The following is a 70,778-nucleotide window of genomic DNA, read 5'->3' on the forward strand; positions in this document are numbered from 1 at the left end:
ATTCCAAGACACTTCCCAGGTCTCCTTAGACAACATCTTGTTTTGAATCAGGAAACTTGCATTTTTTCAGAACTTTACGTTCAGGTTCAATGTTAATGTTAGAACCCACAAAATGTGAGTGGGTTCTAAGTTTGGAAAGCAAGCTCTCCCATCTCTCCCCAAAGCATTCCTTCAGCTGTTGACCTTGGAAGCAACTCCTCTACACCATGTGACTATTCCCTCATAATGACACATGGAGCCTTCCAACACATGGGTGCCGACTCAGCAGATCAATACTTCCCAGGCCACCTTCACAGAGCACCGCAGGACTGATATAATCAATAACCTGCCCTCCTTTCTTGGCAAAGCTGCTGGGTTCCATGTGGTTTCCATGCAACACGTCTGCCCTGACTTAACCTTTGACTCCCAAACCAGTGTCTTTCTGAGCTGTTTGCACTGTGAACACAGCGCCTAAAAAGATTTATTAAAAAAAAAAAAAGAGCCGAATGTCATTTTTAGAAAGGCGAGACACCCAACACATCCTACTCTGAGTAGATTTCTTTGACAGCTTATGATGTTGCCTGAATGGTAAATACACCCTCAGACTCTGAGTAAATAGTCCATGGCATGCGACTTGGGTATAAAAGAGGAAATTTTACACAACGTGGCCACAGGCGCCTTGTCATTTCCCAGAAAATTAGAGGATCTCCTGATGACCCTGTGAATGTGGCGCATGAGGAAGATTCGACCCTGACTTCAGGAACAAATGGGGCCTGTTGAGATAGGGTTCTCCAGTCCCCAGAGACAACACACTACATGGTGAGGGGACAGGGGCACAGGCCAGCTTGCAATGGCTCAGAAATGGGACGAGCATTCTTGGCCTTCAGGGGTGTGTCAGGGAGTAGCGTCACTACTGAAGGGAGGCAGTGAGGTGTCTGGGAGCCCCTTGACTAAGGCAGAAAGACAGGAGAGGATTGGCTGAAAGACAGGTTCCCACACAGAGAACCAGCTCGAGATAGGACACAGGAGTCCTGAAAGAAATCCTTTCACCTTCAGAAGGGACCAGAGAGGCTTTGAAACCAGAAGATATTGTCACAGCTGCCGGGCTGACTCAATAGGAATCCATACCTTCCCTGCAGGAACTCTTGGTTGACTCTAAAGCAAGTATTTGCATTGCTAATATCAACAGCTCCTGAAGACCAAAGGACACCCAGATGCCTGGCACTTTGCTGAGCACCTGAGGTATTCTATGATTTGCATCAACTAATCTTCACCACCCTGAGAGCCAGAGGAGGAAGGACAAGCCTCAGAGAGCTATCAGTTCGCCCAAGCCAGCCCCTGGTAAGGAAGGGGCTGGGAGCAGGGCGCAGTCTGTGTAAGGCTCTTGGACACTATTAGTCTTGCCTTCTTCTTCCATAAGGAGGATCGAAATGCAGTTGATTGATACTAAGGGGTTATTTGTGTTTGGTGGCTGGGTTGGTTGGCAGATTGGTTCTTTTCTTGTTTTTTGAGTTCTTTGACCATGTCCCTGTGTTTTACCGCAGTATTTCAGTGATGGTTCTCATTCCCAACACTCATCATCCATGTTCAAATGCTGACCTTGATAGTACACTTAGATTTATGCCACCACCATCCTAGACTTGTAGTCAGGTCTTCATTAGTCACCCCATTGTCCTGTCATACCAGTATCATGCCTGCAACAATATCTCATTATGCTGTTCTCCGTTTAACAAAAACTGAGACATCTATTGTGTTTTCTGCTATTCACAAGATCTTTTTATATAGACTTACCTGTACATGATCCTCATGAAATTCCCACCAAGAAAAGAAAAACAAAGAGGAAGGTTTGACACAGCAGTTAATATGTTGCTTGGGATGTGCATGTTCCACATTGGAGTGCCTGGGTTTGAGTGCCAGCTCCACTTCCTATTCCAGCTTCCTGCTAACGTACACCTAGGAGGCTGCAGATGATGGCTCAAGCAGTTGAATCCCTACCATCTATGTGTGTTTCTCTGTATGCCTTTCAAATACACAAAAGAAAACAATGTTTAAAGAAAGAATACACCAATATGGTTCTAGCTCAATGGCTCAATGGGATAATCCTCCCCCTACAAACGTTGCGATTCATACAGGCACCAATTTATGTCCTGGCAGTAAATGATGGCCCAAAACTCTGGGACCCTGTACCCATGAGGGAGACCTGGAAGAGGCTCCTGGCTCCTGCTTTTGGGTCAGCTCAGTTCCAGCCACTGTGACCACTTGGGGAATGAACCAACTGATGGAAGAGCTTTCTCTCTGTCTCTCCTCCTCTCTGTGGATCTCCCCTCCCAATAAAAAATTAATTAATTAATTGAAGACTTTAAAAAAAATACACCAATATGATATTACATATTATTATATCTTCCCATTTCACACAGGAGTTGAATTGAGACCTGGGCATCTTAATGACATTTAATGCATTAATACAATGTACGTGCTTAATGTATACTTATGTCCTGGGCTCACCCAAGAAAGAATGCAAACTCACATCTTTTGAGGCTTAAGCCCAAGCTCTTCCCACCACAGTGCACAGCATAACTGCAGACACTATCTTCAGACAACTGCCACCTGGCAGGAAGCGTTAGTGCATGACCCTGAGGCCAGACCACAGGTTCCCTGGTGCCCAGGAGCCCAGGTCTAAATATTGCCTCTGCCACTCACTAGCTGGTTGACCTTGGGCAAGTGCCTCAGTCACCCTGTGGGTAAAAAGGGACACTAATAGAACCCACTGTCGGATTGTTGGCATCATTCTTATCTGCAAAGCTCTGAGGACAGTGTCTCAACTTAGTAAATGCCATCTAATGGTTAGTGGCTTCCACACTGTAATGAAGACGAATGAAAATGGACACTGGAAAGGGAGGACAGGGTAGAGCACATGATGTCCTGCTGGGGATACAGGAGAAAATTAGCTAAAGGCAACAGATGCATGGCTCTTACACTTCTGCTCTCTGAGACTTCCTCCCTGTGCAGCCTGACACAGACCAGGTGCTTAACTCCTCTCTTGGGTAAGAGCATCCAAGCAGACTGTGCAGGGGAGATTCGGCCAAGACTCCTCCTAGGACATGCTACCCCTGGAGACTCTGAAGAGCACCCCCAGGCACTTCTCCTTGCTTATGACTGACTAGCAAAGAGCACCAGTCAGTCAGTGTCACTTGCAACCAGCCTGACTTGCTCATCCCAGTCTGCCAGCAGATCTTTGTAGTTTGCAAAATCCCATATCTTAGATGTTAGGAGGAGCACAGCTGCAGAAAATGGAATGACTGATCACCCTAATGAGGTCAGGTCTCTTTAAAATATCGGCCCCCTGGGAACTTGGCATGGTGGGTAAGATGCCTCCCAGGTCGGAGTGCCTGACTGGAATCCCAGCTCCTCTGCTTCTGACCCAGTTTGGAAGACAGCAGTGACAGCTCCAGTCCCTGGGTCCCTGCCACCCAGGTGGGAGATCCGGATGAAGTTCTGGGCTCCTGGCTTCCGCCTCACCCAACCCTGGCTATTGCAAGGCATCTGTGAGCCCGTCACTCTGCCTTGCATGCAGTGAAAAGATAAAACAGACCCTCAGAGAGACAGCTCTCCCTGCAGCGCAGTCCTACTATCATCTGGCCAACAAAACTTCCCCTCCCTCACATCCCTTTCGTCAAGTAGTCACCTACCTCACCAGAGGCTGTCTATGGCAACAATGGGCAAAGAGATTAGGGACCCGCTCAACAGAGACTGATGGGGGGAGGGGGTGGGAAGAACTTCAACAAAGGAAAGAAAGCCAGCAGCAAAGGACACAGGACTTTTCCACCTCCACGGGACTCAGCCAGCTCCCCAGGCAGGCTAAGAGTGACGTGAGGAAGCAGCATGTAGCAGAAATTTCAAGGGCCTATGTCACTACTATTTCTTCCGAAAACATGAAAGTGCAAAAAATGGTTTGCCACCCAAGACTGGCTACCCAGACAAATGCCAAATTGTCCTCAAAGGGAACCCCACCCCACCCTGTCATCCATGGGCTCCTCTCAGCCAACCCTCCCAGTCCGTGAACACCACTCCCTCTCTCTGTGCCAGGACGGACTGCTCCGTGGGTGGCACCACCTCATCCACGCCAGGACGTGTCCGTCTGCTTCACTTGATTCTCCCCACGCCCCTCCCCCGGGGTCCTCTGTCCAGTACCTCGAACTCAGCATACCCAAGCCTGAGCATACAGTCCTCTCTGCAAAGACTCAGTCCCCTGCTACCACCCAGTCCTTCATTCACACTCAAAACCTGGTGGTCCCTCTGCCCTCCTTTTCTTCCCTGTCCCCTTATCCAGTCCCAACAACTCTATCGCCTGAATATTTGCAGATTCCACCCGCCCTCTGCACCCTCCTATAGGCCTCCTTCATTGCCCTGCCTGCTGTACACCTGTTCCAGAGGTTCCCAACTGTTCCCTTTTGAATATTTGGCCTCTCTCCAACCCACATCACAGACAGCTGCCAGTGACTTTTTAGAATGTCAATCTCATTGGCCTGTTTTCCATGCTGAGAAATCCTTTAGTTGTATCCCAAACCCTTCAGATCTTTCATGTGACCATCAAGGGTTTGGACGACCCCAACTTCCTCCAGAGTCCGGCACAAATGGGGACAAGCTGCCTCTTCTCTTTGCCAGGCTACCCCCTGCTTGCTCCTCAGCACTCAGCTGGGGCACCACTCCTCTGGGAAGTCTTCTCTGAGCCCCTGGCCCCACACAAACACCAAAGCTCCCTGAGTATCTGGCCTTCCCCCGCATGACACTCAGGAGAACGACTCTTGCCCCTGAGCTGTTGACCCTTAGCTTGCACCTGCCGTGGAGACGGGGACCCCCACACCCAACAGTACACCCAAGGAGACAGTGAGTGTTCTGCAAGTACTGGAGGCTAAATAGTAACCAGGAGATGCCATCCCAAGCACAGCCCTCCTCTCTGTCACCCTCTGAAGAACAGTCAATAGCAGGCATGCTGGCCTTGGAGAGCAGTATCTGGTGACACCACTGGGAGCAGGGACAAGAATGTTGGCGTCGTAGGTTCACACAGCCCTCAGGAAGGACTAAGTATCGGGTCACGCCACATCACACACAGGAAAAACATGAGCTTGTGCTGGCGGCCCAGGGTGTCCCAAGCCTTTGGTCTTGGGTTTCTCTTCCTAGAGTATTTTTATCCATCCGGAGGAGCTGGCTGGCTTCATTCATTGTGAGTGCCTGCCCACTGCAGCAGCCGCACACAGAAGGCAGTGAGGGCCACGCCATACATGTATATCCTGGTTCATTTGTGTGTTTGTTGACCAGCAGCGGGAAGTGGAAGGCTAAGGCAGAGCACTGAATGCTTGTTGCCCCATCTTCTTAGAGGTGCTGGGCTGGTGTACTGTTGGTTTGTAACAAGATGAGCACATGGTCCATGAAGAACAGAGTGAAAGGAGGCCAACGGGATTTGATTAGCTGAACACTTCAGAAGTGGCCACAAAGGAAGCAGTTTGTGTGTCCAGTGCCTTACAATGAGAGCGACAAAGACACTACAGACTTTGACAGTAAATGCACCTACGCAGCCTTTGTGACAGCTCTATGAGGTGGCCACTACAACAGCTGCCAGCAAGCAGATGGGGAGCCTGAAGCCTAGGAAGGTAACATGACTAGCCCAGGTGTAAGTGACAGAGCTGGAATTCCAGCCCATGCAGCCTTACTGCAGAGCCCCAGGGTACCCACAGTAGGAACCTCAGCCACGCCCAGGGGACCACGCCCAGGGGACTACGCCCAGGCCCCTGCCCTGTTCTAGCTCTCTTCTCTCTGTGAAGGCTATAGAGCAGCTATCGGCACAGCCCTGGCCTCAGCTTGTGTTTGTGCAGGAGATCAAACCAGGGCCACACAATTTACCATCATGCATGTTAAGGGCTGTGTAGGGCACTGGGCCCTAAGCAGAGGCTGCCCTTGCAGGCATAGGTCCCAAGGCACCCACGCCACCCTGGATGCCTGTCCAGCACTTGCCAGCTTCTGTGACTGCGGATGACTCCATTGGCCCTCCCAAGGCTCAGCTTCACGGCCTGTAACATGGGGATGTGGGGCCAGGAATACACTGGCCATTCAATAGGTGGTCACTTATTCACTCACAAGCACTGATCAAGCATCTCCCAGCAACCTCCCAGGCACCACCCCAGGTGCTAGAAACACCAAGAATGAGAGAGCAACTGGTCTCTTGAAGAGTGTGCAGAGAGAGGCTGTGAGCTAGGTTCTGAGAGTGGAACCACGTAGGAGACTGCAGCAAGTGTTCTGTCACAGGTGGGTGGCAGGGCAGGGGTACCATGACTCGGGGTGGGGGGCAGATGGAACAGTGGCTCCAACGTGTGCAGAGCACCTGAAAGGAGGCGGCTCCAGAGCGTCCCCTTCTGCCGAGCAGGGGCATTTGCAGCTGGGCGGTGCTGCGCTGGTAGAACGGCACTGGCAGCATCAGGGCCAGGATCCAGGCAGGAAGCCCCCTTTAACCCCAGGCTCAGCTTGCAACAGACCTAGATGCGGGGCTGGAGATCTAAGCGGGTTATTGTGCACACATGCCTGTGGGGCCAGGTCTTTTACCTGCTGGTCAGACTGGTAACAAAGCCAAGTTTGTGTCTCTGCAAAGAGTCAGCAGAAAAGGAAGGCAGGGAGAGAGACAGAGATGAGGAGGAGGGGAAAGAGGGATTATGCAACGGAACCCTGGGTTCCCCCTAAAGGAACAAAAAGGGGGGATACTGTGTTTGCTGGAGTTAACATACCCTATGCCATCCATCCACAAGGGTTTCATGCAACTGCCAGAAGGTCCTGACATCCTCCCCTCACCCAGGCAGAAAACAGAAAAGGAAGAATTCAGCAGATTCCTCCCCCACCCCCACCGCACAACCCCTTGGCACCAAGATAACCAGAGCCAAAACCACAATTGGATCCTTATTCCTTCAGCCCAGGAATGCGAAGGACAAAACGGTTGAAGCGACTTCTGCATCTTCCTGCAGTAAGAGCCAGCTTGTTTTTTCGGCCTTCTTGGATCCCTTCTCTGCTACCGAGAAAGACACATTATTATTCTTATTATTTTTTAAACGGCAGGAGATGTTGCTGTCAAGCACTGTCCGCCAGCGCCAGCCCCATCAGGTAAGCAGCGCAAGGCAGCCTGCGCGGAGACACACTGCCCCCTAGCGGCCGGTCGGGTCCAGGCGTTCCTGTCTCGGAGCTGCTCCCCTGAGGGTGCACACGCTTCCCGGTGCATCTTCCCTGCCAAACCTGACAGGCGGGTTCCCTCTCTCCTTTTCCAAATCCGGAGGACGTTGAGCAGTGAGCCCTTGGGTTCCACACAAGCCCTGGTGTTTAGCAATCCAGGGGTTGGTGGGAAAGGCAGACAGGGAAGCCACGGGACATACAACAGGAGGAAGAGAGCTAGTGTTTGTGCAGGGACTCCTAAGGTCAGGCAGGGCGACATCCCCACAGCCCCACAACACCCCAAGGTACAGATTTGGAACTGAGGCTCGACTGGCAAATGATTTGCCTGGATTCCTTCTCCCAATTTTTTCTTTCTTAGTTTTTTTTAATAAGCAAATATTTGCCTAGCACTTATCTGCCAGGCATATTTGCAGTACTGCTGCTATATTAAAAATCATTCATGTAAGGGTCAGGTTTGTGACATCGCAGGTTAAATTAACTCGGCAACACCAGCATCCCATGTTGGCGCTGGTTCAAGATCCAGCTCCCTGCTTGTGGCCTGGGAAAGCAGCGGAGCAGGGCCTGATGCTTTGGGGTCCTTGCAGCCTCATGGGAGACCCAGAGGAAGCTCCTGGCTTCAGTCCAACCTGGTGCTTGTGACCATTTGGGGAGTGAACCAGCAGATGGAAGATTTCTAACTCTTCCTTTTAAATAAAACAAATCTTTGAAGTAAATAACTATGCTCCTATGGCCTCTTCCTCACAATCCTCTGAGGGAGGAGCTACTACTCTTCCACTTCACACACACAGAAAGCACAATGCGAGTGCGCAGCTGCCGGCAGCGCCTGCTTGGCCTCCGCGCCAGGCTGTGTGTGCCCTGGTGTACCGAGGGGTGGCCCAAGGTGCTCCTCATGCCCCAGCCCTGCTCCTCCATGCTCTTTATTGCCTGTGCAGCCCCAGGAGGGAGGAACCCAAGGAGACAGAGGAGCCAGAACAATAAGCCCTGGTGTGTGCCACTAAGTACCTGCGAGGGCAGCCACCCCACCTGAGAGGGACACCTCCTCCATTGCTCTGAGTCTTGCCAAGCCCCTCACCATCACCCCACGTCCCACACAAAGCGAATCATAGCCTGGCTTCCCAACCTCAGCCCGTGTCAACCAGGATGATCCCCCAGCCCCAGGCCCCAGCAGCTCTGGCCTTCACCCCCAGCTGTCCCTGGCACAGGCCAGGCCCGAGGACCTTTGCCCCAGCTGGTCCCTCAGCCTGGCCTGCCCTTCCTGTACGTGGATCAGCACACACCTGGCTCCTTCCTGTCATTCTGGTGTCAGCTGACATGTCGCCTCCTCCGAAAAGCCTTCCTTGCCCGGCTGGCCCAAAATAGCCTTCCCGTCACTCCTCGTTGCATCACTCTTTTATTTACTTCCCAGCAGTTATTAATCTCTGGTAATTTCTTGGTCCGTTACTATTGTTAGTCTCATCTCATGGGTCAGACCTATCAGTTACATAGCACAAACCCACTCCGTGCCAGGCCAAGTCCCAAGAGCTCCCTCCATTGAATCTGCACAGCCACCCCATGCCAAAGGCCCCTTCGTCATCTCCTTTATACAGAAAGGGAAACTGAGGAAGGAAAAGTTCCAAAATTCTCTTGAGCTACCACCCTCCATTCCCACACATACAAACCATCAGTCACGCAACAACAAAAGATGACTTAATTCAAAGCTAGGCAGAGAACGTACATAGGTCTTCCTCCAAAGAAGGGAATCCAATAGCCAATCAGCACAGGAAACGTTCATTTAAAATTAGGGGAATACAAAACCACCATAAGCTAGCCCTTCCTACCCACTAGGATGACTTAATTTTTAATATTTTTTTTATCTACTTGAAAGGCAGTGAGACACAGAGAAAAAGAGAACAAGACAGAGGTCTTCCACCTGCTGACTCACTCCCCAAATGCCCACCGCGGCTAGGTTTGGGCCAGGCCAAAGCCAAAGGCCCAGAACTCTAGTCAGGTTGCACGTGGCTGGCAAGGGCCTAAGTGCTTAATCCACTGCCTGCTGGGGTGCACTGGTGGGAAGCTGGATTGCAAGTGGAGGAGCCCGAACTCACTCTAGCACTCCAGTATGGGATGTGGGTGTTGCAAGATGTGGCTAACTCACTGCACCCACAGCACCTGCTCCTTAGTTTTATTTTTTCTTAGTAGGAAGTAGGAAGTTATCGGCAAGGACGTGGGGCAGCTGGAATACTCAATGCCTTACTGCTGGGAATGTCTCTTGGGGCAGCTAGTGGGTGGTCCCTTGGAAAGGTAAATGGAAAGTGGCCGTGTGGTCCAGCACTCCTCCTCCTGGGTGTTTACTCAGAGAACTATAATCAGGTGCTCAGGCAAGAATGTTTATGAACATGGATGTGCATGGCAGCAAACTCCCAAGAGCTCAAAGCGCGGAGGCAGCTCACACTTTCAACTGATGCCTGGGTAATCATAATGTGCTAGGACCATGTGATAGAATAGTTTTCAACCATGAAAACCCACCAAATCCTGAAACAACTCTACCTCAAAGACACACTGAGGTAGATAAGACCATATGGTGTGTGGTTCCACTGACATGAAATGTCCAGAACAAACAGATCCATCAGTTCAGAAAGCAGACTAGCAGTAGCCAGGGCCTGGAGGGAGAAAGCAGCAGGAACTGGGCATGACAGAATGCCCTGTGACCACAGTAGTCAGAGTCACTCAACACCATGAGGCAACTGCACATCCCTGGGCTACCTATTTCATGCCCCACCAACTTCATGGCAAGGATTCTTAAGTGGTTCAGCCATATCTGTCCATTTCTGCCCCCTGAAACAACAAGGCAAGGTACACAGTAGGTGCTTAAAACATGTTTCTTGGAGGAACAAGTAAAGTGGCCAAGAACCCAGACTCCAGAGGCCTGCCGAGATCTCAGCTTCTCCCCATGGTCACGGGAAGCCTGGGCGAGCCCCAGTCTGCTGGAGTGCAGACTGCCTGACCCGGGGAATCCTGCTGCTCTGCCATTGCCTGCTGGCTAGGCGGGGCCACACTGTGAGAACGAACCTCTCCACGCAGGACTTTCAGTTCCCATCAGGTGAGTCTGGGGGCTGGCTGCCTCCACGGGCCAGACCTGTGTTCCCATTTGAAGGGAGGGTCCTGCCTGTGGCTTCCCTGTGTCCCTGGGTTAATGTCCAAAAGACTTTTCTTTGAGGTGTGCAAGGCCTGTAGACCTTGCCCCGTCTGCCTTCCAGGTCTTCAGGGGAGGTTACAATAACTCTCCGGAAGCTTCTAGAACAAACCAGGTCCTTCCTCCACCTCAGGCCTTTGCACATGCTGACAGCCTACAACCACCCTGTCTTCCCCGTTCCGCGCCGTCCACTCCACCCCTCCCCCCAGCTCCTTTGTCCATCAAACTCCTTCGAGTCACAGAGAGTGCCCCTCGAGGAAGCCTTGCCTGCTGAGCCACTCCAAGGAGGGTACCTGTTTACGCCTCCCACGCCTGCACAGCTTCCAAACGTGCCTCACACACCGTCTCGGCTCCTGTTTGGGGCCGAAGCCCCCTGAGGTCAGGCCTGCCTGGCCCGTGTCCACGGGCCCTGACACATGAGAAATAAAGAAGCACCGGGAGCCTGCTCCTGCAACCGCGAGCAGCAGGGGCCCTGTTCAGCTGGAAACGCAGCAGGAAGAGGTATGGAGCCGAGTCGCGGCAGAGGCCGCCAGGCACTGAGCTCTTCTCTGAGCCTGAAGAAATTTTCCGGCCCTTTCCCACCTGCCTGACAGCGCCTTGCCTTCCTGCCTCAGCTTCTGCGGCGCCTCCCGTGACGTAATCTCCTGGCGCCCCTCAGAGAAAGGCGCTTCACCCCTCTCATGGGAGGGCTGTGTTTGTAGGCTTGGGTGGGTACAGGCAGGGCCTGGAGACAAGCCTCCACTCAAATAATAACTCTTCACAGAATGCCACGTATGGGCCTGGCCTGGGCGAGGCGTGAGATGCCATGCCCAGCAGTGGTCCTTGCCAGGACAGGTGTCGCTGCCCAGCAGTGCAGCAGCGCCTTGGTGCACTGCCTGCCGAATCAGGGTGCCTGGGTTCTGAACGCTGGCTCAGTTGCCTTCTGGAAAACTGGTGGCGGGGGATAACTGGGGAAGCGAAGCTGCAGGGAGCTCACTGTGAGCCCTTTCCTCTGCAGGCCTCAATTCGTGCATTATGGTTAAGTGCCTACATGCACCTGTGTATCCAGGGGCGGGAGGTTGGGAACCTCCCTCTGAGGCTCCTACAGCAGCCCCCGAGCTTATGCCCCTGACATAGCAGCCTCACCCGGACTCTCCAGGACTCCAAGGAAGGCCTCCCACCTTCTCAGATATAAGACCCTGGCCGCCAGGCCTGCACTGCCACAGTCTCCTCCCTGCTGGGACCTGAGGGGTCTCGTTCCCTTGTGTGCAGTCCCACATACACACACTTCTGTTTTAAGATGTGTTTGAAAGGCAGAGGGAGAGACATGCAGATACAGAGAGAGATTTCTATCATTTGGCTCACTTCCCGAATGGCCACAGTAGTCAGGGCTGAGCCAGGTCGAAGCCAGGACCCAGACCACTGGCAGGGAGCTGGATGGGAAGTGGTGCAGCCAGGACTCAAGCCAGTGCTGTGATGTGGGATGCTCGTGCCACATGTGGCAGCTTAAGCTTCTGCACCACCAGGCCCGGCCCTTCTACTTGTTATACTCTGAGGGGCTAGTGAGGAGATGGCCAAATGGGAGCATCTTCCCACCACTGCTCCATGCACCCCTGGCCAGTGGCAACATTCCATGTCAGAGCCCATGGACAGTATCTAGCACTCAACTGATGCCCCTACTAGGTATGGGTACAATTGTGTTCCCCTCCCAATAAAAACATAATCCCAGATCTCAAAGAATTCAGCTTTTCAAAACCACTGGAGGCAGTTGTTTGGGCCAGCAGTCAAGCCCCAGCCTCCCAACGGTCCCCAGGGATGGGCCCTCCTCTAGAGCCCAGGTGCATGGGCACCCACCCCTTCTTATCACAAATGTAAGAGGCAGGTTTTGAAGCAGATGATGCACAGGTATATGAGTCATTAACAAGTTCCCTACATTCCCAGAGTCTCCTTTTCCTGAAGCCAGTCTACTCAACTTTCGTTAGCCTCCAAACTTCTGCCTGTGTTCGTCCTCAACTGTCCCATCTCTGATTAGGGTGCTGTGAGGCAGGCGAGGGTGCTGGGATATAAGATTTCAGCAAGAACTGGTTCCTTTGGGCTCAGAGTGATGCTCAATCAGCTAATCTACCTCCAAGTGCTGGCATCCCATAAGGGCACTGATTTGTGCCCCAGCTGCTCCACTTCCCATCCAGCTCCGCTCCCTACTTGTGGCCTGGGAAAACAGGCAAGGATGACCCAAAACCTTGGGACCCTGCACCCATGTGGGAGACCCAGAAGAGTCTCCTGACTCCTGGATTTGGATCAACTCAGCTCTGGCCATTGCAGCCACTTGGGGAGCGAGTCAGCAGATGGAAGATATTTCTCTCTGTCTCTCCTCCTTGCAGTCTATCTGACTTTCCAATAAAAATAAATAAATCTTTTTAAAAAATAAAAATAAAGTTGTCTTCTTCGCCCATGGCATCACATTCTGACCCTATTTTCAGAGACAGCCTAGAACAAAGTTTCTCTTTGCAAAGAAAAATGGCCTTTGCCCAAAGCAACTGGATGCTAGGGTTTTCTTCCATTTATGTATTCAAAGAAAAGGAAGATTTAGGATGCTGGATTTTCAAAGATAAATAAGGGAAGGAAATCTTGGCATCTCTTCTTGTAGGGGAAAGAAAGAAGACACCACAGAAAGCAGATCTGACATCAATGTTTATTGGAATAGAGAAAGAAAGAGACAAATGGTCAAGCAAAAACTCAACAGCCCCAAGTGGTATGCGTCACTTCTCTGAACAAGCCGTCCCTGGTTCCTAGTCCAGAGCTCCCAGCATCATCAGCCCCAGGAAAGAGTCTGCATCTGCTCAGCCTTATCATCCAGTAGGAAGATGTTGGGAACTTGGGATCTACACCTTAAAAGCTATTCATTGCAATGACTTGTGCAGGATAGAATAATGAAGCAGCGTATATATTTGGCAGGCCCAAGGCAAGCTTGGGCACAACCACCCATCACCAAATCTGAAGAAATCCATCACCACAATTTGAAAACCAATGAAAGAAGTCCATCCTGTGTTGACATTATCCGGGTCATCACCTATCACAATGTTTGCTGGAAAAGAAGAAGAAAAACAAATGTTAAGATGATGATGGGAGGGAGGGGTTGGTGATGGTGGTGATGAAGCAGCAAGAAGGTAGAGGAGGAGGCTAATATGAAGGAAATAGCCACCCATCTGTCATTACCCGAGCGACTCCTGAGTCTATGCCAGGCAACCCTATTTTCCATGCACTGAAACCTTTAATCTTCAGAAGAATGGTGATGTTATTCGCCTTGTTTCACAGGAGTAAGACCCACGGGAGTAAGACCCCCTCAGATGCCGGCCCCACCTGGAGAGAGTCAAGCCTCAGCAAGCTTCACTTGCCCTGGGTTCCAGAACAATCTCTGCTGGACAACCAAGAGGGCGATGTCCCTCCCTTCCGAGGAGTCTCTTAGTAACTTCCCAGTCTCCTGGGTTCATCCCTCAGTGCTCCTCTCAGCCTTCCTCCCCTGCAGCACTCTTGATACCCCATCCCATGAGTAGTTAGCCAGCTGGTCCCCCTGATGCCAGGATCCAGCAGGTGCCTCAACCCATGTGCATGCTGCCTGCTACCATATCCCTCTAGTAGAAGGCTCAGGAGAAGGGGACGTACCAGGCTGCTCCCAGCCCCCTTACACGGGGTGGACCTGGTTCCTGTCACAGTGGGGCTTGCAGTGTGGGTTCAGCCAGTGCTCCAGGAACTGCTCCTCAGCGCGGTGCTCCAGGGCCAGCAGATGGAGCATGTACTCCTGTGGAAACAGGCACATGGAACAGGGGCCCACTCCAGGGCAGCTGGGCAGCCGGACAGCCCATGTGATGCCACATCCTCAGACATGGCACAGCTGGCAGTAGGCAGGGCAGGGGCAGAGATGGAGAAGAAAAACCAACACCCATGTCCATGCCTCTCCATGGGCAAGGCCAGTCAGCATCCATATGGGTGCTTATTTTTGTCTTGGTTGCTCTACTTCCCTCCCAGCTCCCTACTTATGCTCTTAAAAAGCAGTGGAGAATGGCCCAAAGCCTTGGGACCCTGCACCCACATGGGAGACCCAGAAAAGGCTCCTGACTCCTGGCTTTGGATCAGCTCAGCTCCGGCCATTTGGGGAGTGAACCAGCAGATGGAAGATCTTTTTCTCCTTCGCTCTCTGTAAATGTGCCTTTCCAATAAAAATAAAATAAATAATAAAAAGTATCCATACTGGGCCCAGTGTGGTGGCCTAGCAGTTAAAGTCCTCCCCTTGAATGCGCTGGGATCCCATATAAGTGCCTGTTCTAATCCCGGCAGTCCCGCTTCCCATCCAGTTTCCTGGGAAAGCAGTCGAGGATGGCCCAAAACTTGTGCCCCTGTACCCATGGGGAGACCCGGAAGAGCTCCTGGCTCCTGGCTTCAGATCAGCACAGCAACAGCCACTGCGGTCACTTGGGGAGTGAATCATTGGACAGAAGATCTTCCTCTCTGTCTCTCCTCCTCTCTATATATCTGCCTTTCCAATAAAAATAAATAAATCTTTAAAAAAAAGTATCTGCACTGGACACATGCCAACTATTCACAGACAGAAGAATGAATTAATCAACTATGGTAGATCATACTATGGAATATTATGCTCATTGATCACAAATAATTATAATTACATGCAAAACAGGTCTTTGCATGTTGAGTAAAAAGATCAAGTTCACACAGCATACATTTGTAGTAGCAACTAACTCATACATGACTTATGAGTGTAAGTATTTGTGATTAAACCATTTTTTTTAAAAAAAAAGAAAAGGGATAATCAGAAGAAAGCTAGGGCAACTTTGTTAATATCACAAGATGACTTTAAAACACACAAAAAATAACACAGATAAAGAACATTTTACAGAAATAGTCTGGCCATTCCTCGAAATGTCAGCCATGAGCTATGGCTTCACACCTAGCACAGCTCCTGGTTGTACACCAGAGAGCAGGAAGATTGCACAGTGCACACAAACGTGAACCCAGGGGCTCCCAGCAGCGCTGCTCAGCATCACTGAAACTTACAAGTGGCTCAGCAGACGGATGACGAAGAAAGCATGGTGCCTCCACACCATGGAGGACTCAGCGAAACATAAAACACTGGAGGACAGTGCCAGCACACACATAACCTCAAAATCCGACCCCCAAGCAAAGGCAGTCAGACTCCAAGACCCGCGTGCTGTATGATTGGTTCTATGACAGGAGCCAGCCCTCCTTGGTGACATGTCTACAACAGGAAGCAGCCCCTGGGCCCTGTCCTGCACCCACATATCCTCAGGAACCCAATCAGCAATAGGGACTCTCACTGTCTCCCTCATCTTCAAACTCAGGAATGAGCATGAGGACTTGGTCTGTTCTCCAATGCTGTCCCTGCCAGTCTGCCATTTGCCTTTTTTTTTTCCAAAGCAGAAAGAGATCTTCCATCGGCTGTTTCTCTCCTCAAATGCCTGCCACAGCCAGGGAAGGGCCAGCTGAAGCCAAGCGCCATCCTCCTCTGCCCCCTGAGAATGTGCAGTAGAAGAAAGCCAGAGTTGTGAGTGGAACTGACTTGGACCCAGGCACTGGGATGTGGGAGCAGGCCTCTCAAGCTGGCATCTCATCTCAGCCACTGAGCTTCAGTGTTATCCCAACCCCACCTCCCTGGTCTCTGCCATTTCCTCTTTTTGCCCCCCAAGAACCTGAGCAGCTTGAGTTTGTTTGGGTTATTGTTACTATTTTCATAGAGTTCATCAAAACACACTCTGCATCCTGGCGAGGAGTCTCTGGGGTGACAGGTTGAGAGGGCTCCTTGGGAGGTGACTCCTTGGAAGGAGACTCAGTGATGATTCCCCAGCTGTGATTTGGGGCTGACTTTCTTCCCTGGTCACTGGTCAGAAGAATAGCAACTGGGAGGAACAGAAGGGCAGCATGCAGTCTCTCAAATAAGAAACGGAAAGTCCCCAGCACACAGCTTTACCTGCTCAGCTGCTACACGATGCAACACAGAGGGTACACACGTGACCTGCTCCTCGTCTGCCTCTTTGCCAGGCGCTGGGGTGTTAGGGTCTCCTCCAAATCTTGATCCTGCCAATCCCACTCTACCTCTCAAGCCTCAATGTGTCCATCTGAAGGCTCTAGCACTCACTTCCCTGGGCCAGTGAGATTACATGGAGTGGGATGAAGAAAACTCTCTGCCCAAGAGGGAGCCTGTGTTTGTCCCTCTAGATCTGGACTCTCACCTTTTTACCTCGCTCTGTGTCCTGGATGCCCTCGTCCTGCGGCTGCCAATCATTTTTGTCTTGTTTTTGTTTTTGTTTTAAAGCAAATATACAGAGAGAAGAGACAGAGAGGAAGATCTTCCCTCCGATGACTCACTCCCCAAGCTGGAGCCAAGCCAATCCGAAGCCAGGAACCTGGAGCTTCTTCTGGGTCTCCCACCCAGGTGCAGGGTCCCAATGCCTTGGGCCGTCCTTGGCTGCTCTCCCGGCCACAAGCAGGGAGCTGGATGGGAAGCGGGGCCTGCCGGGATTAGAACCAGTGCTCATATGGGATCCTGGCACATACAAGGCGAGGACTTTAGCCACTAGGCTATTGCGCTGGGCCCTTGTTTTTGTTTTTAAGAAAAGATTTCTTACTTGAAAGTCTGAGTTACAGAGATAGATTATTCCATCCACTGGTTCAGTCTCCAGGTGGCTGCAACAATCAAGTGTGGACCAGGCCAAAGTCAGGATCTAGGAATTTCTTCAGGATTTTCCACGTGGGTGTAGGGGCCCACCTATTCAGGCCATCATCCATTGTTTTCCCCAGGCATATTAGCAGGAAGCCAGATTAGAAGTGTAGCAGCTAGGGTGCTGGTGTCGCAGGTGGCAGCTTCACCTGATGTGCACAGTGCCAGCCCCTCCGGCTGGCCTTGACCAGCGGGAGATACCAGTCGGGGACTGGAGGTTAGGAGGAGAGAGAGGTCAGAGTAGGTATTCCCTTCCATGTCCCTGAAGCAACCTGCTCCTGAACGCCCCAACTCCTAGGTTGTTCTGGGAACTGTGGCTTTCCCTTACTCCCCATGGTCAAAGGCACCGTCCGCATTTCTCGGTTCACCTGCATCCTGCCCAAGCCTCTGTAACAATTCTCTCGTTGAATTCTCCTTGGTTACTCAGTTTCCTGAGGAACTTCATTTGCAGGAGACACTGGGTGCCACCAGACTGATAGCTTCTCAGTACTTAACTGAGGGATGTGCCTGTGACCTACAGCGCCTTTTATAATTGGTGCTTGTTTGTGCCCTTACTCATTTCTCATTGTCCCTCCCTGCCCTGAGCCAAACGTCCAGTTGGGTTTCTGAGGGCAGTGACGCAGGGCTCCCTAGCGTAAGGCTCAGCACTTGGCACACAGTAGGACTCCAGTAAGACTCCCTGGGGGACTGTATACAATGAGCAAATGAATCACTCAAACGACTGTTCTTTCTCTGTAATCTTACTAAATCCCCCTTGGAAAGCTCCTCAACGTCTGTGTCAATCTGCTCATTATAACGGCTCAGGCCAAATGCACATTAGAAACATCAAAAAGTCATATATATTTCACACTGCTAAACAGCAGCTGAAATCATTGCTGAAGAAAAACAACCAAAACAGACACACACGGAGAACAAGAAAGAAACCAGCCCTGGTTTCCATGACATTTCACTATTTATTTAAAATGTTAGGAAAATGAATATGCCACAAAAGCCTAGTAGTCATCATTAGTCAAAGATGAAACGCCAGACTATAAATCTGCTGAAAGCCACAAATTCAACAATTGCGTTGGCTGGGTCAGAAGTGACCCAGCATTAATGATAATCTCAAATGTTCCTGGACTGAGAAGGAGGGGGCAAATGGAAACTAAGCTTTAATTTCTCCAGATTCCTTTCTTCAAGGGAGGGGAAAAATTTAAAGCAAAACAAAAACCAGTACCTCTGTTCCATGTCCAATGCTAACCATAATGATCTCAGTAAATAACTTCCTGGTAATTAGGGTGGACATTGGAAGTCATTTCTTACTATGGCCCAGAAGTGGTGTGAGAATGAAATTAAATATCTGCTGGAACCTGACCTAAGCTGGGAATCATCAAGTAGACACCTAATCTATTAAGGAAGGGACTGTTTCAAGAAAGCCAAATCCATCCTGTGATATTTGCATGGAATTAAAGACCCATCAACATATGGAGGAATTCTTGTGCCCACTCATGAAAGGAAGGTGACGGCAGAGGTAGGAGACTGGCTAAGAAGCTCACTGGCACTCCTGATGCCCGAGGACTCTGCCCTCAACAGAAGGAAGGTGGTTGCTCAGAGGATTAACATCTTGGTCACTCTGAGCCGACCCCCGTGAGATCCTGAGGGCAATTGGGTAGCCACATCCGTGTATCAAGGGGCTACACGTGAAAGCACATTCCACATAGATGACATACACTAAGGCTACTGTGATTTATACTTGCCTAACTAGAACATTCCTTCAAGGAACACGGGCCAGAATGGAAAGCTTCCTAGGAAGGCATATTCCCAGGGTGCCCAAGCACTTACGAATCCAATCACAAAAGACATCATTTAGGCTTGAATGTCATCTTTCTGAAGAATTTCCATGGTTTCACCCCAGTGCTTGGCAAACCATTTCTCTTCCCTAAAATTTGGATAGATGCAGAGAAATTTCATGAGTTGATGTGAAGCAACAGGAAAGATTTCTTTGAAATAATCTCCAAGTTCTACAGCAGGGTCATGGCCCCCACAACTTCTCCGCTGGAGAGAAGAAGGGCAGGAATGGCAAGGAGAACAATGAACATTTAGCAAATCCCAACCCTGTGCTTGGTGCTGGGGACCCAGTAGCAGGATCCAAACAGTTTGTCACCCCCAGCAATGTAGAACTACGTAGGAGGAGGCAGAGTAAAAAGTCAGAGCAATCAAGTGCTGTAGGATCTTGTGCTCCAGTCTTGCTAGAGGATGTTCTGATTCTCCATGGTAGGAGGACAAACACCAGGAAGGCCTCTCAAAAACAAAGATGTCCTGTAGGTGAGCCTCAACACACACCCAAGAGCTAACCAGGTAGACAACAGTTGAAGACATGGAGACAAAAGCAGGTGCTAAGAAAGACAAAAACTTGAAACATGTCATCAAATATAAGCTGCCCCTCCTCAGAGGTGTCTCAAGCCAATAAATGGCATCATGGTGTCTGTACAGGACCCTAGAAGTCACTTTTCACTCCAGTTCCCTCCTACTGTACTTGCTCCCCCAGCCTCAGCCCCAGCAGACAGCCAACTGGGCTTGTATTTGGGGCATCCTAAGCATGTGTCCATCCTATTTACCTTAAAATCTCCACTAACACAGTCCCTTGGGATGTACAAACATAAATTATTGACACTTTGGGAGACTATAACTTGATAACACATACTAAAAGCCTCAAAAATATTAATTATCTTTGAACATACTGATTTCTCTGAGAATATACCCACAGCATATAACTTAGCGCTTTTAATATTCTGAGTGCCGTTTATAAGAAAAACGTTGCTGGGAAGGGATAGGGAGCATTTTGCCTAGTAGATAAGATGTTGGGTTGAGTCGTTCATGTCTCATCTCAGAGTACCCTGGGTTTGAGTCCACCTCTGATTCCATATCCTATTCATCAGTGCCCTGGAAGGGAACAGGTGATGACTCAGGTATCACAGCCCCAGCCATCCAGATGGGAGACCAGCGCTGAGTTCCTGGTTCCAGCCTGGCTCAACTAAGAGTGAACTCACTGGCTAATAGCATCCTCTGTCTGTGTGTCTCCAGATGCGTTTCTCTCTTCTGTCTGTCTCACTCTCCAATTCTTAAAAATAAATATATAGGGCCCGGCGGCGCGACCTAGCAGCTAAAGTCCTCGCCTTGAACGCCCCGGGATCCCATAAGGGTGCCGGTTCTAATCCCGGCAGCTCCACTTCCCATCCAGCTCTCTGCTTGTGGCCTGGGAAAGCAGTCAAGGATTTCTACAGCAGGAAATTGCTCACTGGTGTACCTGTCTGTCTCTTTTACTCTTGCTCTCTCTCCATGTTCCCACACTACATTGGGTGTTTCACCCTTGTCCTTCCCAGTGACCCCCACACATCCTAAAGCCCTCCCTCTTCTTACCAGAGCCACCTGTCTCCATGCCCTCCATGGAGGGCCCCCCACAAGGTGCTTGTACTGCCCTTCTGTGGTGTTCTGCCCTCTCCAATACATGTCAGAAACAGCATACGTGGCAGCCAATCTGCAGCGTCTACAGCCGTCAGCCACACCCTGCAGGTGCATGGGCACAGCTGGTCTGAACCTGGTTCCCATTCACCTGTATTTTCACAGCAGACAATGTAGGCCCACATTGGAGCCATGTGTCAAGATTATATACTGCTTTGGGGCCTACAAGTTGGCTCAACTGGATAATCCTCCACCTGAAAGACTGACATTCCATGTGGGTGCCGGTTCAACTCCCAGTTGCTCCACCTCCCATCCAGCTCCCTGCTGTGGCCTGGGAAAGCAGAAGAGGATGGCCCAAGTCCTTGGGACACTGAACCCTCATGGGAGACCTGGAAAAAGCTCCTGACTCCTGGCTTCAGATCAGCTCAGTGCTGGCCGTTTTAGCTATTTAGGAAGTACGATCACACATACAAAAACATGCCACTTTCCATTTCCCACGGACAGCAGTGTCCAAAGGCTCTGTGTTCCAAACCTCTGAGAAGTCTTTGTGGCTAAGAAGCAGCAGGTGACGCCCAAGCAGTTGGACTCAAACGCACATTCTGTGTCTTCTTGTGGCTCAGCAGCTTGTCCACACAAAGCCCGCAGCAGTCGTGGAAGGCACCCTGCACAATGTGCTGCACGCACACGTGGGTTGGCTGAACTATAAATTTGTGTCACATAAGCCATTCTGGCTCCAGTGGAAGATGTCCCTGAAGTGCACCTGGCGTCGGGAGCACTGGTGGCTGCACCACAGAGTGATGGCTATCGGAGGCTACACGGAGCACTGCGTCCACACCACCAGGTGCCCATCTGCAAACAGGCTGCTGGCTGGTGGCCCAGTGCCGGCCACCTCTCTGCTTCCACCTTCTCTCCAAGGACGGGACTACCCAGGAAAGAGGCAGATGGGGTCCCTACCCTGTGTCCCTGGGGCTTGTCCCCTCCCACTCCCTGCCCTTGTTTTTGTCTGTGCTGCTCACAAGGGAAGATTCAAACCCAGGCTGATCCCAGAGCCAGCACTCACCATCAATGTGAAATGTCACATTCTTAATAAGAGCCCTTTTAAATGTTCTATTTGGTTTTCACTTTATTTGAAATACAGAAAGACAGAAATGGAACTTCCATCTGCTGGCACAACAAGCCAGGCTGGGCCAGACCAAAGCCAGGATCCTAGAACTCCATCTGGGTCTGCTAGGTGGGTAGCAGGGACTCAAGCACTTGAGCCATCATCTGCCACCTCCTCGGTGCATTGGCAGGGAGCCCAGTCAGAAGCAGAGGAGCCAGGACTTGCACAGGGCACTCCAATATCGGTGCAGTTGTCCCAAGCGGCAACTGTACCCAGTGCCTGCCCTTAGTAAGAGAGCCTTTTCCATGAGATGAGCTAAGCACGAGATTATGCAATGAGTGGAGGTACATACACATGGTCGCACAGCCTGCCCAGCCTCCAGCTGGAGCTGCAGTGAAGAGGAGATGACCTGCAGCCACACCGAGTGGTACACAGAGGGAGGTTGTCCCAGATACCCTGACTCAGCTGGGTCACAGCCCCTTCCCTCCACTGCAGTGAGAGTGAATGCCTCAAAGGTTCCCCAGCCACCAGGGATTGCCAAGCCAGGTTCAAACCAAGTCCAGGTCAGCAGGGCAGGTCCTACAGCCCCCAAGAAACCAGACAGGAGGCAGTTCCCCAGGTAAGAAAGACTAGGCAACCGGTGCAATGACCTAGCAGCTAAAGTCCTCACCTTGAACGTGCTGGAATCCCACATGGGCACCGGTTCTAATCCAAGTGGCCCAGCTTCCCATCTAGCTCCCTGCTTGTGGCCTGGGAATGCAGTCAAGGATGGCCCAAAGCCTTGGGACTCTGCACCACATGGGAGACCTGGAAGATGCTCCTGGCTCCTGACATCGGATCAGCCCAGCTCTGGCCATTGCAGCTACTTGGGGAGTGAATCATCGGATGGAAGATCTTCCTCTCTGTCTCTTCTCCTCTCTGTATATCTGACTTTGCAATAAAAATAAATAAACTTTAAAAAATAAAAAAAAAAAAAGACCACGAAGGTGGTGACCAAGATCTCCAGGAGCCCACACCATGGCAGAGCAGATGCTGGAGAGGAGGAAACACACAGGTCCACTGCATGCTTCTTGCATCTGAAACTAACCAACCCCTTCATCCTATCACCTCCCCCCCACACACCCCTCCATCCCACCAACAGCAACCAGCACCCTCCCAGGCACCAGCACCTCCCTAGTGTAGCTTCCTGCGCAAAACTCACCCGCATGGGCTCGTCAGGGAAGCCTGGCTTGCGGGGCGCTTCCTGCCGCCGGGATCTCAGCAGCTGCTTAGCTTGTTTTTCCGTCAAGAGTGGGGAGGTCTCTGAAAGATGGGGTGTGGGCACCTTCAGAACTTGCTGGTCCAGGAGTTCCCACCCTCTCTCCCCTCCCCTGGGTGAAGACAAAGAACGTGCGAGTTCCAATAGCATTTTTGCCCAGCGATCTGTCCCAGGGACCAAGCATTCTGCAAGGAATTTCAGGGGCTTCTTCCACAGTGAAGTCACAGCAACGGCCACACGACTGCAATCTACCTGCCCGTTGCAATGCCCTGCTCCTCTCACAGTGGGGGTTGATTTTCTTCAGTTCTCTGTTTTTAATCCCTTGCCTGTGATTTAGTGTGGTGTTCTGTTGTTCTCAATACACAACATCAAGGTTAAAGCTGCTGTTCAAAGCTGCTCAAAGACAGTAAGAGTACACTAAAGCTGACTGTCAGAGTTAACTCCTTTAACTCCTTAGGCAAGGTAGTTACGGTAATGCAATGGTATCATTTTGAAAGCTACATAACCAAACTGTGAAAGATATTATCCTAACACAAGTAGATCAGACTTTGGCAGTCTCACAAGTTCTGAAGAAAGGTGTGGGGATACCTCAAAAAGTTCCAGAACTGACATGATGTCTACGCCAAAATGGCTAACAGAAGCGCTTACACGTATTGTCGTCGCAAAGAAATAGTCATATGTCGGACACGTGCCGCTATTGAAGCATCACAGTTTATGCCAGCCACAGATACAATGTTTTAAAAGAAAGCAAAAACCGATTTGGGTACAAAACGGTTTTAGAATCCATGCAAAACAGAGTCTTCAAGAAGTTTAAGGAAATGCTTACCATTTAACAAAAACTATGCATGCATTTCAGAAAGTTTTGCACCAAAAGAAAAAGTCCCTTCCTATAGTTTGAAAATGTATCAGCGTTTTTGATCATCAGTGCTCAAATAACTCCACGCATTTTAAAAGAAAAAAAAATCCAAAAATCCTTTCTAAGGAAAACAATTCTAGAAGCCTGTTCAAGGACCAGAAAAGAACGAGCGCTGAGCTTTCTGGATACATTAGATACTACACATGATTTAAAATTGAAAATTGAGACCAACAGAGGATTCTCCACGCGGCGCCGGGCTGTGTTAGGACCGCGCGCCCACCTGAGCCCAAAGTCAGCGAGCTGAGCAAGAGCAACAACACTGCCAGCCTCTCCATCCTGCGCGCCTTCTGTCTCCGCTGCTGCTGCTGTGTGTTCTCCCTGGCTGCGCAGGCTACTTAAGGGAGCCGCGTCGGGCTCCAAGCCAACCCAGCGAGTGCTTCCGCTAGGACTCACAGCTGGGATGCTAAATGTATCTGACTCGGTTTTACCAAACACCACCAAAATATTTCCTTCCAGTAAGTTTTCATCCTGCGGAAGCAAATTATGCCCTCTGATGAGACTTTCAGAGCTGGAACTGGAGAAATCGTTTTGTTTCCTTCAGTTCCCTAGTCTGTTTTCATCCCTGGCATTCGCTTACAGATCAAATCTAGAGTGATGTTGAAAGCTGCCCAGGGACAGTAAGACTGCACTGAACACTGGTCGTCAGCTATAACTTCTTAAATAAGGTGTGACAATAGTTTTGCTTTGATGGGTAGATGGAACAGAGAGTGCCAGTCACTTAGGAGGACTTAACCTGCCACTTCCGCCTACGTTCCCACCCCACTGGCAGCCACCTCTGACCCCTGCGCACTTCCTCACGCTCCCCCAAAGCCCCTTCACCTGTCTGACTTGACCCTCCCAATCACTTTGGAGGGAGACAAGGAAGTCAGCAGGGCATGTAAGGAGAGAAAAAAAAATTTTTTCAGCTGACGGTGGTCCATGAAGACCAGGGTTAATCGTGGCTTCCCATCGTTCTGGCATCGTGACCTTAGGTGTCCCCAACCCAACCCTTGTGGAACTTGTTCCTTCCCCTGCGAAAGGTGGAGACAGAAGCTGCCCTGTGGGGTGTGAAAAGAGATAAGGAGCCAGCAGCTGGTCCCACCCACCTTGACCACCTCCACTTCACAAATGAGGAATATGATGAGACTCAGAGAGGTGAAGCCAGGTCCATGTTCACACAGCAGGGTACGGAGGTACAGCTTGGTCTCAAACCTCCAACTCAGAACCCAAGCTCTGCCTGAGAAGCTCTGCTGGGCGGGGCATCTCAGCACCTCCTGCAGGTGCTTCTGTGATGGGCTATCAGCGGCTCTGCAGGCAGCTAAGCAACAAGCTCCAGGTCACCAAGCATACCAAACCTTCTGAAAACTGAGGTCATCTATAGATCTCACATGGACAGACTACTAAATATACAATTTTTAAAAAAGATACTGGTAAGGCATGCGGCATTTATTCGATTAAGATTCTCCAACCAGAGAGTCTTTACCAGCTCAAAGAAAACAAGTTCAGGTCCACAACCCTTTGGGTCCATGCTAATGTTGTGTAACAGATACTAAACCCAGATGTTCTGCCCAGGGAGTCAGTATAAAGATATTTTGAGCAGACTGCAAACAAGGGGAAAATGCCCACATTGTGAGCAAAGCTGCCCTGTGTGGACTGATGTTTGGTTTTCAGCACTCCAAGCATCTGAAACATCTTCTGTTTTCATGTGTTTTTTAATAACTGAGGAATTGGGGGGGGGGAACATTCTTTTAGAAATATATATTTATCGGGCCCGGCGGCGTGGCCTAGTGGCTAAAGTCCTCGCCTTGAACGCGCCAGGATCCCATATGGGCGCCAGTTCTAATCCCAGCAGCTCCACTTCCCATCCAGCTCCCTGCTTGTGGCCTGGGAAAGCAGTCGAGGACGGCCCAAAGCCTTGGGACCCTGCACCCGCGTGGGAGACTAGGAAGAGGCTCCTGGCTCCTGGCTTCGGATCAGCACAGCACCGGCCATTGCTGGTGTTGATTCAGTTGGGGAGTGAATCACTGGACGGAAGATCTTCCTCTCTGTCTCTCCTCCTCTCTGTATAACTGACTTTGCAATAAAAGTAAATAAATCTTTAAAAAAAATTTACAAGCAGACCTCAAGACATACTGCAGGGCAGTCATCAAAATAGTCTGGTACTAGTACAGAGAGAGGAAGATCAATGGAGCAGAATAGAAATCCCAGAAGGAGCCCACACATGTATAGTCAATCTTTGACAAGAAAACTGAAAACAACCTGAGAAAAAGCCTGGTCTCTTTAACAAATGCTGTTGGGACGATTGGAGAGCAGCCTGCAGAGCTAAGAAGCAAGACCCTCCACTTGTTACCTTATACTAAATTCAGCTCTAAATGAACCCAGGACCTAAATCTACACCCAGGAACCATCAAACTATTCGAAGAAAACATAGGAAGCACTCTGCAAGAAATAAGCATTGGAAAAGACTTCTTACGAAAGTCACCAAAAGCCCAGGCAGTCAAAGCCAAAATCAACAGATGGAACCGCATCAACTAAAACACTGCTGTACAGCAAAGGAAATGATCAACAGAGCGAAGAAGCAACCAACAGAACGGGAGAAAATATGTGCACACTACACAACTGATTGAGGATTAATATCCAGGGTTTACAAAGAGCTTCAGAAACTCAGTGACAGCAAAAGCTTTAAAACCCTGTGAAGAAATGGGTGAAGGAAATGAACAGACATTTTTCAAAAGAACAAATTCAGGCAGCTAACAGACATATGACAAAATGCTCTGACCCCCCTAGCCATCAGGGAAATATAAATGAAAACCACACTGAGGTCCCACCTAACTCCAGAGAGAGTGGTCTACATGCAGAACTTTACTCACCTGCTGGCGTGGGTGTGGGGAGAAAGGGACCCTCCTTCACTGTTGGTGGGAGTGTAGGCTAGTACAACCACCGTGGAAGTCCAGCCCCCAGCCAGCACAGCCTGCACCAGTGCCCCTGGCAGGACGCAGACCCTGGCAGATTAAATCACCTCACTGAGTGGAGGTGCAACTTATTCCAAGAGCCACGCACAGGTCTCCATCCTACACCTCTGCTGTCACCACCCCAGTCAAGGCTCTGTTACCTTTTTTTTTTTTTTTTTTTTTTTTAAGATTTATTTGTTTTTACTGGAAACTCAGAATCCTGAGAAGAGGAGACACAGAGAGGAAGCTCTTCTGTCCACTGATTCACTCCCCAAGTGGTCACAGTGACCAGAGCTGTACCAATCTGTATCCAGGAGCCAGGAGCCTCTTACGGGTCTCTGACATGGATGCAGGGTCCCAAGGCCTTGGGCCATCCTCTGCTGCTTTCCCAGGCCACAGCAGGGAACTGAATAGGAAGTGGGGCAGCCAGGATTAGAATCGGCGATCATATGGGATCCCAGTGTGTGCAAAGCAAGGACTTTAGCCACTAGACTACAGCACTGGGCCAAAGGCTCTGTTACCTTTTAACCAGCTTCCTGCGCCAGGCTCCAGCTGGCCTCTCTCCTGTTCGGGCCAACTGGCCCATTTCATTCCTACTTCTAAGTTTCCTAATATCACTATCCAGGTCATAGCTCTTGCTATAATGTATGAACATTGTATGAATTCAGGCTTGGCAGCAGTGGCCTAGCAGCTAAAGTCCTCGCCTTGAACGCACCAGGATCCCTTATGGGCACCGGTTCTAGTCCCGGCAGCCCCGCTTCCCATCCAGCTCCCTGCTTGTGGCCTGGGAAAGCAGTCAAGAACGGCCCAAAGCCTTGGGACCCTGCACCTGTATGGAAGACCTGAGGAGGTTCCAGGCTCCTGGCTTTGGATCAGCAAAGCATCAGCCATTGCGGTCACTTGGGGAGTGAATCATTTGAAGGAAGATCTTTCTCTCTGTCTCTCCTCCTCTCTGTTTATCTGACTTTCCAATAAAAAATAAATAAATCTTTTTTAAAATAATAATTAAAAAATAAAACATTGTATGAATTTGCTGACCTTTTAAAATATCTGGTTCCTCCGCTGGAACATAAACTCTAGAGAAACTCACGTGGTCTTTATAACTTTTCTGAAAACTCAGGGGACTCTCTGGAGGTGTGTGGAGGTGACCGTGGAGTCAGAGCCTGAGTTGCAGCTGCCAAGCCTCAGGTGCTAGAAAATCCTTTCGGTGTGATACTGGCAGGGCCACTCAAATGCCCTTCACCTTGGCCTCTGGGAACACTGTCCCAAAACTTTGGGGTCAGACAGAGAGCAATTCTATCCTCTATCCCCATTCCCAGGGAAAGCGGCAGGAGCTGAGGCCAACCACCAGGGCTCTGTAGAAGGTGCAATTCCCAATATAGCCACAGGGTGGCAGAGTGGAGAGCAGCAGAACTGGGTCAGCAGAGGTCAGGTTAAAGAAACTTAAAGCCACCAAGGTTAGTTCTTCAAGAAGTTACCAGGGGTCCCGGGGAATCTGCCAGGGGTGGAGAGAAAGTGCTGCAGCACCTGAGAACCTATCCCAGCTGTATTAACCGGCATACTATTGGAAGGTCTTCATCAGGCAGCAAAGTCTAGGAACATTGCTGACCAATCTGATCACATTTAAGAAGGGAAAAACAATGAGTCTTTCTGTTTATTTGAATCTCTCATCTCTTTTTAGGTGGAATTCTCAAATTATACAGGTACCCAAGGATTACTGATGCAGCCACCCCTATAGAGTTCCTGATATCAGCAAGTTCCAGGAACCAAGGAAAGGCCAAAGTCACGAGAAACTCTGTTTCTGATGACAGGAAGATGCCGGAACTCCCAACCTGGAAAAGTGTCTGCCACACTGGAGACACCCGAACCTCAGTCCAAAGTGCCGAAAGTCCTCTGCTTGCTGCTGCCGCGGCCCCTGGGTGACAGCCGGCGGTGGCTCCGAGAGTGGCATCCTTGCCACTCACACTAGAGACACAGATTGAACTCTGGCTTCCTGACTTTGGCTCTGGCCATTGTGGGCATTTGAGAAGTCAATCAGTGGATAGAACATCTCTGTGTCTGTCTCTGCCGTTCAAATAAAATGAAAAGAAACAGTTCTTCCAACTATTATTGTATGTGCATTGTTATTATCTAGTGGTCACAGAGTGCAGACAAGAATGCTGTGCTGGCTCACTTTGCCGAGTGCCCAAGTTAGCCAAAGCTGGGTCAAGGCTGCAATGGGAACCAGGGACTCAACCCAGGTCTCCCTCATGGATGGCATGAACCCCCTCCTTCAAGCCATCACTGTTGCTCCTTGGATCTGTGTTAGAAGGAAGCCAAAGCCAGGAACCTGCCCAGGCCCCCCAGTGCATGACACGGGTATCCCTTCCTCTCCTTCCTGGTCTGCCTTTCCAACTAGATTATCAACTCGCACCTTGACAATTAGTGGATCATGGATTTTATAACTTTGAAAGCACCATGTGCATACACACATACATTAACTGACAAGCACACTGTGCAGGCAGAAGTGAAGTTCGGAGCAGGTGTGGCGGGTCGAATCACCAGCATCTATCGCTTTCTGCCACCTCCCATCCAGCACTCATTTGGCATCTTTCTAGTCCTGCCTTTGGCTTTGGGCTTGCCCCTGTGACTTTCCTGGGGTAACAGGATGAGAGCAGAGATGAAGCAGATGTAGTAGACATGAGGCCCCGTGTGTCCTCTCGCCTCTCTGCCATTATTACGGAAAGAGCTGCTTCCCCAGACAGCTGCTCCCTGTCAAGCAGTCAGAGCCCAAAAAAACGTGGGGAAGTAGCTGCAGGAGACTGCAACCTGGGGGATGACCCACCCAAGCCAGCCCAGATCAGCCCCGCTAGACCCCAAATGGCACAGCCTGAACCAACACGCAGACCCCGGGAAATTGAACCACCTCGCTGAGCGGAAGCGCGGCTTATTCCACAGCCCTACTCTGACAACTGCAACCTGGTACAGAGAATTTCAATGGGATGGTTCGTGTGGCCCAATAGGTTGTGTCAGATCACTTATGCAAAAGCACACAAACACCCACGGTGCAGCTGGTGTGCTGCAGAGGCATCAGCACATCTGGGCTTGAATGCTGGCTCTAAGCTTCGTGCCTGTGTAACTTCTGTGATCTTAGGTAAATGTCTTAATGGTGTCTTCACCTATTTAAAAAAAAATCATGATGAAACGCACCTCCTAAGGTATTTTCACAACTTGAAAGAAACGTAGCACAGGCCTGCCTTGGAATCCCTGACCCCCACATCTAGGGATTGTACCTATGTGGATTGAAATTTTGTGCCATACATGCACAAAATTATTTTTCTTGCTTTGACTCAAGTCATAGCAACCATCGACACAGCATTTACCTGGTCTTAGCTAGTGATGGTTTGGAGTACGAGGGAGTGTGTATAGGCGCCACTCACACCATCCCCGCTCCTGGGAGGGACCTGCACATGCTGGGATGTAGCTATCCACATGGGGTCCCTGGACTCAAAGTCCCGCAATATCACATATGGGACTGTGTATGTGCGAGGTTTGACAGAGTATGATATGTGAAAACTTCACCATTCCTCCCACTCACTAATCTAAGGAAATCACCCCTATTAAAACACGTATGCACGGCCTATGACAGAGACACACTCTGAGAACTGGATTGCGAGGCAGTTTTGTCTTTGGGAGAACAGCACAGAGCGCTACTCGGACAAATGAACCCAGCCGTGACAGCACCACGTGATGTAACTTAGGGGGCCACTGTCGTGTCCCCCATTAAATGGAACTGCATTTGTATAGTCATCCCATTCTCAGACCCAGGACAGTTTGTAAAAATATTTCAAAGGTTCAGAAATGTAGAGAGCTATCACACATGCTAGGATGTGTAACTTTATATGTTATTGAAAGAAAATCCATTTTCATCAGAAAGAAAACACATTCGCTCTGTAATGCGAGCAGCTGTGTGCCCTGTGTCTGCTCCGCAGCCTGGCTTCCCTTTGTACCACCTCAGCACTCCTGCACACTCCTCTTCCTGTTTGGGGCAGCAATACAGGGTCTTTCTGGCCTGCTGTGTGCTTCCACATGCCAACTAGAATTCTCGCTCTGTGTCTAAGACACTGGCCTCAACCTAAGTCTGCCCAGCAGGCGAGGGCAGCCAAGGTCAGCAGCCTGTTCCCCTGGCCAGGGGCAGGCTACCCTCCAACCTAAACAGGGGACGGGGGCATTGGCAGAAGCTTAGGAATGTAAGATGGGTACAAAAAACACACACACGAGGAGAGTGCAGCACAGATGGAATCATTTGTAAAACCACTTCTAAGGCCACTGTCATATTACATTTCATTCAGGAAAAGACCAAGGCCTGTAGCTAGAAAAGCTCATCTGAATAAAAAATACTGAACTAGAATTTTAGCTTTTCCCCTGTGGGATCTTAGTTGCAATGACAAAGATCCAGTGATACTAAGACTCCCTAGGGGCACGTGAGAGCTGGGTCTGGGGGTGGGCCAGGTCAGCGAGCACCATAGCCAGGTGTGGGGGACGGCCTGCAGGAGGGTTCTAGAGGGTCACTTCAACCATTTTACAGCACCCACAGAAGGACACAAAAAATCAGGCCTGGGGAGCCACACGGGTTGGGCCATTGCACTCCTGGGATACATGACAACCAGCCCTGGTAAACAGTCTACTGCGGGTTCAGAGTCACCCCATCCGGACGACTGTACACACCCATTAGCATGCAAGAGAGCCAAGGTTTGGGGTGAACTGGGTCAGATTGTTGTACCCACTGGTGCTCACAGCAAATAGGGCCCAAGGCTGACCAGGTAAGGGTTCTAGAAGGGCTCCTCCAACCAGGCCAACATACCTGCCCCTGTGGTTTAACAAACAGGGTAGGCAGCAGTCCCATGAGTGCGAGAACTGTGGCTGGAGCACGCCATGTAGGGTGACCTGGTCAGGAGTGGGTTCCTGTATCCCAAGGTTGCCTTAGACCAACAGGATCCCTGATCTCAGTGAACATCCTCTGGATGATTGGAAAGACCGTGAAGCACATGTGGCAGGACTGGGCCACCTCCACTGCTAACTCCAGAGAAAGAACACACCCAGATGCACATGAAACACAAACAACCAGGTCCTCCAGTCTAATAGAAGACCACAAGTAACGGATAGAAAGAAAAGCAAATGGGACAATACTTCAGGCCAAGCTCTGGGGAAAGCACCTGGGCCTGTGGATACTCAGAGGCAGACAACAAGGCCAGCAAGCCTTAGAACCTACACAGAGTGACTGGTGCAATGGTTCATTCTTCAAGTGCCAGCATTCCATATGGGCTCTGGGTTCATATCCTGATGCCCTGCTTCCCATCCTGTTTGTGGCCTAGAAAAGCAGCAGAGGATAGCAAAAATCCTTGGGTCCCTGCACCTATGTGGGAGACACAGAAGAAACTCCTGGCTTTTTGGCTTTGCAAGGACTCAATTCTGGTCTTGTGGCTATATGGGGAATGAGCCAGCGGACAGAAGATCTTTCTGTCTCTCCTTCTCTCTATATATTTCCCTTTCCAATAAAAATAAATAAATCTTAAAAAAAAAAAAAAGAATCACTTCTTCGGCCTTTTGGCTAAGATCAAGTGGAGTATCTGCTCTTATCAGTTTAAAAAAAGAAAGAAAAGAGCTTACACAGAAAACGATAACAGTGGAGGGTCCCTGTGAAGACAGATGGAATGTGTCACCTCTTACACAGTGACCACTCAAGCAACAGCTCCAAGACACTCTTCCCTCCCCAAGTCCCTAGGGAGACATCAACAGACCACTCCGCCCACGGGTGCTAGTGCAGCCTGACAACAAGGAGCAGCACCCTCTCCCCACGGACCCCATCCCCTGCCAGGGACACACCTCTCTCGCCCCCTCCTCCATTCCCTGGCCCTCTCTATCGCTACCAGAGACCCCATGGGTCTGCAGCTCCCATCCATCCCACTCCATAGTGACCACTTAAAAATGAATTGCTTTGGGCCAGACGGAATGGCCTAGTGGCTGAGGTCCTCGTCTTGAACGTGCCAGGATCCCATATGGGCACCGGTTCTAATCCCAGCAGCCCCGCTTCCCATCCAGCTCCCTGCTTGTGGCCTGGGAAAGCAGTCAAGGACAGCCCAAAGCCTTGGGACCCTGCACCCGTGTGGGAGACCCGGAAGAGCTCCTGGCTCCTGGCTTCCGATTGGCTGAGCTCCAGCCGTTGCGGCTGCTTGGGGAGTGAATCATTGGATGGAAGATCTTCCTCTCTGTCTCTCCTCCTCTGTATATCTGCCTTTCCAATAAAAGTAAATAAATCTTAAAAAATGAATCGCTTTGTTATGAAAATAAACCAATAAATAGACCTATGTAAGCGTCCCTGGGCCGGGGCTTGTCCCAGTGGTTAGGCTGCCATCTGGGAAACCTGCCTCCTCCATCAGCGTGCCCAGGTTGAACTTCTGTACATGTGTTTGTACTCTGCTGTGTTTTGATTTGAGAGACAGAAGGACTGAGGGCTCCCATCTAAACGGCCACCCCCCCAGAGACCCTTGAAGGCCCGGGCTGGGGCAGAACCGGGAGCTGGGAACACAATATAGGTCTCCCACGTGGGTGGCGGGAACCCAACAACTTGAGCCATCACCTGCTGCTTCCTGAAATACGGTAGCAGGAAGCAGGTGTGGGGAATTGAACCCGGGTGCCCTGATGTGGGCTGCAGGTGTCTCAGCTGCTAGGCCAAACTCCAGCCTCTATACTTAGCTTTGACGCTCTCGAGCTGAGTATATGCTGGCTTACCTGTTCCACTCTCCCCACCACCGGAGCGCCTGGATTACACATTCCTCTCTCCCTGAGAAGGCACCATGACCACCTGCTTGCAGAACTTGAGGGAGGCCCTAAAGAGCTGATGGGAGAGATCAAGCCATTGTTCCCTCCACAACCGAGTGTGCACCAGGGGCTCAGAGCCCAGGCTGCTGCAGCCACACAATGAGCACTCACCGTCTTCCCAAGACTCTGCCCACAAGGTCGCCAGGTGGGACCTTCTGAGGGAGCTGAACCCAGGCTCTGTGTCAGGGGCAGCTGCTCAGCTGCCTCCTCCAGAAGTCTTCACAAACAAGGCTGCACTTGTCTTTTGAAATAAACCACATTGTCTCAGAATGCTCTAACATGCAAAAATCAGAAATGAAGCTCACTCCCTCTAATGGAGTAGGGGGAGCTGGCCATGAGGCAGGCGCCTGGGATCCCCCGAGGGTGCATACATGAGCCTGTGTGGAGGGCACACAGGTGTTTATTAGCACTCATGGCTTATAAACTTCAGAATTGAAAACAAAGGAAATCAAATTTTAAAAACGCAAGCATTACCTGCAGGCTTATTCAGAAGGCAGATTCCCAGCTAGGCAATTCTGACCCAACAGGCCTGGCCAGGATCTGAGGAACTGTCGTTTTCACTGATGTTGGCAGGTGATCCAAAAGTCACACCTGAAACAGAAGCAGCCCAAACTGTGGCACCAGGGGGACATGGGCACAAGCCCCGACTTGGGGCATCAGGACCCAAGACGACCCAACACAGGTCAGCTGTGATCATCACTGTCAATGGGATTACTGCCTTTGATGTACTGAAAACCTGCTCCGCTGTGGAGGAAATGCTTGTCACTTTATCCCTCTGCAGGTAAATTTTCCAAATGATTTTCACTCAGCAAAGAGGCGATTATCGGTTGGTGCGGTGGCCTAGCAGCTAAAGTCCTCGCCTTGAACGTGAACGCACCAGGACCCCATATGGGTTCTGGTTCTAATCCTGGGAGTCCTGCTTCCCATCTAGCTCCCTGCTTGTGGCCTGGGAAAGTAGTCGAGGATGGCCCAAAGCCTTGGGACCCTACACCTACATGGGAGACCAGAAGAAGCTCCTGGCTCCTGGTTTCGGATCAGCTCAGCTCCGGCTGTTGCAGCCACTTGGGGAGTGAAACAACGAATGGAAGATCTTCCTCTCTGTATATCTGACTTTCCAATAAAAATCTTAAATATATATGTGTATATATATATATATATATATATATATGTAAAGCCCTGTAAGTTAAATGTGATTTACATATAAGAGATTACTTTGATCATACTAGTAGTCAGGCACTTCAGAAAGTTTCCGGAAGATGGAATTAGAAGATGAACTTATTTTGGTGCAAAAATTATGAAAGCCATACTTTTTCATAATATACATTATCCATGCATTCTAGAAGATCCCAAATCCCTTATATGCATGGATTTTAGACATGGTTTCAAATACTATTTTAACAGAAAAGCATTGTCTGACATGCTTCCAGAATTGAGTTTAAAAAGTGCCAACTTTTTTCTCTAAGTTTTTAGGTGGAAAGTTCAAGTAACAAATAAAGGATACTACAACTTCAGGAGACCCAGGGCATTTGTAGTGCTGTACCTGTGAGTACACTGAGCGAACATGTGGGGTGCACAGCGAGGAGACAGGGGACCTCGGCAGGTCTGTTGAGTTACTGGTTACTGGGCAGAAAAGGCCCTGGTGCTCCCCACAGGAGCAAGGCTGGTGAAGGGCCTGGGCCTAGTTCTGCCCTGTGGAGCAGCTTGGGGAGCCCCAAGGGGCATGGTGTAAAGATCTTTGGGTAAAGATGATAGGGAGGAAGAGAGACAATGCGTGGTTAACACACAGCAAAGAGTACACAGGAAGGGCAGATCTGTGCTTTTAAAAGCTGCTCTGCAACTACCAGGAAAATAGCTTATCATAGAAATTGGTCTTCAAACATTAGCAAGGGGAATCTTTGGTTACAGACAATTCAAAGATGTTGAAGAAGGAGAATTCCTCAAGATTTGACCATTCAGTGCAATACAGGGAAGAAAGAAAAATACAGATGGCTGCTGAGTTTGTAGTTTTCATGATTAGAGGTATGGAAATGGGCCTGGTGCAGTAGCCTAGTAGCTAAAGTCCTCACCTTAAACATGCTGGGATTCCCATATGGGCGCTGGTTCTTATCCCAATGGCCCCGCTTCCCATCCAGCTTCCTGCTTGTGGCCTGGGAAAGCAGCAGAGGATGGTCTAAAGCCTTGGGATCCTGCACTCACATGGGAGACCTGGAAGAGGCTCATGGCTCCTGGCTTCGGATTGACTCAGTTCTGGCCGTTGTGCTCACTTGGGGAGTGAATCAATGGATGGAAGATCTTCCTCTCTGTCTCTCCCTCTCTCTGTATATCTGCCTTTGCAATAAAAATAAATAAATCTTTTTAAAAAATGAAGAAAGATTTCAGGTTTGAGTGAGAAGAAAACGAGTTCCATTTGGTGTCTATCAACCACCCCCCATCAAAATAATAACAACAATAACTGGAGCATTGATGAAGACACGGGATTTCCAGGCTTAGTTCTCAGGAACAAGTGGGACTAGAGACGCAGGTTGAGGACCTGGGCTGGGCTGGGAAGCAAGCCAAGGGGCATGGCTGCCTGGACTAGCAGCGTTGGAAGCTGAGAGCTATGCGGGGCGATGCGGCTGTGAGGGGAATACATCCTGGGCAGGGGCAGCCCATGGACAGAGACGGTCAGCGAGGCACCTCTGGAACACTCTGCCCTTGACCTGAATGAAGCTTGGGACCTGGTTGTTGTGTACAGGCTGCAAGTGTGGGAGCAGGCGGGGGAAGGAGGTGAGAGCTACCTCTTCAAAACACAGAGCACGCGAACAAAAAGGGATGAATTCCAAGCGTAGTGAAGGAGTAAGGAAAAACTGCCAGGGAAGACAGAGCTACAGGAAGTGGAGTGATAAACTGCAACCATCAGGCTGACTTGAAGCCGGGGTGTTGGGGTGTGGTGGCGCAGAACATACCCATTTGTCTTCCTGCCACCAGAACCCCACCAGAGTGGTGATGAGACCCCCGGGAGAACTTCTAGAGGGCAGAAAGCCTCAAGGGCAGAGAGACGGCAATGAGACAGACAGCAGTCTCCAAGGGGCCAAAAGCTCAGGCTGGTGCAGAACGCCCAGCAGGAACCAGCAGATGGAGGCCGAGTCACCACTTGACTCAGGCAGGACCACAGGGGAACAGTGAAACCAGCCCTGGGCGAACCCAGCCAGCCCACCGCCCTCAGGTCGCCCTGCCCCAGCTCTGTGCCATGCTCCACTTGGTCACACAGATCGGAAAAAAAGGTTCTTAGAGATTACAAGTCCGGGCCTGAATAGAAACCACCTTTGAAGACACCACTCAGAAAATATGACCGAAACCCAAAGCGATGGAAAATGGGAACAAAAATAGGGAAGTCTGAGGGCTGAAAAACCCTGCAAGTTGCAGAATGAGAATAAATGCAGAATGGAAACTAACACAGAAATTGCACTGAAAATTCCCCAGGGGTTCCTGGCTCAAGCTGGGACCCACAGGGTACACAGACACCACAGGTGCCTGCCTAACGCACCGCACTCCAGGGTTGGCCCCAGCTTATTATCCACACATGTTATAAACATCTATATGGCCCTTGGCAGAGGGAACATTTGCCACCCCTGTGCCAAGGTTACAGTCTAGGAGAAGAAAGGTGCGTTGCTGTCATACAGTGTGGGGAGTGGTACCCTCAGGCCTTCTGGGAGGTGGTAGAGCCTGGTGTGACCTGGCAGAGCCTGTCGAGGGAAAGCGACAGTGAAAAGGAAGTCTTTCTAGAAGAGACCAGCTGGAATCTGCAAGTTCAGAGGGAGCCAAGTGAGGATCATTCTAAGAACAGCACATCCAGAGGGCCCAGAGGTGGATGCTTCAGTCCAAGCTGGAGCGTGGTGACAGCAACGCAAGTGGCAAGCCCTAGGGCTGGGGAGACGGATGGAGGCTGCATCCCTGTTGGCCTGTCACAGAGCTGGCACAGCACTGTGAGCACAGAGCCCCGCCACTGAAGGGCCACGGTCAGCATCAGTGTGGCTGCTCTGCGTGTGGCAGATAAGCTGGTTTGGGACATCCTGGGGAAGAGAGGTAAGAGGAATGATGGATAGAGAGTGAGAGAGATCAATTGCTTCTGGCGAATAATTGGACGAGGAGGCTGAAGACAAAAGAAAAAAAAAAGCCTGGAGAATTTCAGGTTCCAGGCCGGGAGGTTGGAGCAGGCCTTGCATCAGATGGCACTGCCGGCTCAGGTGTTCTGTAGGCAGTTGGACCAGCAGAGCTGGCCTGCCTGAGCCATCTGCAGGGATGGCAGCCAGTCTCAGTCGTGGGGAAGTGACTGTGGGTGCCCACCAGACACCACAGCAGCAGGGGAGCTAGGGGGAAGCCATGGGTGCCACACAGGGAGTGGGGCTGGCTGTAGTGACTGAACCAGGGAGAGGCGCCAGGCCCCGGATGGGGGTAGGAATTCTATCCCTTTGCCTGTCCTGCAGCATCGTAGCTGGATCTGTGTGGACATGCTGTCCCTTGAGGAACTAGGGCTGGACAGCAAGTGAGCAGAGCTGCAGATTTGGGAAGCATCATCGTTCTGAAGGTCGGCTGTTGGGGCGGTGGCTGCCAGCTGTGGAACAGCACGGGAGACGAGACCTACCTGCTGGCCAGGTGTGTATGTGTGTGTTCCTTATGTCGCTGTTACCAGTGAAGCACTCTGTTCTTCTTTGCAGACTTTTCCTCGTTAGCATCAGTGGGATGTGCCGCGCCCACCTGTGTTAGAACGACACTGCCCTGACTTGGCTGGTGTTACTGGTCCGCGTCACAGAGCCCTCCTTCCTTTTCCCAATCATAGGCATGATGATGGCTGACTGGAAATGGTTGATGAAAATGGGTCTTTCCACTATGCCCAGATTCAAGCGAAGCTGGTAAATCCTCTCTGAATAGGATAAGCCCACACTGAGGGCGAGTGAAGGAGTGCTGTGCAGGGCATCTGTCCGCATCAAAACCGCTTGTCTGGAAGCAGGTGCACACGCTCTGGGGAGCTCTGGACAGTGGCTTTCGGGCCATGCTATTGGTCACCTTACAGGGAGGGGCTAGAGTAGTATGGGGTAGAAGAGAGAGAAAACATGAAGTAGTCAGATGGCCTTTGGAAAAGAATCCTTCTGACCATCTGTGAATAAAGATACCTGGATTAGTTTTCTGAAAATGAAATGCAGGTCAAAGAGCTGTCAGTGCTACTCTTGAGGGCCACCTTGTGGATACTGTTGGGATTGACACTTTTCTACTCTTCCCTCAAACATTTGATCCTGAAGTGCTCCACTGATGCCAGCACAGGTGGATGGGGAGCCTGAGCCCAGGGGCCCCACCTTAACTCACAAGACATCCACCCTGATGCTGTAGTTTTCCACGGAGCAGACGGACGATGACATCTCCAGTACTTCCAATCAAGAGGATGTAAAAGACCCCGACAGCTGGATGTGGAAATGTAAGCCCAACTTAGTGTTCTCACAAACAAGAAGGTAACACGTATATTCAGAGGCAGAAGTTCTCGGCCAGCTCTTCAGGCTTGATTTCCCTAGGAGGTCCCAGACACACATCTGTGTGCACAGCACCGAAAAAAAAAAAACCAGCCAAGCTTGCTGTTTCAAGTGCCTGTTGCCTGTCTTTCAGTGAAATGCTCTGATTTATAGCACTGACTTTTAAAAGTCACAGAAACATGCACAAGGGTAGAGTGTCGTGGTTGTATTATCTGGAGAGTAGGGCTCTCTCTGAAGTATGCTCTGTCTCATCTTTCTTGAATCACACACTCGATGCATGCATGGTTTATCCAATAGGATGTGGGTGGAAGCGGCGTTTCCTCTTCATTTTAATGAATGGACACCCAGCTTCTTACACTCAGTTTGCTTTTGTGCGAGGACACAGTCATTGTCACACTGGTGTGGTTAGTGCTTGCCTCCAGCCCAAACCAAGCAGAGTAACACATACTAATTTTCAGGAAACAAAAATGGGAGGGGAAAAAAGTAATATTTTCAAATTATCCTAATAATTCTTTTTAAGATTTATTATTTACTTTTATTGCAAAGTCAGGTACACAGAGACAGAGAGGAAGATCTTCTGTCCTCTGGTTCACTCTCCAAGTGGCCACAACAGCTGGAGCTACGCCAATCCAAAGCCAGAGCCAGGAGCCAGGAATTTCCTCCAGGTCTCCCACGCGGGTGCAGGATCCCAAGGCTTGGGGCCATCCTTGACTGCTTTCCCAGGCCACAAGCAGAGAGCTGGATGGGAAGTGGAGCTGCCGGGATTAGAACTGGAACCCATACGGATCCCAGTGTGTACAAGACCAGAACTTTAGCCACTAAGCTACCATGCTGAGCCCAAGACTTAGTATTCTTGTAGTGTTTTGAGATACAGCTGTGTTTGATATCTAAAGTATTCCAAAAATTCCCTTTTGGAGAGGCAAGTCTACAGAAAGCTCTGAGAAGATATTTGTATATTTATTTGAAAAATATATATATATATATAACTTTAACTTATTATTTACCTTATAACACCTGTATCTGGTGGTCACATTATATAGTTTTATTCAATAAGTTCAATCGATCACCTTGATTCTGCTAGTCACAACCAAGAATTGAACCTGTTGACTAAGTAAAATCCTAATTTAATTCCTCTAACAAATCTATTTCCTAGTTATTTCTGATTCTTCAGAAACAGTCTGTAGTGGGTTTTTTGGGGAGGGAGGGGGAGTGGAGAGGAGAACGTGGGAAGCTCTGTGAAAAGCTCTGGTAAACTGCTGTGGGAAACTGAGACACTGACCACGTGTTTGCCAGAAGCTATCGAGGGGCTGGTTTCATGGTTACACACAAAGGCGCTCTGCTGCTGTTTCTCTCCAGCCCACCCACAGAACCTTGTGGCCCAGCAGGCTCTGTGCGCTCCCAGCCTCGTGGTGTCTGACAAGTGGCTGTTGTGGGCTCTGTGGCGTTAAATTCTGCAGAATTAGAATGCATCCTCCCACACACCAAGGGTTCCAGCAGTGGTCTTTCAGGAATCACTGCCTGTAAACAGCCCCAAACTAGCACTTGTGTCCTATCTGACCCACACAGTTCTGGGAGAATAACTTAGTGGCGGACGATCAGTTTGTTATACAAAATGCTTGTATTTGGCCAGATTACCAGCTTCAAATCTCCATGGGGCACGCTGAATTCTCACGTTGGAAGGCCACGTGAGACGCTGTGTTCCCAGCTTGTTACCCTTTAACAGGAACCAACCGTGTGGTAGCGGTAGTGGTAGTGGTGCAAGGGTTTTCTAGATTTTTCTGTGAGAGACTGATCATGTTTTAAGTGCAGTAAGTTCATGCTTTCACTCATGATCAGAATTGTTACAGATCCTACACTTTATAAATAATGCTATTAAATTCTTTTTGCTGCAGGTGATATTTTACATATAATTTCTAGGTACACTACCTATAGTAGAAGCAAGGTAAATTAATTTAGGATGTCAGAATTAAAATGACAATGTGCCTTTTTTTAATCGCTAAAAACAACGATAATGTTACACGCGATTTAGAACAGCTTTATGTATAATGCCCTCACTTACTCAAACAAATCTTTGATTCTTCATAAACTTTCCTGCTGTCTTCTTCACATGTTCAGAATTAATTTGTCCTTTAGGAAAGTTGTTTCAGAATATCACAAAACATGTCATTATCTTGTCTTAGCAAAATTCCTGGGTCTGGCTAGGTGGCCTAGTGGCTAAAGTCCTCGCCTTGAACGGGCCAGGATCCCATATGGGCACAGGTTCTTATCCCAGCAGCTCTACTTCCCATCCAGCTCCCTGCATGTGGACGGGGAAAGCAGTCAAGAACGGCCCAAAGCCTTGGGATCCTGCATCCGCATGGGAGACCTGGAGGAAGCTCCTGGCTCCTGACTTTGGATCAGCACAGCTCTGGCCATTGTGGCCACTTGGGGAGTGAACCAGAGGACGGAAGATCTTCCTCTCTGTCTCTCCTCCTCTCTGTATATCTGCTTTTGCAATAAAAATAAAATAAATCTTTTTTTTACAAAAATCCCTGTATTTTTAGGCCCATTTATCTAGCATTTCACATAAGTGTATGAGGCTGTGCCTTGTTTCATACATTTTCAATGAGACTTCATGTCTTTAAGCTAGGTGTTACGTCTTTAAGCTAGGTGTTAACAATCATAGCTGTCTGTAGTACCAGGGAATCTATACTTTAGAAAAATAATTTATCATACTATTGTCTTATGGTTTATTTAAGATTGTCGTATTTCAAAAACTATGTTCTCAGGAAGAAATAGCTAGCTTTAACTGTCCTGACACATTCCTGACCCCATGTAAGCTTCATGGTTTCAGGCCTGAACGCCCTGCAGCTCTCATAGAACCTATAAGTGACTGAGGATCACTTTGAGTGAAATGGTGGGTTTGGCAGCAATGAATGAAACTGATTCGTCTCATGCTCCAGTGGTAGGACTGCCTGATGTTACTGCGCTGTAGGTTTTCTGCAGCAATTAGCCATGAGCCCTTAGTGGAAATGGTGTTTATAAGCATTTTGCAGCCAAGATCATTTACTTGTGTTACTTAAGGGTGTATAACAACGGGTAGTATTTGCTTTTCAAAGCATACTTGGTCTTTAGAGTTGCAAATCATACAGTTGCTCACAAATGGTCAAGCTCTGCTTCTGCTATGAAAGTTCCGGCATGTCAAAGGGAGATTAACTGGCATTTGTAATATGCAATAAAATTATATTTCAAGTATATGTTTAGGGTTTTTAATTTACACTGACTAGGAAACTTCAGTTTTATTCATGTATAGATTCATGCAGATTTTAATGCATACATGGCCAAAATGGTCAACGGAGTGGATGAGAGCTTTGTGTGATTTTTCCTTTGAAATGGCACTGAAGTAAGAAGCAGCTCTTCACCTACAACTTTGTTTGTCCTGTTTAGCTTGCAAGCATGGAATGCTAAGTAGAGACATAAAAACTTAATGGAGATTTTTAAAAGAATGGTGTTGCTACTTACTCTGTCCCAGGGCTAATAAAGGTATCTCCTCAGCCTAGAAGGGTGGTGTGGGTTTCGCTGTAAGTACCACCCTCTCACCTCCCCCAGCACCCCACCTTGCATACACACTCTACCACAGGCACACAGCCTACCACACACAGCCTCCCCCTTTCCCCCACTGCCTTCCTTATACACACACCACCCTATCATACACACACCCTGCCACATGCACACGCCTCCTGGCAGGCCTTCTCTAGGGCTGGGCTCTGCCTCCCAGCATTGTCTGGGCAGCAGGACCATCTTGGCAAGGGGTGGACAGCACAGACGCCTGAGTCCAGCTCCCCTTGATGAATCCTCACATCTGGAGAGGGGACTGAGCAGTGTCACCACCTGAGTTTCAGCCACTGAGCTGTTGGAATCATCTTCCCACCACCTCTAACTTCCCTTTTCCCTTGAAGCCATCCTTCCAATAGAACACAAAGGCAAACTTGTTGCCTTGCTTCCCTTGGGGTTCTGCGGGATCTTGGGTCTGCAACTTTCCAATAAAAATAATTTTTTAAAAAAGCAGATTTATAGAGAGAAAGGGAGACAGAAAGAAAGATTCATCGTTGGTTCACTCCCCAAATGGCTGCAGCGAGAGCTGAGCCAATCCAAAGTCAGGAGCCAGGAGCTTCCTCTAGGTCCCCCAAGTGGGTGTAGGGTCCCAAGGCCTTGGGCAATTCTGTGCTACTTTCCCAGTCCACAAGCAGGGAGCTGGGTGGGAAGTGGAACAGCCAGGATGCAAATCGGCACCCAGATGGAGGATTGAACCACAGGCCTACATCTGGGGTTCTTTTTCTTTTCTTTTTTTTTTTAAAGATTTATTTTATTTAATAATAAGCATAAAGATATAGAAAAAAAAAAGTGTGGAAATGATAGTCTTACCCACATCCCTGTAGCCCTTGAACCTTTATGCCCTAATTAACTATGTAAAGATTGTCAAAAATATTAAAAAAAAATCTGGGCAGTGAAAAAAAAGATTTATTTTATTTTTATTGCAAAAGCAAATATACAGAGAGGAGGAGAGACAGAGAAGAAGATCTTCCGTCCGATGATTTACTCTCCAAGTGGCCACCACAACCAGTGTTGAGCCGATCCAAAGCCAGGAGCTTCCTCCAGATCTCCCACACGGGTGCAGGGTCCCAAAGCTTTGGGCCATCCTCGACTGCTTTCCCAGGCCACAAGCAGGGAGCTAGATGGGAAGTGGAGCTGCTGGGATTAGAATCGGTGCTCATATGGGATCCCGGCACGTTCAAGGCGAGGACTTTAGCCACTAGGCCATCGCGCCAGATGCATGGGTTTCTTGACAAAGGTCCCAATCCCTTGGGCCATCTTCTGCTGCTTTTCCTAGGCCAATAGCAGGGAACTGGATTACTCCAGGAATGCATAGTTGGTTTGATGTTCAGTGTGTATCATTCATTGTTTGCTGTCTGGCAGCAATTGACTTGGTACATGGAACCGACAATAATACACATGGACTGTTGACTGATGGTCAACAGCCGAAGTTTACTAATAGCATTAGACGTTAAAGACAGGTGGTCACACAGGTATCCCGGACAAGGGTTTGCGGAATTTACATTTCAACAGCAAGAAGGAGTCTCCTAATACACAATTTGTTCAACCAGCAGGATCCTTTCCTCAGTCTGTTAATTCCTGTTTCCCTGCCTGGGAGAGGAAGCACCTCTCTTTGATCTATTATCTAAACCTGAGGACTCTAAACCTGAGTCTCTTGCCTGTTCATTTCCATATTAACTGCTCCCAGAGCCTTCCCACCAGAATTGGAACTACCTCTGTACTGACTCCACATTGGCAAGGATTTCCAGTGTCCTCTCTTGAATCAATTGTTTTCCTACAGATCTGATCAGTTGTCCCCATACAATTCATGACATTATCGAAATACAGAAGAAGAAACCCGGTTGTTTAGATGACTTAAGAGTGCCTCAGTAAGACAGGAATACAGGGTCGCAAGGGATTGGTGGATAGTCAGGGAACAAAATTAGACATGGAACTAAACAGCCTAAAACCAAAGCCAAAACCGAAATATAAGGAAACTGAAAACCTAAGGGAAACTGAAACTGAAACTTAAGAGAGCTGATGACCTAGGGAAACAACTATTTAAAGCAGTGGCAGGTCTAAAATGGAATCATAAATCACTCCTCACATTCCTCCCTTTTGTTATATATAAAGATAAAGGGGCGTGGTTCTCTTCACACCGAGTTTGGACACAGTGTTCTCTGGGCAGTGGTCTCACGGTGATTGGGGGTGGAAGGGGAGGTCTGTATCCATAGAAGTGGAGGGAGGAGTTACTTATCAGAAGTCCTTTTTGAAAGGTAGTTTGAGTTCTTCCAGAGGTAGGCAGGAATACACAGCCTCTGTGGGTTTGTTTTGATGAGGAGCGTCTCAGCGGTGCCTCTGTGGTGGAAGATAGATCAGGGTGGGTATTGACCTTCTGTGCAGACTCAGCATTCCAAACATTTTTGGATGGGAGTGTGTCCGCTTGACTTCGGCAGAGTACTGCAGTCACTTCTGCTCAGTTCCAATACTCCCTGCTTCACATTGCCAGCCAAGTGCTAGCCTGGGCCACATGGCTCCCTGGTGATCTGTTATCAGAAATGCCTGGTGGGTTCCTTCCTCAGCTTAGTATAGAAATAAATAGCTGGGGGGCCCGGCGGCGTGGCCTAGTGGCTAAAGTCCTCGCCTTGAACTCCCCGGGATCCCATATGGGTGCCGGTTCTAATCCCGGCAGCTCCACTTCCCATCCAGCTCCCTGCTTGTGGCCTGGGAAAGCAGTTGAGGACGGCCCAATGCATTGGGACCCTGCACCCACGTGGGAGACCTGGAAGAGGTTCCTGGTTCCCAGCTTCGGATCGGCGCACATTGGCCCGTTGTGGCTCACTTGGGGAGTGAATCATCGGATGGAAGATCTTCCTCTCTGTCTCTCCTCCTCTCTGTATATCTGACTTTGTAATGAAAATAAATAAATCTTTAAGAAAAAAAAAAGAAAGAAAGAAATAGCTGGAAATCTGTTGCAGACAGAAAAGTTTATTTGCGAAGGGACCAGGTGAGCAGGGAAGGGAGAGCAAAGGGGAAAGCACCTCCAGAGAGAGAAAATCGGGAGGTGAGCTTCCTCTCAAAAGGGGAGGGAGAGAGAGACACCAAAGGTTTGAGGAAGGGTCTTGGGATTTTAAGCATTCCCTGACCCCTCCTTGTTGGGCGGGGTACCTACAGGTAAAATATTCCCCATTGGTGTTCTCTGAATCAGTTAGGAAATGGGTGGGCAATGCTGGTGCCACCCACCTGAAGGTGTGGCCAAGATCTCTGCTGGCCTGGATGGTCTCATGACCAACAAAGTCACCTCTGACTTAAGAACATTGTCCTGGGCCCTGCACAGTGGCCTAGCGGCTAAAGTTCTCGCCTTGCACGCGCCAGGATCCCATATGGGCGTTGGTTCTAATCCCGGCAGCTCCACTTCCCATCCAGCTCCCTGCTTGTGGCCTGGGAAAACAGTCAAGGATGGCCCAATGCTTTGGGACCCTGCACCCGCGTGGGAGACCCGAAGGAGGTTCCAGGTTCCTGGCTTTGGATCGGCACAGCACTGGCCGTGCGGCTCACTTGGGGAGTGAATCATCGGACGGAAGATCTTCCTCTCTGTCTCTCCTCCTCTCTGTATATCCGACTTTGTAATAAAAATAAATAAATCTTAAAAAAAAGAGAGAGAGAGAACATTGTCCTACTCTGAAGATGGATACAGCCTGCGCAGTCCTGGGCTAACTGCAAGCCCAGGGCGCATGTGCCTGGGGCCCCACTGCCACCCAGATCTGTGTGCTGTGCCTGTTTCCTTTGTGCCCACCGCAGCCACATCCTGAAGGTGCTCCTGAAGGATCCCCACTTACGCAAGCTGCTCTGCACCCTCCTCCTCCTCTCCCTGTGAGGAGGTTGGGCTGTGGCCCAAACCCATTCCCTCCTTCAGGGCTTGCTCGACTGCACAGTGGTCTGATGGTGATAAAGTATGACCCCGTTGGTCATCTCCACTGTCTCATCAGCCTTTCTAAGGAACCCTGTTAGCAAGAACACCCTCACCAGAAGCCAAGGGACTGGGAAAGGAGAATTCTCCGTTCTGGGCTGAGTCACTGGCCACCTACCCCACTGTAATTGCATTAGAAGGCATATCATAGGTTTTGTTTCCTGGAAACTGTTCCACTCCTCCCTTAGGAGTCAGTGTTACCTAAATAGAAAATGTTTGGTTTCTAGAACCAGATAGGCTAGCCATCAGGACCTATTATCTTAGGGAAGTTATTCAGCTTCTCTAAGACTAAGCTTTCTCTTTTGTAGCATGAGATCTTTTGACCTTCCTTAAAGATTGGGGATTCAGTGAGACACTAGGTGTAAGTTTACAGCACGTAGCTGTCCCTCAATTCTGGAACACCCCCTCCCCCTGCCAGGAGCTAAAGGGTGCTGGGTCTTATGGATGGAGTGGTCTACAATCAACTTGTGAGCAGGTCTCTGCTTTATCTCTAGGGCTTATGACCTCCTTCTGAGTGGCCAGCCATGGGAGTCACCATGTTCCAAGAATGCTGTGATGGTCTGTCTGGGTTCTACAGTCAGATTGCTCGACTGGAGCCCTGGGTTCCTGCAAAGGATTTGAATATGAATTACGGGGCCTGTTACAATGGCTCAATTGGCTAATCCTCCCCCTTGCAAGTGCCAGGATTCCATATGGGTGCTGGTGCACATCCAGCTGTTCCTCTTCCCCTCCAGCTGTTCCACTTCCCTTCCAGATCCCTGCTTATGGCCTGGCAAAGCAGTGGAGAATGGCCCAACGTCTTGAAACCCTGCATCCAAGTGGGAGATCCAGAAGAAGTTCCTGGCTCCTGGATTCAGATTGGCTCATCTTTGGCCATTGTGGCCATCTGAGGAGTGAAGCAGCAGATGGAAGATCCTTCTTCTCTCCTTTTATCTGTAGGTCTGCCTTTCCAATAAAAATAAATCTTTAAAAAAAATTTTTTAAGAAAAGAAAATGAAGTCCAGCATTAGGACATTAATTCTAGAGGTGAGGTGACCACTGTGTCTGTCTGGTGACACTGGGTCTTATGAGGCCAGCCTGCCCCTTGCCCCACTGCCCTGCTTAAGTGAGTAATGCTGTAAGGCATTGACTTGCAGTCCCCAGAGCAGGAACAGAGCAACTGTGAGCTAAGGGTGGGAGACAGGGCTTCATAAAACCAGCATCAGAGGCAATAGAGAGAAGGGGCTGGTTCCAGGTTCACCTATTTTCAGCTGGTTGTGTGTGGAAGACAATAGAATTGATTTGAAATATCTGTCTTGGAAACCCAGGACCCCCAATGTTTCACATCAGGCAAGTTCGTTGTTTTGCCTGAGCCTCAGTTTTCTTTTCTATGTAGAAGCAGGAATGAACCCACTAGGGCTCATCGTCTGAAATGCTTGTGGGATCCGGGCGGGTGATGATGCGTGTGGAGCTAGTGTGTGTGAAGAGCAGCACCTGATTGCAGGAGAGTGGGTCCCGTGGGAGGTTGACCCATCTTCCCAGAAAAGACAGAAAGCTAGACCTTTGCCATGACATCCAGTTTTAAAATATTGGTTGGTTACGAATTGGCTATGTATGGTCTTCGATGAGGTTATGTGATAATCATGTATGGAAGGAGCAATGGGGAATATGTATAAATGTGTTTTCTTACATTGGGATTTTCAGAAAGCCTCATGGTTTATCAGATGGAGTCTGGGTTTCACCTAAGGTTTTGTGGCAGGTGACTTTTGTTCATTTCTGTAGGCGTTGGAGGGAAGAGATTCTGTGTTTCCATGTTATTCTGAAATCTTTACCCTAGAATCCATTTTTTCCACTAGCTTAAAAAATTCACTGATCACCTGCCTGCTTTTCCTAAATAGTGCCAAGCACAAGGCCCCTTTTCCTGATCAGTAATTCCAAACATGGCCATGATGGCCACAGAATGAACTTCACTGGGAAAGCTCTTGTGTTAACTAAGTCACCCCATGACCACCCCATGCCAAACAGCTTACACACACGCGTGCACACACACACACACACACACACACACACACACGGGCATCGGGCACACGGTACTGTGTGAGATGCTGCTACTTTGATCATGTGATATCTTATAATTCTGTGAAGGAGACTCCATTTCACAGAAGGAAACCTGGAGGCTAGTGGTTGATTCCTAGCCAGTCTGCTCATGACTTTTCATCAGCAATACAATCTTTAAAAAAAATTGTTGCATATTGGCAGATACAGCCTTGTCCTGGGCACAAGGGATGCTGGCCTTGATGATACAGTCCTTAAAGAGGCTCTCTCTACAGGGAAACAGATGATGTGCAAAGAAGGTCCTCCCGGCAGGAACTTGGGTATTTTGTTGAGCTGAAAGTAGCACATTACCTCTAAGTATCCTTTTTTTTTTTAGAAACATTTTTCTCACCTGTGACTAGATAAAAAAGTATAAACTTGTCTATGCAGACAGAGTTTCTGGAGGGCAAACAACTCAGCTCTGGCAACTCTGCAATCCAAGTCAGTGACTTGTGGCTTCTTTGCCAGGATTGTTAAGCATGTGATGCAACAGGCACTCTGCAGGACATTAAACAAGGCCTCCAGTCCCTGGAGATGGAGGAATTCAGCCATTTCTGAATAACTGAAGTTGCTGTGGCACTGTGAGCAAACCACAAGGCTGTGGGCATGTATCTCCTGCCTTACTCTCAGGAAAAAACCCCAACCAAAGACTCTACCAGTGAGTTCTGTTTACACTGTGTGACCACTTCTACCTTGGAGCTGATTGGACCTGGGGAATGCATCAATTGAATAGCAACCGATCAGATTAACCCACAGGGAGTCATTCGATAAAATACTTCCGTGTGCTTTAAGTATACACGATTTCAGGTATGGCCCATGAATGTTTGGCTTCTCATCAATCAAGAAATAAGTACAAAAGTTGAAAATAGGGCCCGGTGGCGTAGCCTAGTGGCTAAAGTCCTCGCCTTGAACGCCCCGGGATCCCATATGGGCACCAGTTCTAATCCCGGCAGCTCCACTTCCCATCCAGCTCCCTGCTTGTGGCCTGGGAAAGCAGTTGAGGACGGCCCAATGCATTGGGACCCTGCACCCGCGTGGGAGACCCGGAAGAGGTTCCTGGTTCCCGGCTTCGGATCGGCGCGCATTGGCCCGTTGTGGCTCACTTGGGGAGTGAATCATCGGACGGAAGATCTTCCTCTCTGTCTCTCCTTCTCACTGTGTATCTGACTTTGCAATAAAAATGAATGTCTTTAAAAAAAAAAAAAAACAGAAAAAAATACACAGAAGATACATACAAACTCTTTGCATTTTGAAATGATTCTATTCAATGATCACTTGATAAAATAACTATGAAAAATGTCTTAGCACCTATTTTCAACGGACGGAATCATCGGACGGAAGATCTTCCTCTCTGTCTCTCCTCCTCTGTGTATATCTGGCTGTAATAAAATGAATAAATCTTTAAAAAAAAAGTTGAAAATAGGTGCTAAGACATTTTTCATAGTTATTTTATCAAGTGATCATTGAATAGAATCATTTCAAAATGCAAAGAGTTTGTATGTATCTTCTGTGTATTTTTTTCTGTTTTTTTTTAAAGACATTCATTTTTATTGCAAAGTCAGATACACAGTGAGAAGGAGAGACAGAGAGGAAGATCTTCTGTCCATTGATTCACTCCCCAAGTGACCACAATGGCCAGTGCTGCACCAATCCAAAGTCAGGAATTTCCTCCAGGTCTCCCATGCTATCAGGAAGCTAGATCAGCAACACGGAGTAGTCAGTACTCAGACCCAGGTATGGCTCTGGGATGCAGGCGTCCCAATGGCAGCTTAACACACTACACTACAACACTCACCCTTTCTTCATTTTCTTAGCATTAAAAAAACACTGATGCATGACATTTCAGAAAGAAAAACCAAAAATACAAAATCACCCAGTCCTTCATAGCTGGTTAGAGAGGCCTTCCTTTAAATCAAGTGCTCATTTCCTACAGGAGTAGGTAGGCCAGCTGCAGTAGTTTCTGATTCCCACAAATAAATCAGCTTGGACTAATGACCGTGACTCAGGTTATGACAAAGAACCTGGACCAGTGGCACACCCAGGCGACCAGAGGGAGGGTAGATGGGACTAATGGGAACCTCTTGCTTAACTAATGGAAACTGGAAAACAGAAACTGGAGTTAAATGATACCACGACATTTACAGAGCATTTGACCACCTGCAAACAATCCTGTATAAAGTATTTTAAGTTTCTTTCAAAAACTCAATTGAGTAAACAGAGCAGATATAATTTCTGTTTTCCAAAAGAGCACATTATCATTCCAGAGGACTAATGAGCTGCTTTTTGTGCAGAGCGAGGCTACCCGTCCAGTCTCCTGGCCCTGAAGCCCAGCTGGAGGGCAGGCTTGGTTGCCTGGGTGAGAGTCCCTGCTCTGCTCCCAAATCCAGCCGCTAGTTAATATACCCCCGGGGAACAACAGATGTAGGGGGGGTCAAGTATTTGGGTTCCTGCCACCTGCTTGGGAGACCCAAATTAAGGTCTCCTGGGTTTGGCCATGCCCAGGGCCAGCTGTCTCAGGCATTTGGAAGAAGAGAACCAGTAAGTGAAATACCTTTCTCTGTGTACCTCTGGCCCTCTGTCTTTCAACATAAATAAATGTAGTTAATTAAACAAAAATTTGAACAAAATCTAGTGCGCATTGGCCTTTTTTTTCTTCTTCTTCTTCCTTTCTTTTTTCCCTGAGTGCACTATCTTCTGTTGAGGTCAGGGGTTGCTGGTCTTGACTAGCTCAAAAGCAGACCCTTGCAGGAAGTTGGCTACAGTTAGAAAATTTCTCCTTCTCTTCCTCCCTCATCTCTAGAGATGTTTTCAGCCAATTCCAGGAGACTGCCAAACTCTTTGGACCGTATGGATACTGGTTCAAGTTCCAGCTGTTTTGCTCCCCCTCAAGCTCCTTGCTAGTGGCCTGAGAAAGCAGTAGGCTCCTGATTTCATATCAGCCCAGGCCTGGCCATTGTGGCCACTGGGTAATGAGCCAGCAGATGAAAAATTTCTCTCCTTCTCTCTCTGCAATTCTTCAAAGTCAAATACATCTTTCAAAAAAGGAAAATGTAACTAAATACTTAGAATTTAAAAAAGAGCCCAGCATGATAGCCTAGTGAGGACACCTTGCACACGCCAGGATCCCATATGGGCACCAGTTCATGTCCCAGTGGCCCCACTTCCCATCCAGCTCTGTTTGTGGACTGAGAGGGCAGTTGAGGACGGCCCAAAGCCTTGGGACCCTGCACCCTCATGGGAGACCCGGAAGAAGCTCCTGGCTTCTAATTGGCACAGCTTCGTTTGTTGCAGCCACTTGGGGAGTGAATCAGAGTCTGAAAGATCTTTCTTTCTGTTTCTCCTAATTTCTGTATATCTGATTTTCCAATAAAAAAAATAAATATTTAAAAAAAACACTCTGAACCAAGAATATCAAGGTGACAAAATTAGGAGGTTTGAGAAACAGAAAATACAGAAAATGCGGGCCTGGCTAGGTGGCCTAGCAGCTAAAGTTCTCACCTTGAACGCACCAGGATTCCATATGGGCGCTGGTTCCAATCCTGGCAGCTCCACTTCCCATCCAGCTCCCTGCTTGTGTCCTGGGAAAGCAGTTGAGGATGGCCCAAAAACTTGAACCCCACACCCACGTGGGAGATCTGGAGGAAGTTCCTGGCTCCTGGCTTCAGATAAATGCAGCACCGGCCGTTGCGCTCACTTGGGGAGTGAATCATCAGATGGAAGATCTTCCTCTGTCCCTCCTCCTCTCTGTGTATCTGACCTTCTAATAAAAATAAATAAACCTTAAAAAAAAAGAAAATACACAGAATGAACAGAGGATGAATTTTGGAATAATGGCAGACAACTGAGTTTATGGTTTTGAACAAAAGCAGATCAGCCTTAGCCCATGAACTTCAGAGTGACACCACAACACAACCTTCTAAGAATATTCTGGGAGCACTATTGCAATGGTTTGTAAGGACAAGATTGGAAGCAGGAAGATAAACAGAAATGAGAACATCCATGCAGGAAGAGCTGACCTTAAAAGAAAGGTTAATGTGGGGCCAGCACCGTGGCTCAACAGCCTCCTCCTCCTCCTATAGCATGGCATCCCTTATAGATGCCAATTGGATTTGTGTCCTGGCTGCGTCCCTCTGATCCAGCTCCCTGCTTATGACCTGTGAAAGCAGTGGAGGATGGCTGAAGTCCTTGGACCCCTGCACCCACATAGAGGACCCAGCTCTTGGCTCTCAGCTTCGGGTCAGCCCAGCTCTGGTCATTGTGGCCAGCTAGTGAGTGAACCAACAGATGGAAGATCTTTCTCAATCAAGAAGGAGAAGAGGATGATTTTGAGCCTTGAAAGAATGGATTCATCCAATAAATATTTACTGTGCACCCTGCACATGATGACAGACATGAAGAAGCACTGAGCAACAAGTTCATGTATACAAGTCCAGGGCCAAGTCCTGACCTGATAGTCCAGGAGAACTTGTAACCAGTAGGTTACAACGAGTTGCTAAAGATTCAGACAAGTCGTTACTTAATAGGCAGCAAGAAGAAGTCACATGTGCCAGCTCCCAACAACCCTTGTCTCATACACTAGCAAGTTAGACATCAAAATACAAGGGCAGTCGGCTGCTATGGGAGTTGTGTGGCTGCCCATGGCTGAGGAGCCATGTCTGGGTCACATGTGTGATGTTCTGAAGGTTCTGAAGGCTTATTAAACAGGTTGCCCAAGACATTGCCTTGGCAATGCTTCCCAAGAGTGACTAGGAGGCAGGTGAAAGATGGCCTTGTAGGAGCTCCGGACAGGCCTCCCCATGTCCACTTCTGGGAAGCTCCCAGGTGTTCTGCCAAGACTCGAGTAAGGAGTTCAAGTCATTGCATGCGTCGATACCTGCAAGTTCACCATGGTGCCGTAGCGGGGCTGCTCCCAGGCCAACATGCTGGAAGGAATGGATACTCCGGGTTACACTGGGACATCAGCACAGGTAGGCTTGCTTGAGGCTGCTTAGATCTGAAGGCACAGGTTCGTGTGTTGTCTGCCTGGAGGTGCTGAGTGACAGCTAAAGTCCTGTGGGCCTGGGTTCCACTCCAGGCCCTGTTGCCCACTAGATGGGTCTTTGGTTACCACACCTGTGACAACTTACTTGAAAACTTAGTAGCTTAAAATAACACATACGGGGCAGGCATATTTAGCCCATAATTGCCCATAATCTATGTGTCCAAGTTCCTAGGTTGAGTATCCAGCTCTGGCTCCTCATTCCAGCTTCCTGACAGACCCTGGGAAGCAGTGGTGTTGGCTTAAGTAATTGGGTTCCTGCCAACCACGTGAGAGACCTGAAATGTGTTCCCAGCTTAGCATCTGAGAGCAAACCAGTGGATAGCACTCTCTCTCTCTTTCCTTCTTTCTCCTTATGTGTCATTGTCAGAATATGTTTTAAAAATCTGTGCTTGAGGCTTATTAAACAGTTAGGCATAAAGAGGAGTGTCTCATGGTGACTCATGGAGAACAGGAAAGCAAAAGCGAAACAGAAACTGCCCCACCTAGCAGGTGGAACTCCTGTCCACATCACAAAGTCCAAAACTGAGCAACAATTACATACTGGGAAATAAACACAGAAGCTCGTATATTTACATTTCATAGAACCTGAATGCAAGACAGAGAGAGAGAGAGAGAGAGCTCCCACCCATTGATTCACTCCTCAGATGCCCTCCTAGACGTGGCAAAAACTAGGAGTAAGGAACTCAGTCCCAACCCATGAACTTGCACCCTCACCAGACACCTCCAGGCTGCACATTACCAGAAAACTGGAATCAATAGCACAGCCAGGATCTGAACCCAGGCATTGCAACATCTTAACTCAGACCAAACAACCTCACCAGCTTAAGATTTAATTATTATTTGAAAGGCAGAAAGAGAGGGAGAGAAGCCTCCTATCTGCTGGTTCATTTTCCAGATGCCACAGGGCTGCCCCTGGGCCACAGCCAGAAATCCCATTCAGGACCCCCAGGTCAGTGGCAGGAACCAAGCACCTGGATTGTCTTCCACTGCTTCTCTGGGCGCATAAGCGGAGAGCTGTATCAAAAATGGAGTCTCTCGGATTTCCAACTGGCAATCCAATGTCAGCATTGCAAGCAGCAGCTTGAACAGCTGGGCCACAAGACCTGCTCCTATCCCTGGTTTTTTAGCTCCACTTTCCATCCAGCTCCCTGTTTGTGGCCTGGGAAGGCAGTTGAGAACAGCTTGGGACCCTGCACCCACGTGGGAGACCCGGAAGAGATTCCTGGTTCCTGGCTTTGGAACGGCTCAGCTCCTGCCTTTGTGGTCACTTGGGGAGTAAATCAGCTCTCTGTCTCTCCTCCTCTCTGTATATCTGACTTTCCAATGAAAATAAATACATTTTTAAAAAAAAAAGATTTAAGATTTAAGTGAGGACATCCATCTCCTTGCCCACCCCTTATCGGGGACAAAGTTCAAGGAAAGCAAACAGGCCTGACTACACAGGTCTTATTTGTGGTTTACAGAACAAACTCAGCAAATCAGTGATGTGAGTTGGAGGTGACAGGGAATGCAGTCAGAGCAAAGAGAATGGTGAAGTTTGAATACAAACACGCAGAGAGGGAATAGCCAGGACTCACTCCTGTGAGGAGCCCTCGGGCACAAGAACTCCACGTGAGTCCAGAAGGCGGAATGGTAGCAACACCTGCACATCTTACTTGAGGGAGGAAAAAAAAAAAATGGCGCTGTAGCTATTTACAGTACTTTATCCCAACTTCCAAGGTACTCCCCAATTTCCTTGGGGGTAAGCAGGAACTTGGCACAGTGGCTGAGACCCTCGTTGGGATGCGCTTAGTCCATACTGATGTGCCTGGGCTAGAGCCTGGCTCTGCTGATTGCAGCTGTCAGTTCATGCACAGACTAGAGGCAGCCCTGGATGACTCAGCTGGGCTCCACCCACCCACTCAGCTGGAGGCCCAGATGGAGTTCTGGCTCCTGGCTGCCATCTGGTCCAGCGTCCAGCCCAAGCTGCTGTGGGCATTTGGTCTGTGAGTTGGCATATGGAAAAGCTCTGTCTTCTCTGCCTTTCAAATTAAATGGATATAATTGTTTAAAAAAATAAGCTTCAGATGAAATAAGATTCTGGATGTTGCTTTAAAATACTTTGGGAGAAGAGGCAAAGCTTGAGAGAAATCAGAATGTTGAAGATGCTGAGGGATATGTGGAGGTCATCGAATTCCCTTCCTTTGGATGTTAAAATTTTCTGTAATGGGCCTGGCACAGAAGCCTAGTGGCTGAAGTCCTCACCTTGCAACTACCAGGATCCCATATGGGTGCTGGTTGGTGTCCCAGCTGCTCCACTTCCCTTCCAGCTCCCTGCCTAGAAAAGCAGTAGAGGACATTTCAAAGCCTTGGGACCCTGCACCCACGTGGGAGACCTGGAAGAAGCTCCTGGCTTCAGTTTGGCTCAACTCGAATGTTCTGGCCACTTGAGGAGTGAACCAGTAGAAAGAAGATCTTTCTCTCTGTATATGTGCCTTTTCAATAAAAATGAATAAATTTTTAAAATAAATAATTTTCTGTAACTACAAGTGGTGCAAAATAAGTCAGCAAACTTTCTGAAAATTTTTGGCAAAATGTCCTGTTCTCGGGCCCAGCATGATAGCATAGCTGTGTCCTCACCTTGAACACAACAGGATCCCATATGGCCACTGGTTCTAACCCTGGCAGCCCCGCTTCCCATCCAGCTCCCTGCTTGTGGCCTGAGAAAGCAGTTGAGTCTTGGAACCCTGCACACGTGTGTGGGAGACCCGGAAGAAGATCCTGGCTACCGATTGGTTCAGTTCCAGCTGCTGTGGCCACTTGAGGAGTGAACCATCGGTCGGAAGATCTTCCTCTCTTCCTCTCCTCCTCTCTGTATATCTGACTTTCCAATAAAAATAAGTAAATCTTTTTTTTAAAAAAATGTCCTGTTCTCTGACAAAGTTAGACAAGTCAATACTATTTAAATGTGTTGGTAATTTTCATAGCCGATCCTTGGGTCCTTTTGCTGTGAAGATCACACAAGATGATGCATGGGAGAGTGCCTGCTCTTGCACCTACCTAGGGCTGAGCTTAACACATGTGGAAATCTGCTCTGTTGGAGACAGATGAAAAGGCCAAGGAGTCCAGAGAAAAGCCCAGGAGAGAAATGAACATTTCTTGACCATCCCTTCCGAGTTCCCTGTGACCTCAGTACTTCCCTACAACAATCCCATGCTAGTACCTCCACCCACGACTGGAAGAGCTGAGACGTAGGCTCAGCAGCTCCCCAGAGGCCAACAGCTGATAAAGGACTCAACTCTCAAATCCAAGTTCACTGGGCTCCAAAGCTAAGTTTTCCACAGGTCTTGAGGTTGAAGCAGTTTCTGCTTTAGGCAGCTCTCAGCAACTTCTGACATTTCCATAGTTTGTAAGAATTTTTTTTTTAATTAAATGTGGAAATGAGCAAAAGCAAGGCAAGATGATTCTAGCCAGCCATCTGGTCTGAGCTGAGGCAAACGTGTGGCTTGTAGGGAGCAGGGGGACAGTCTTGCTATACTAGGTGGAGGACCCAGCCTGCTTGTGTCTCAGGAGCTGGAGCTGTCTGGAGGCAGTGGCTCAACAATGGGGAGGCTCAGACCTATGTGGACAGGAGACTGGAGGCTGAGCGGAGAGGACATTGTGCCGTTCTGCCAACAGGCATGCAGAGCTCAGCATTCTTCTAGGTCTTGAGGTCAACACACAGGTGTTTCAGAAAAGGGACTCTTGTTTCATTCTTTGCTGCATTTATTCTGGAAATGAACCCCCAAACAGGGTCTTGAAAGCAGATACTAAACCCCATTCAGGCCCCAGTCTCTTTAGATACCCTCTTGTGATAGGGTGCAGCCAGCTGGTGGTTTGCACCCGCTTGTCAGGTTAATTGACAGCGGATAGCACAGAAAGAACTTTTGCACTGCTTTTTCCGGGTCTCCCACGTGCGAGCAGGGTCCCAAGGCCTTGGGCCATCCTAAGCTGCACTCCCAGGCCACAAGAAGGGAGCTAGATGGGAAGTGGAGCAGCTGGGACACAACCGGGTACCCATATGGGATACTGGTCCTTATAAGGCAAGAATTTAGCCACTGAGCCATCACACTGGGCCCTGAAGAGCCTTTACATTGGATCTCTCCCTGGCCATTCTCAGACCTTTCTCTAGAGCCTTCCTATATTTTAACAGTGGGATTGCCTATGATGAAGTGCAGGTAGGCAGTCAGCCCAAAGTCAAAAGTGGTCAGCTATCCATTCCTACGATGTCTCAAGACCTTCTAGAAAGAATGGATACTTCCTACAGACGCGGAGACTTAAAATTCAGCCCCTCCCCTGTCTCCCCCCACACCCCCTCCTGCCACACACACACCTGTATGCACTCATGCACACCCTTGGATTGCTTTTTCTTTAAGTCATAAGGGGACCATCTTGAACTTTTTGTTGGAATAAGCGTCCCGTGATGACTGAAGGGACATCTGTGAATGGGAGGACTAGTGTTCAATTGGTAGCCAGCTTCCCTCGAATCCTTTTCACTGCATTGTAGTTCAGAGACAAAAGTAGGAATAGTAGGGTCCTGTGCGGTGGTCTAGTGCCTAAGTCCTTGCCGGGATCCTATATGGGTGCTGGTTTTAATCCAGGCAGGGATGACCCAAGGCCTTGGGATCCTGCACCCATGTTGGAGACCTGGAGGAAGTTCCTGGCTCCTGGCTTTGGATCGGTGCAACACTGGCCACTGCGGGAGTGAGTCACTCACTGGGGGAGTGAGTCATCAGACAGAAGATCTTCCTCTCTGTCTCTTCTCCTCTCTGTATATCTGACTTTGCAATAAAAATGAATAAGTCTTTTTTTTTTTTTTAAGTAGGGATAGTAGAAGGGTTATTCATGTACATTTCTAGACAGGGGACAAAGTGTCAAAGCAAATAACCCTTTCCTCCTGGTTTGATGTTTTCCCTCCTGAAGTATGAGGGACGTTGACTGGTGATATGGTTGTGACACTCATGATTGATATCTGTCCCTGGGTTCTCTGCACATGTGGTTACACATGAGGCTGTTCTGGCTTGGCTATTCCACTTCGTCAGGGTGCTCTAACTGCAAGTCATTCAAGTGAGCAGTGTTGGGTGGCTCAGGCAAAGAGCAAGATCCTTGGTTTCTGGAGCAGGGTCTCATGCCCTCCCGTCTCTCAGGTCTGTCTGCCTGGCACAGTGACAGCAAGAAACAAACTGCTACCAAAAGGACGTAGGGCCTAGAGGCTGAAAACTGGAGGCTTTCCACAGAAGAGAACTCATACGTGTGATGCTCTCATTCAGAGTCGCATGCCATGCCATGCCCCACCACCTCTGTTGTGACACCAACTGCTGAATCAGTCACTCTCCAGAGTGAGGTGAGTTGCTACTGGCTAAAGCAGTCCCCTCATGACCCCCATCATGACCCCCCTCATTAACATCAGTCCTGATTTGGTGGCCCAGGCCACTGGCCCCCTTCTGCAAGCCCAAGAGGCCCCATGCCATCTGTCAGCTGCCAGTTCCCAGGAATCACAGGACACAGGGCCGCGTTGCACTCACAATGTTGCTTTTATTACCAAGGACATGAAGGTCTGGAACACAGGGCTTCAGTGTTCTCCCCTCCCGGGATCCTTGTACGCTCACAACAGGTGTCACGGAGGCCCCACGTCCCCAGGTGTCATTGGCAGTGCATTGTTGCAGGCAGGGCTGACTGTGCTGTACACCACATTGTTGAGTTTGGCCTCCAGTCCACTCCCTCCCTCCTGGGGTCCCTGCCTGGAGGTGGGAGAGGAGCAGAACCCCAACCTCTCAATCTCTCATCACATGGGGCTGGGGTTTCCTAAGCCAGGGTATGACCAAAGGGGCTCATGAGGCAGTGGCCAGGGAGAACGGCACCCACCGCTAGCTGCATTTGACTCTAGCACATCAGCCCCTCCTCGACCCTGTCTCTGGCAATGATCGTCCCCTGGGAAAAATAAATCAACTCTAAATTTAAAAAACTCAAGAAATCTTAGCTCAAACGTTCTTGATTAATTAAAATCAGCAATGTGATGGGAAATAAGGTAAAAGATAACACACTATTATCACAGTTACAGAGATGAAGACTTGGCCAATCTGTCTCGAATCAGAGACCAGACCCTTCCCTTTGCTCTACTTCACCAGACTGGATCAGCCCCCAGTCTTGGAACAGTATTTTGTGTTTCCAGAAATTTCTGATACTAGGGCTTTTACCCTGTCATGCTAGGAGGCTTCTCCTCCCTGCTGAACTGTTCAGAGTGGAACAGTTATCCTCGTCCACCTCACTCTGTGAAATGAGACAGGTGGACATAGTCCAGTTCTAGGACCCTAGGGCTATATGGAGGCCCTGCAAGGCCAGGTCTCACCACATAGCAGACTGAACTTACAGTTCCAAAGTACCTTGCATAGAGCTCAGCTTTGGTTAACTGCTTCTCATAAACACAGGGACCCGTGCTTCCCTTGTCTCAGTGGCACTGCTGGCCAGGGAGGACAAGGCACCCCTGTGGCCTCCACTGGCACATAGGGAGCCACAGCAAGAATCAGAACTTTGGCTCCTGGAAACTCAGCTGCTACCCAAGTACGAATGGGCTTCAGGCAAGGCTTGTTTCAGGACATCCATAAGGACGACTTTGACCCTCTCCTAGTATAGACAAGGTCATCAAATATCTTTTCTTCCAAGAAGCAATGGAAGAAAAAACTTTTAGGACTGCACATTAGACACTGTAGGGATGTCTTCCCTACGAAGAGCCGCTCTCCCAAGGAACTCACAGTCCTTGTGAGATGACACAGATCAGGCACCTGTCAGGAATACCATGCACTCTGCACCTGGGATTCCAGCACAAGGCCCGAAGTGCATCAGATTCTCAAATATCCACAAGAAAAGGTCTGGGATGTCTTCTTCCCCAATGGCGACCTATTTTCATAGCCTAAGAAGCTTGACCAGTGATCTTCTCTTAGGAAAACCCAGAATCGGACTCACATCACAGGATGGGAACTTGGGTCCTGACAATGTCAAGCTATAAGGAGCTTGGGAAAATTCCAGCAATCCATTCATTCCTACCCCTTAATGGATTGGGTTATTTTCATTGCACAGAAACTGCAGAATACACAGCCATCAGTCTGCCCCTCATTAGCTCATTTCTTCCCTGGTCCTTGTCTTTTTGACATTAGCCTGCTCAAAGTGAGCCTCTGGAATTGGCTCCAAAGAGGAAGACAGAAGGGTCAGAGCTGCCAACAGGCTTCTGACCCACGCAAAGGCCAGTCCTGGGTGGGAAGGAATGTTTACTGTTTCCCATGGGGTCTGGAGTGAGGCCCTTTGGGCCTTCAGCAGACACCCCAAAAGTTATTTTAGTATGGTCCCTGCTATGTCAGCACAGCAGCAGCCTCCAGTTATCTGAGGTGGCTGGGTGTCAGCCAAGGCGGGATCCATGCCAGTCAGCCCAATGGCTTACAGTCCAGGAGAGGGGGTGCTGTTGCCTAGGAGAGTGTCAGAAGACAAGACGCTGCTCCTAGAGCAAAGCCGCCACTCTTGTGCTGACCCAGGCCAGGATCACGCTGAGCAGGCAGATCCCCTCACCCCTGGCTACAGGACACAGCTCCATGGCAGCAGCCAAAGAACTTGTGCAAGATGTCGTCTGTAACATTCGGAAGCGGGAGGGGTTTCTGTCCAAACTGGACCTGGGTTGTCTGGACCTTGAATTACAAGATCAGGACAGGCCTGATTCAGATCTTGGTATGAAGACCACTGGACATCATCCATGAGGTCATGGGGAAACAGGATAGGCAGGGTAGTAGGGCTAATTTCCAGTAAACGAAAAGGACACACTTCACTGGGTAACTGGCCTGGGAGGAAACCTGCAGTGAATGGTTTCCTAGTCACCAGCGTACCAAGCACCAACAGAAGCTACAGAAGGTATGGAACATTCTTATGCAATGACATTCAAACTCCAAAATCTGAACCCTACCCAGAAACCAAAGGGCCATATACCAAGAGCCTGGGAAAGAACCTGTAATGGCCACAGACTTTTAAGAAGAAAGAGGTACTCAATGACTCCTACCCAAAGCTTGGCCTGGCACAGCAGAGAAGAGGTCACCCTGCCCCAAGTGACACAGGAAGAAGTGATGCCTTCTCCTCCTCACTCACAACACAGGGACCCCCCACCTCTTTCCCTGGCCAAGTCCCTCCCCATTTCAGGTCCCCACCCATCCACCCACCCAACTCCTTCCACCCTTCTAACTGTGGGGAACTCTCCAGGAAGTTCTCCCAGGAGCATTCCCCATACGGCATTTTCATTATAGTCTTGGACATTCTATGGGCACTCAGCCCAAGTGTCAAAGACTTCCCACTAGAAGCAGATGGAGAGCACGGCTCCAGAGGAGAACACCCAGAAAGCTGGGTACACGGCTTCGGTGAAGTCGACCTTGAACTTATATAACAGGTGGACCTTATCAGCAATGGCAAAGAAGATGACAAAGCCGTGGTCACAATTCAGAAGCACGCCAACCTGTGTGGCCTTGGTGACGGGTAAGGTTTTCTCCACCTTATCGTGCCAGGCTGAGATCTTGGTGTTGAGCCACTCCACGCACCAGGAAGCACTATTGCGACCAAGACGACTCTCGGGGCCCTGGCGTTGCATACTGCCATAACAGATACCCACCCCACAGAAGTCGTTCTTCTGTAGCTTCACCTCCCAGTAGTGGACCCCACTCTTGTAGCCGTGCAGGCCCAGCACCTGAGAGCAGTATGTGAACCTGTGGGCGTGTGGCTGGTAGTTCTGAAGCTCCTCAGTCACAGAGGCCACAGTGTACTTCTCAGACAGAGCCACCCTGTTGTGGGCAGTGTTGTAGTCCAAGACGACTTTAGAAGAATCTGAGGAGACATCAGCCAAGGATTTAATCACAAGGGGCCCCAAGAGCTCTCGGTTTGATACCTTGCCCTGACATGGCCTGTTTATTCACTGATTTTCATCAGTCCACCCACCCAGCTGTCCGTTTGTCTACTTGTCCATCCATCTATCATCATTCATTTATCTACTCAACCCTCCTTTCATTTCACCCACCTGTGTCTACCCATTGCACCCACTTGCCCAGAACAGGGCACAGTGAGGGCAAGACCATGGCGTCAGGATGGTGGGCACCTGTTGCTGGCCTAAGGAAGGTTGCGAAGTGGGAAAACACAGACGGGTGCAGGAGAGGAGCAACAGAGAGAAGAGAGAGTGAGACTGGCCTGGACTTACCCAGTGCGAGCAAGAAATCAAGATTTGTAAATACACAAAGAGCTAAGTATGTCCTTGGCTGGGACACCTGCCTACCCTCCCCACCTTTCCTGACACTTCCAATGAATTCAAGTGTTGTCACCATACTGTACTGTATCTCCTCCTTGGGACTCCCTGTACCAGCCCCTTCCTTCATAGGACCCACTGGGAGAAAGGGAAGGAGGTGGTGGGGACAGTAAGGTAAAGAGGGTGAACCCCTGAACTTGCGAGCCTGGGTCTTCACCACCCCCGCTGCAGGTGGGCTGGGCTTGGTACTTCCCAGCGAGGCATGAGCGTCCCCCGGAGAGAATGCTCAGGTGGGGCAAATGTTCTGCAGTTCCCTGAGCTGCTCAGTGTTGACTGTCTCTGCTTACGTGGCCTTGCCATGGAGCAGAGGAGGCTCCCAAAACACACAGCTCTGGATCATTAACAAGGCGACAGTTCCAGCCCAGCACTGGCCCTGGCCTCTCATAGGATGCAGGGACAGTGAGGGACTATGAGGAGGCCATATCCTGAGAAGCCAAGGCACATACAGACCCCCATCAAGGCCTCAGGGGCTACAGAAAAAGGCATAGCTGGGAGTACATATTGCAAAGATGGGCTGTGGCTGCTATGTGGCAGTGAGCGTTAAAGGAAGGGACAGCAGAGCAAGCATTGGGCACAGCTGAGGCAGAAAGAGGGATAGTGGGCCAGGGAGGGGTGGGAGGGAGCTTGTCCTGGCATCCAAGAAGGGACTCCAGCTGCTTTCAAATAGGATAGGAGGACACTTTTGCAAAGGAATCTGAGAAAGCAGCAGCTACAGGGGTCAGGGGATCCCCGAGGGAGGGTGATGGCTCAGGGCTCCAGAGAGGAAGGGACAGGTAGGAGGAAGAACGCTGCCAGGAGCTCAGGGAAAATAGCAGCTCAGATCCCGGGCACCGGGGCACCTGGGCAGAGGTCAGCCACCGACCAAGGGCAGGGACAGAGATTGCAGCGGGATGAGAACTTGACTGTGGGCTGAAAACACTGGGAGTGATACAGCAGACCTGGGGTGTGGTCTGGGAAAAGCTTCCCAGGGTATGTCAGCAGGCATCAGTGTGGGCCACCCACTAAGTGCCAAGTCCCCCAGACACCCTCAGAAGGGCCCACAAGGCAGTGAGCTGAGCATGCAGCCCTCCATGAGATCCCCCTGGTCTCTGGTCTTGTCAGCCTAGACCACCAGAATTTGTATTTCTAATGGGTACCCAGAATAAAGGGAGGTGACAAGTAGAGCTAAAGCTAAGAAAGATATGATGGGGCAGGAGAGGCGTCTGTGAGGTTAGAGGGAGACTGGAATGTGCTGGGCCTGACAGGCCCTGCTGCGGAGGGGACAATGAAGAGATAATGGGTGAAGGCCTAATGAAGAGTGTGAGAGTATGGAGAACAAGAAGGGTGACCCCAGGGTGCAGGCCTTAGGAAGAGGAGAGGAGGCCAGGAGGCAGGTAAGACACTGACATAGAAGATGAAGCGGTGCTCTCAGGAGGCCCTCCAAGCACTGGGTGGGGAAGGACAGGACACAGACAGGAGGACGGTTAGCCGGGGTAGCTGGAAAGCTTTGGAGTGGTGGCTATGGTGGGTGGGCAGGTACTGAGTACAGGGACACTCCTGCTTGGCAGATCTCAGATTCAGGCGCCTGCTGGGTTCAGACTGGACAGCAAGGGCAAGAGAGCAAGGACTGACCATGGACTCAAAGCTACCTAGGAAGAGGGGTAAGGAAGGATGGAGGCAGAGGCAGGTAGAGGGCAGCATCCTGTGACCACACAGCTCACTGGGACTCAGACACAGCCAGAGGCAAGCAGCATGTGGAGCTGTGCAGGAGAGACGGTGCTGATGGCCCCAAGTCTGTCACCCACGCCACTCACATGTTAGGAGTTCGGATCTAGACTTTTCCAAGAAGGCCTTCAGCACTTTGGCCTTGACTGCTTCTGTGCTTATCTGCACGGAGTCGGCTTTGGCTGTAGGTGGAGAGCAAACAAAAGGTTACTTTCAGAATAAACTCCAGCTGTATGTCCCACTGCCCACGGCTGGCAGCAACTCACCCTCTGGGCCAGTTGGTTTCACATGTACCACTAGTCCTGGGGCTCCGAAGATGGGGCGGTTTTTGGCTGGGGAAGGGGTGGCAGCTGGTAATGACGGAGGAGAGCTATGAGGTGACATGACATGGCACATAGCAGCCAGCTATCAAGAGCTGCTGCTCACATGCCTCCCCACACACCCCACCCAGCCAGGCCATTCTGGGGAGTCTCTCCAGGACTCTCTGCCCTCCCCTCCCTGCTCAGGCCTGCCTGCCTCACAACACAAAATCATAAAACCCAAATCCTCTTAAGGCCACGCTCAAGAAAGCCAAGGGGGCAAGCACTATGGTGCTGGGGGGCAAGCCTCTGCTTGCGGCTCCAACACCCCCGTTAGAGTGCCGGTCAAGTCCAGACCGCTCTGCTTCTAACCCAGCTTCCTGCGGAAGTGTCTGAGAAGGCAGTGGATGGTGGCTTGGATACTTAGGTTCCTGCGAAGACCCAGATGGAGTTCCTGGCTCCCACCTTTAGCTTGCCCCAGCTACTTGCAGCCATTTGGGGAATGAAACAGGGAATGGAATATCTCTCTGCATCTCTCCCTCCCTCTCTTTCTCTCTCTCTCTGCCATGCTGTGTCTCAAGCAAACCAATCTTAGAAAGAAAAAGATGCAGACATGAACAACTTATGAAGATTCTTCATTTTCTTCTCAACTGAAAAAAAATTTTCCAGAATTAAGATTTAGCAACACAATGACACTTTATTTTTATTTGAAAGGCAGATTTTTAGAGAGAGAAGGATAGAGGTCTTTCGTCTGCTCATTCACTCCCACAATGGCTGCAATGGTCGGGGCTGTGCCAGTCCAAAGCTGGAAGCCAGGAGATTCTTCCTGGCCTCCAACATGGGTTCAGGGACCCAAGGTCTTGGGCCATCCTCCACTATTTCCCAGGCCATAAGCAGCAAGCTGGGTGGGAAGTGGGAACAGCTGGAATATGAACTGGCATCCATACAGGACACAGCTACCTGCAGGCAAAGGATTAGCTTGCTATGCTACTGCGTTCCTCTGCAACCAATGACACTTTAAAAAAAACATAACATTCTTTGCATGAATCTCACTCATATTAATACAGCTAGGTAGTTTTTTTAAAGATTTATTTATTTTTATTGCAAAGTCAGATATATAGAGAAGGAGAGACAGAGAGAAAAATCTTTCATCTAATGATTCACTCCCCAAGTGACTGCAACAGCCGGTTCTGCGCTGATCCAAAGCCAGGAGCCCAAATCCTCTTCCGGGTCTCCCATGTGGGTGCAGGGTCCCAAAGCTTTGGGCCGTCCTCGACTGCTTTCCCAGGCCACAAGCAGGGGGCTGGATGGGAAGCGGGGCTGCCAGGATTTGAACCGGCGCCTATATGGGATCCCAGCGCGTTCAAGGTCAGGACTTTAGCCACTAAGCCACGGCGCCGGGCTCAGCTAGGTAGTTTTAACATGAGAGGTGAAAGGATCAAACAGCCAAAAGGAATGTATAGTGGTGATAGGAGCCAGCACTTGTGGCTTGGGGAACAGGGGGGTGGTAGCAGGGGAAAGACTGAGGAGGAGCAAGGGGGAATTCCTGACCGTAAGGCCTGATCTCATTCGGGGTAATGGGTACACAGACATCAACTGCCAAACTTTGCCCTATATTTAAGATGCATGTTTAACAGTGTAGGTAGGTTACATCCCTTTTAGAAAAAAAACCAAAAAGCAGACAAAAATACAAATGGGGAGTCAGTACAACAGTTGTTTGCCAAATATCACAAGTGTTTTGAGAAAACATTTCTGGAGTGAGTTTGTGCATGAAATTGAGTTTGGCCCCAATGGTTGTTCTGTGTGAGTGGACACCAAGCCAGCAGCAGCTGCACCTTCCCAAGAACCTTAAGGAAATGCAGACCCTGGGACCCAGGCAGTCCCACTGAGTCACACGGCCTGGGACGGGGCCCAAGGTTGGTAGCTGTAAGCCCTGGGGGAGCCGTGGCATACGCAAGCAGCAGGGAGGTCCAGCTTCCCTGCCACGGGAATGGAGTCAGTCAGCTGGTATCTCATTTCCTGGGCCCACAGGACACTGGACTGGACAGACAAGCCCTGCTTCTCATGCCTTCCTTCCGTGTTGTCCCGCTCAGGAGTTGGGCTTTGGCCCTTATTCCTTCCCTCTGCCTCTTCCCTACCTACTCCCAGAACATGGGAGGACTCCAGGCAGCAAAGCTGGCCTAGGTCCAGCCCCTGTACAGCCACTGCACCAGGACCGTGTCACTGTTTGCCCATGCCGGCTGGTTTACTCTGAGCCACTTTGAACACAAAGGAGCCCTTCTGTAAACTGTCAGGGCCCAGTCTTTAGCAAGTGGCTCACCCTGCGGAGGCAGGAATGGGGTCCCAGGCTCAGCTTGTTTGTGCTCTGCGCAGCTCGGTGAAGCTGGCCTGGGAATGGGACAGCTTTGCCTTCACTGCCGTTTCCACCCTAAGCGGCCACTGGCGTCACCTCACTCAGCCCAGGGCTCCATCCTGCGTGTGTACCATGTCTCCTGGCACCTGACTTTTCCATCAGGGGTCAGCTGAAGACCACCTTAGCTCCACTAGGCATGACAGGGGTGCCCTCATCTTTGGCCATCCAAGGGTTCTGGGATACCATAGTTCTTTTCTCACTCCTTTCAGGGCAATGATAACAGACAACATGTATGCCTCATAAAGGCCTCTCACAGGGCAGGTGTAGTTGCAGAGAAAGGGGTTAAGCCACCTCTGGCAACTCCAGCATCCCTCTGGGTGTTTAGGTCACAGCTGCTCTGCTTTCTATCAGCTCCCTGCTAATGCACCTGGGGCAGCAGCGGAAGATAGCCCAAGTGTTTGGAAAACCTGGATCAAGTTCCTGCCCCTTGGTTTAAGCAAGAGCTATTGGTGGTCATTTGGGAAGTGAAGCATTAGATCTAACACCGAGCTCTCTGTATCTCCCTTGTTGTCACTCTGTCTTTCAAAGAAATAAAATAAATCGTTAAAAAAAAAAAAAAAAAAAAGAAAAAGAAAGAAAGAAAGAAAGAAAAGAAAAAAAGGAGAAGACCTGACATGCTCAGAGGCTTGTGGAAACTCCAGGGAGCACCAGATTACCGTAGCCCCCATTTGACAGACAGCCTGAGGTCCACCCTCCTGACCCAATGCCCAGCAGCATGTGTCATCCCAGGGGGACAGCACCTCTACAGGGGCAGGGCAGGCAGCACAAGATGCCCTTCCACTCTGTCCAGCCAAGGCCAGGCTCTCCATGTGCCCATCTGAGTGAGCTGGAGCACAAGCCAGTGTGGCCATGCTGTAGCCATTGGGACATGGTAGGGATACTTACATGGCACCTTCTTCCCAGGGGATGCGGGTTTGTCCTTGGGAAGGTCTCCAGAGTCATCTGTGCCAGAGAAGAAGGATTCAGCCACAGCTCTTCCCTGCCAGCCCGAGAAGCTAGCTTCACCAGGGCAGGCGGGCAGAGGATCAATGCAGATGGTCCCTCTGCTGACCTTGTCCATCCCCATCCTCAAGGGACACACAGAGTAAGGGAAGGACCAGGCTGGGGGTTCCCTTCTCTCCACCAGCATCCAATCCCGTGACCTCAAGACCTCCGTAACTTTGGTTTCCTTGCACACGCAATGGGAAGGACCCTTGCATGGGATGAAGGTGGCTGGGGTAGCATGCCAGTTCAGGCACTGCTGGTTACTCCCACAGGCTAATCACCAGCAGCTCGCCCCCAGCAAACCACTCTCCAGGTGGAGCTGTACCACCACTCGCTACAGAAGCCACTTCTACAAGGACACTCGAGCAGGTAAGCAGAAACTGAAGCCTGCATCCTGGGTGACACATGAGGTTCTGTGCTGGGTGCTGTGGAACAGTGCTGCACAGCAAGAGGACATAGGCCCTTGCCTGCAGGGCCCACAGGCTAGTAGGGCAGACAGGCAGGAGTTCGAGGAAGAGGGCCCTGACAGCATGGTAAGGGTCAGAACCAGGTGTCAGGAGCGGCAGTGGCGGCAGGGAAGCCAGTGGACACGTGACACCTCATTTGCTCTGCAGAGGCTGAGGAGCCCTTGACAGAGAAGACAGCGGGGAAGGGGCTTTCTGAGGAGCAGGCAGAACATGTTCCTAGGCCCTGTGGCAGGAAGCTCGGTATGTTTGAGGAAGTGGATGCATACAAAGAGATGGGGGGCCAGGGCCGGCGTGGTACCCTAGTCCTTAAAGTCTTTGCCTTACATGGACGTCGGTTCTAATCCTGGAGGCCCTGCTTCCCATCCAACTCCCTGCTGGTGGTCAGGACAGGCGACAGGCAGTCAAGGACGGCCCCAAGCCTTGGGACCCTGCATCCACGTGGGAGACCCAGAAGAGGCTCCCGGCTCCTGGCTTCAGATCAGCTCAGCTCCAGCCATTGTGCCCACTTGCGGAGTGAACCATTAGATGAAAGATTTTTCTCTCTGTCTCTCCTCCTCTCTGTATATCTGACTTTCCAAAAAGAAATAAGTAAATCTGTATGAAGAACTATACTATCGTAATGATATAGGGGAACTCAGTGAGGGGGCAGGGAATTGGGGAACGGATAAGGGAAATTCCAGGGCTTATAGAACTGTATCATAAAATGATAATAATAAAAAGAAGTAAAATTTAAAAAAAAATGAGTAAATCTTTAAAGAAAAAGAAGATTGTCAAGAGACAGACAAGGCCTGGCTTAGTCTGTAGGCCAAGGTCCAGGGTCAGTAGCCTCTGAGAGACATGGAGGCAAGTCCCAGGAGGGGAGAGCTGCATTCTCCCTCCCTTTGGCCTCAGAGTGGACTAACAGGGATCAGGAAGCTGCCACAGTCATAAGGCACAGAGAACCATGACGGCCACAGAGAGCAGCCGAGTGGTGGCTGACCCTGGGACCAGTGGACAAGGTTGGAAAAGCTGAGTGAGGTGAAATCTGGGGATGGGTAGGTATGGGGAACAGACTGGGCTGACGATGAATCCCAGGCCTTTTATTTTTTCCCACCTCAACAATCCGGCCCCCCCACCACACACAGTGACAACCCTGAGGCAATTTAAAGCTATGCACGCTGCCTTCAGGGCCTGAGAGAGACGTCCAGGATGTCCTATGATTACGTTAAGCTACTATGTAGATTACAAAGGACACTACAAAGTCAAGGTAAAGCAAAGACTCCCTACTACGTGGCAAGTGGATGGCGACCCCTAGGAGTCAAACTCCAAAGCTCTGGATCACGTCCGCCCCTACCCAGAAACCCCAAGGAGCCCCATCTTTTCAGGATTGCACGGGGGTCAGCGAAGCTGCTGAGGCTTACTTGCGCCCTGGAGGTCTTTGGTCTTCTTCTCGAACTGCCTGATGGACTCCTTCAGCACATTCTGAAGGTCCACGGTGCCCTGGTGGACGTACTTGATCAGGCTGTGATTCAGCTCCACCTTGGGGATGTACACTGACTTGGTTGAGATTGCTTGCAGCTTCCATGTTTTCTGAAAGAAGCCAGGGGATTACTGCAGACAGTTCCAGGGAGGCCTGGCACTCAGTCCAGTCCTCATGAACCCCTATGAGCCCCAAGAGGAATCTCCCCGTGCCCAAGGTGCGACCTCCAAGTGGTCAGAAGTCACCCGGGGTTAACACCCTACTTAATCCATCTGGTTAATCAGGGAAAGGTAGGGGTGTGGGGACAGTGAGGAGGAAGGCTTGGAGCAAGAGGATGAGGGTATGAA

The 70,778-nt window shown here is 49.7% G+C and overlaps 2 protein-coding genes and 1 pseudogene across 2 annotated transcripts in view; 1 reads left to right on the forward strand and 2 right to left on the reverse strand.

The window, feature by feature from the left end:
• Nucleotides 1-13,012: 13,012 nt before the first annotated feature.
• C17H17orf67 (chromosome 17 C17orf67 homolog) lies at nt 13,013-24,113 on the reverse strand. The gene is made up of 4 exons (XM_004591000.2): nt 24,031-24,113; nt 22,838-22,938; nt 14,006-14,141; nt 13,013-13,427 (listed from the first exon to the last, which is right to left on the reverse strand). The coding sequence occupies exons 1-3, from the start codon at nt 24,083-24,085 to the stop codon at nt 14,025-14,027; spliced, it is 273 nt and encodes a 90-aa protein (XP_004591057.2). The 5' UTR covers nt 24,086-24,113; the 3' UTR covers nt 13,013-13,427; nt 14,006-14,024.
• Nucleotides 24,114-32,309: 8,196 nt separating this feature from the next.
• Nucleotides 32,310-32,447, forward strand: LOC118759750 (U2 spliceosomal RNA; annotated as a pseudogene).
• A 28,910-nt stretch (nt 32,448-61,357) lies between these two features.
• The window catches only part of TRIM25 (tripartite motif containing 25), a 16,940-nt gene continuing 7,519 nt past the window's right edge, over nt 61,358-70,778 (reverse strand). Inside the window, exons 4-8 of the mRNA XM_058675898.1 lie at nt 70,373-70,541; nt 68,414-68,463; nt 65,076-65,214; nt 64,899-64,991; nt 61,358-62,633 (exon numbers count right to left, since the gene is read on the reverse strand). Coding sequence (XP_058531881.1) covers nt 62,110-62,633; nt 64,899-64,991; nt 65,076-65,214; nt 68,414-68,463; nt 70,373-70,541 — 975 coding nt within the window. The 3' untranslated portion in view covers nt 61,358-62,109. The remainder of the gene's footprint in view (nt 62,634-64,898; nt 64,992-65,075; nt 65,215-68,413; nt 68,464-70,372; nt 70,542-70,778) is intronic.

The sequence above is a fragment of the Ochotona princeps genome, chromosome 17 (assembly GCF_030435755.1).
Source record: "Ochotona princeps isolate mOchPri1 chromosome 17, mOchPri1.hap1, whole genome shotgun sequence".
NCBI lineage: Eukaryota > Metazoa > Chordata > Mammalia > Lagomorpha > Ochotonidae > Ochotona > Ochotona princeps.

Bases quoted from the DNA above. Each gene is read 5' to 3' on its own strand.
- C17H17orf67 (XM_004591000.2), bottom strand. From the start codon at position 24,085: ATGGAGAGGCTGGCAGTGTTGTTGCTCTTGCTCAGCTCGCTGACTTTG. The intron at 22,939-24,030 runs GTGGGCGCGCGG...CCCATCTTTCAG, and splicing joins CTCGCTGACTTTGGGCTCAG to AGACCTCCCCACTCTTGACG. The intron at 14,142-22,837 runs GTGAGTTTTGCG...CTGTTTCCACAG, and splicing joins TCCCTGACGAGCCCATGCGG to GAGTACATGCTCCATCTGCT.